General features: G+C 47.1%; 1 long non-coding RNA gene across 1 annotated transcript; it reads right to left on the bottom strand.

The window, feature by feature from the left end:
- Window positions 1–28,670: 28,670 nt before the first annotated feature.
- LOC121032961 (uncharacterized) lies at window positions 28,671–33,711 on the bottom strand. The gene is made up of 2 exons (XR_005791623.1): window positions 30,130–33,711; window positions 28,671–30,008 (listed from the first exon to the last, which is right to left on the bottom strand). It is a non-coding gene; the product is annotated as an uncharacterized LOC121032961 (long non-coding RNA).
- Window positions 33,712–59,926: the final 26,215 nt, after the last annotated feature.

Raw genomic sequence — 59,926 nt, 5'->3', positions numbered from 1 at the left:
ACCCGCTATCTGGGGCCATAACTTCCCCAGATGTTAATGAGTACTTCCAGCATTGATCGAGGGGAGAGAGACCCCTACGGGTTTATAAAACATGCAGATGACTGGTTTTTAACGAATGCAAAACGTCAAACAAAAGCAACATCACAGGCTGGTTACTCATGCATAGTAAAGTTCCCAGGGAAAAAGGAGCAAATAAATAGGAAAAAATACCTTGGCTGGAACCATTCCTAATAGGCAATGGACAATTGGGAACAGCAGGGGGATGCAGGGACACGGGAGCAAATAGCAAATACATTTGGAAGATATCAGCAAGAGTGGGATCAAGGCTGCACCAAATGGCCCTCTGGCTTGTGTTTCTATGGGGCCTGTGTTCAGCCCTACCCAACATAAATGGACAGGGCAGAGCTTCTGTTTGTTTGGTGGGTGGCTGGGTGGGGGACATGATGGAAGGGGAAGAGCTGGACATATGCACAGCAAAAAGAAAACAGTTCTAGAAATAGGGTGTTTCGATGGGACTTCTATGTGTCCCATTTGGAGCTAGAAGCCACCAACTTGAACTCTGCCCTTGTTTAAATATGGACCGGACTTAGCTGGACCCAGGTATTTGTGTTCTCACACAAATGAGTTAGGCTTTTCACGCTATTTCCAAATGTGGTCACACGTATGGAAAGTCACTCTATTTGTCTATGTAGATATGTGGTTTAAAAAAAAATTTTTTTTAATGTTTATTTATTTTTGAGACAGAGAGAGACAGAGCATGAATGGGGGAGGGGCAGAGAGAGAGGGAGACACAGAATCCGAAGAAGGCTCCGGGCTCCGAGCTGTCGGCACAGAGTCTGACGTGGGGCTCAAACCCACGAACCGAGAGATCATGACCTGAGCTGAAGTTGGACGCTGAACCGACTGAGCCACCCAGGGGCCCCTGTGGAGTTTTCTTAGGGCAGCGTTTCGCCAAGTGCCCCCCTTCAGCTGCAAGGAAGGGCCTGTTCTGCAGTCTGCAGGCTTCCCCAGGGCGGTGAGCATAGGTGGAAAATGTCTATCAAATCTCACGCTGCACCTTAAAGTTTTCTGCAAATGTTGGACTCTGCCTCATCGTCTATCCACATTTGTTTTCATGTGAAGTGGTGTTTACGGTGGACACTTGATGCTTCCTCCAGATCCTCTTTACAGGACAGACACATCCACAATCTGACTGTCAGGAATGTGGGCTGCTGGAGGCCCACGGCCGTGTTGCCCACGGGGCACTGACCTAGGCTACAGGGAATTGCCATGCCCAACGTTCTGCCCCATCTCGGGGGCTGGCCTGTGGCTGATGGATGGCGGGTAGGAAATACAAAAGTCCAGCCTCCTTGCCTCGACTTGAGACAGCTCTGAAGGGCCATCTTTGTGGGATCGGCAGAGACCTTGCTTCATGGCCACCCCGTTAGAGGCCAGACCTTCCCTTCGGCTGGATCCTGCCTTCCTTCCTTACAGGAGTACTTTCTGAGAGCATTCTCCCAAAAAACTCTTTTTCGGACCTCATTCTCAGGGAACCAAGACAGTATTTGAAACACTCACTTACGTTATGTTAGCGCCCCACCCCCACTTCTATCTTGCCACCGTCCCGGTCGGGATCTTGGCAGTGAATGGAGGTATTCAGCTGGGATTTTGAGCACAGTTGAATGATGAGCCGATTAACATATGGGCAGAGTTAAAGCAATCATCAAGGACTGGTGAGGCAACAAGAGACTGGCCATATCAAGGAATCATGACCACCTTTGCAGGGGCAAAGGGGTCGAAATGGTTTAACTGGAGCCCAGGGAGGTGGGCGCTGCTGTGGATGGAGCACATCCCATAGGGCCGTAGGTGTAGAGGCCTGAAGCCAAGGCCACATACATACCCCAGGGAACATAAGGAGCAGGGGAGGAGATACCCCACCCCCTCTATCCCCCCCACCCTTGATTTCTCACTGATGTCTCCCATCATTCAAATCCAGCTGGAAACAGGGCAATGTTCTTGATCTTTGAAGGAGAGCCCACCGGGACCCAGAAGAGTGGAAAACGGATGGCTTTGGGGAAAGTGGCAAAAAGGCAAATGCCAATACAAACTCCAAGGGACACACCATGTTATCAGTGACGTCACTTCCCCTCTGGCCTCCCGCTCCATCCTCCCAAAGAGCTCCCCGGTGCGGTTATGGCGGAGGGCCCCTGCACCAATTCAGGCCACATGTGCGTGTGGGTTGGGGGGCAGGCAGCCCTGTGGCTGAGGCATTGCTTAGCCAGGAAGACGGATTTAGAAGGAAGAGTTAGGGGGTGTGGCTTGAGCCCCAGTTGCCAAAACAACGTGCTTCCGAGTAGAGGAAATGCTCCTGCACGCATGCTCCCGGGATGTTTCCTCCTCGTTTTGTTAGGCCAACAGGGACACGAAGGCCAGAAGGGCTGAGGCAGAGGAGCTCCCAGGGAGGAAAGCAGCGGAGGGCATGAGGCTGTCACGTCTTGAGCAGCAGGATTAAAAGGCAGAGACGAAGCTGAGGTCAGCGCTCAGGTGATTAGAGAGAGCGCAGCGGCGTCGAAGGCTTTTGAAGGCAAATCAGGGGTAAAGCAAAATGCCACTCCCAAGTGGCATTTTCCCCTCAGAACTGTCACAACCTGGGCCAGGCTTGTTAGGCCAGTCTTCTGGTTTGGACCTGGCCATTTAGTAATTATAAGCTCTGGATTCCTGACGTCCACCAGCCCACCAATGTTTAACCAAGCACCTTGCCCAGTGCACTCCGAACGTTGCTGCCCTGACGGACGTACTTGCCATTCCCGGGGGCCCTGCTTTGCTTCTCGAGGGAGGCCGTCCCTCCTCTGGGGGCGTTGCTTCCACACCAGAGGACTGCTTAGGGCGAGCTGGGAATGAACACGGGAGGAAAGTCGGCCCCAGCATCCAGCACCTGTAGCCTGTCAGGTCTCACCAGAAGCCGGGTGGGCCCCATCCTGCTCTCCTGGTCTCGTTTCACCGCATCTCACTCTGCCGCCTCCAGGGGGCCTACTCCTCCCCTCCGTCAACCAACCACACTCACCTCTTAGTAACAGAAAAGCTCCAGATGCAACTGTCAGCAGAGGTGGGCTAGAGGAAGGGGTGGGCAGCGGGGCGGGGCCCTGGCGCCCACCGATGTCCATCTTATCCTGGTCATCCTGGGCCTGGGCCACGTTTGCCAGACTCCAGCATCAGGGATGGCCACGCAACTGGTGGCCCTGGCCAGCGGAAGGGGGCAGAAGGCCTTAAACGGCCACTTTCAGGACTTGCCCCTTAGGACCCCTCCCCCACACGATTCCGGCTCTGTTTCCTCTTCCGGCCGTGGAAGAGAGGACGCTGATAACCTCGAGGGGTAAGGAGCCACCACATGGAGGGAGCAGAGTCCGAGAAGGACTGTGCAGGACAGAGAAATGGCCCCTCCCCGGCATTACCCCCTGCTGACCCCCTGTCACCTGAACAACCCAGCTAACTTTTATTGTCTTAAGCCATCAACTTCTGCGTTTGTGAACACAGCGAGCCAGTCCTAACAAAGCATGAAGCTGGAGAAGAAAGAAGCTGAGGCCTGTGTGTTTAGGAGGCCTGCTGAAACGGGTGATCAAGAAATTTGGTATTTTCCTGTAAGAAAAGGGGGCTGTGAAGGTTTCTGAGCAGGGGAGGAGCCTAGTGTCCCAGCCGAAATGCTCTCTGGCCTGTGGGGGGACCAGAGTGGGCAAGGCTGGAGGCAGGGGGTGCTGGAGTGAGAAGCAGCTCCAGTGGTGCAGGGGGGTGGGGAACGAGCCCTGGGCTGAGGCTGGGGCAGGAGAAATGGGCCTGGGGAGGGGTGAGATTGCTAAGAGGCTCAGCAGGAAGGATGCATAGAACCCAGTATCCGGCAGGATATTGGGCGGGGGTAGGGGAAGCATGGAGGAACATGAGGAGAACTGGGGGGCCGGGGGGGAAGCCAGTTTGGGAAAAAGAGGATGACCTCATCTTGGACATGTGAACTCGAGCTGCCCGGTGCTACAGAAGGAGAGAGGTCCGGCCCCCGTTGTGTGTGACCTTGGCCCTGAGGAGAAGAACTGTGAATACTTCTCTCCTCTGGGCTGAAAGCGAGAAAGGAAAGACAAGCCATGTGTAAATGTCATTAGCGCTTTCCCAGTGATAAAAAACCAAAAAAACAAACAAACAAAAAAAAACTTTTAAAATAAATGAGGTGCTACTAAATAAACGCATCACTTGAAAATGTACATGTGGGATAGCCGAGATAGATTAAAAAGCAGATTAAAGTAACATCTGTATATTAACATCGTCATAAAATGGAATGGTAATGGGGGGAGCGTGCAAGGTATTATAAAACAATAATCAGAAACATTATGTCAATTATTGAAAACCACATCACCAGTTGAGAGGTATTCCTTAGTCTCTGATGCTTCTGCAGCCATTTGTTCCCCGACTGGCTCTACAAAAAAGGCCTGCTCGATTTCTTGATAAACACCCCTAAATTCTATCACGATATATGCCCAGCTCAGGTACGGGGTTTAGTTAATTCTTCTTGTCACCAGTAATAACAGTTCTCATGACACGACAGCTGAATGCTCTCTCCCCGCCTTGAATAGTTAATGGCCCCATCCGACATGGCCGAAACCATCAGGAAGTAACATGGATTCCTTGTAGCATTGATAACAAAAACGGCAGTCATCAGCTTTGCATCTGTAGACCAAACAGATCCGTAGATCTGCTTATTTTTAAACTCTTAACCCACTTTCCCATCTGATCTTCATGGAGACCTGGAAAGCTGTGCTCTCATTTGAAGCACGAGGAGAGAGCCTGGAGCCTGTTTCCGATTCTGTGTCTCCCTCTCTCTCTGCCCCTCCCCCGTTCATGCTCTGTCTCTCTCTGTCCCCCCAAAAATAAATAAACGTTGAAGCACGAGGAGACTCAGTCCAAACGGTTGTGTCACTTGCTCAAAGTTACCCCCCAGGATGTTGGTAGGTTCTGCACCAGGTCCCATGTCCCTCATCCACCCCCCACCCCGCACCCCTATACTTCTTTCCCTTTGCCCCTCTCAGCCCCTCCCAGCCTCTCCTTCCCCTCGACCTCCACTTGTCCTTGTGAGTCCAGGCCCAAGCAGCAGCTTCACCCCTACCACAGACCTTTCCTGCTGGCCTCAGCTCTTCCCTCAGGGCTAGTCAGCATTTCTCTCTCTCGTTGGTCTTATTAGATGCCCACCCAGGGCCATTTTGTATTCCCTTGCTCACCAATTCCGCCCCTGCACCCCATCCCCACTAGAAAATCCCCTTTACTGAAGGTAACAGAAAACAGAAGCCAGCAGAGAGCAGTCTCGTGCCTTCACCTCAGGTTTTCTCAAGGTCATTTCCCAGCCTCCCCACCTGCCCCCCATTCCCAGACAAGTCCCTCCCCACCCCCCTTAAACCTTCGGCATGGGCCCTTGCTGTTCTGCAAATCGACACCACCAATAACCTTCCTTTCAAGGACCTCCCTCCCCTTTGATGGCTCCATCTTCCGGTCCTGTAAGTCTCCCTTGTCCTGCAAAACCATTTCTTTCAGCCTCACTTGTGCTCTTCTTCGGGCTTCTGCCTTCTACCACTGCTCATGAGCAAACTTCCATAAAGAGAAGGCAATTCTAGAGGATACACCTCAGTCATTGGGGGAGCTTGTTAAGAATAAAGATTCCTAGTTCCCCTTTAAGAACTAGAACTTCTTATTCTAAAAAGAAACTTCTGGGGGCGCCTGGGTGGCTCAGTTGGTTGAGTGTCCAACTTCTGCTAGGGTCATGATCTCACAGCCCGTGGGTTTGAACCCCGCGTGGGGCTCTGTGCCGGCAGCTCAGAGCCTGGAGCCCGCTTCGGGTTCTGTGTCTCCCTGTCTCTCTGTCCCTCCCCAGCTCATGCTCTGTCTCTGTCTCAAAAATGAATATTTAAAAAAATTAAAAAAAAAATACATGCAACTTCTGCATGGTGAAAAAAAGTCCTGCCCAGTGAAGGAAACCATCAACACAGCTAAAATGCAGCCTTTGGAATGGGAGAAGATATTTGCACATGACATATCCTATAGAAGGCTAGTATCCAAAATCTATAAAGAGCTTATCAAACTCAACACCCAAAAAAACCAAATAATCCAATTTAAAAACGGGCAGAACACATGAAAAGACGGTTCTCCAAAGAAGACAGTCAGATGGATAACAGACACGTGAAGAGATGCTCAACATCACTTACCATCAAGGAAACGCAGATCAGAACTACAATGAGATACCATCTCACACTCATCAGAATGTCTAAAATCAGCAACACAAGAAACAACAGGTGTTGGCATGGATGTGGAGAAAAAGGCATCCTCCTGCAACTGTTGGTGAGAATGCAAACTGGTGCAGCCACCGTGCAAAACAGTATGGACTTTCCTCAAAAAAGTTCAAAATAGAACCACCTTACGATTCAGCAATTGTGCTTCTGGGTATTTACCCAATGAATACAAGAACACTAATACAAAGGGATATACTCATCCCTATGTTGATAGCAGCATTATTGACAAGAGCCAAGATTTGGAAGCAGCCCAAGTGTCCATGAACTCAAGAATGATAAAGATGTGATACACACGCACAAGTGCACATATGCACACACACACACACACACACACACACACACACACACAGGAATATTATTCAGCCATAAAAAGAATGAAATCTTGCCATTTGCAACCACATAGATGGAATTAGAGAGTATAACGCTAAGTGAAATAAGCCAGTCGGAGAAAGACAAATACCGTATGATTTCACTCCTATGGAGAATTTAAGAAACAAAACAAATAAGCAAAGGGGGGAGAGAAAGAGATAGAGAAAAGTCAAGAATAATTCTCTATAATTATAGAGAACAAACTGATGGTTACCAGCAGGGAGGTGGGGGGGGGGCTGGGTGAAGCAGGTGATGGGGATTTAGGATTGCACTTGTCATGATGAGCACCAGCTGTTGTGTGGCAGTGGTGAAACACCATATTGCACACCTGAAACGGATATGAAACTGTATGTGAACTAACTGGAATTGAAATAAAAATCTTTTAAAGGTAAAAATAAAAGTATGACGTAATCTATACAATCGAAGTCCTAATCCAAAGAAAGAGGGAATGGCTATATCAGTATCACAAAAAGAAGACATCGGCGTAAAGAAAATTACTAGGGCTAAGGAGGAATTACAGAATCATAAAAGGGCTGTGTCAAGAAGGCCCCACAATCCTAAATATGTAGGCACCTCCCAGCAGAGTTTCCTAATTTCTGCACAAAGTGAAGGCTGACAGAACTGAAAGAGAAGCAGAAAAATCTATAATCACACTCGGAGACTTTAATATCCCTCCCGCAGTTACCTAGAACAAGTAGGTAGAAAAAACACTGAGGATGTAGAAGAACCAAAGAGCTCTAAGAACCACCTTGACCTGGGATTAATAGAACACTCCATCAGAACACAACAGAAAGCACATTCTTTTCGAGTGCACGTGGAATATTCACGAAGATAGACTGAAGAATGTAATTAGCTTGAACAAATCCAAAAGAATTAGAATCGCACAATGTTCTCCGGTCATAATGGAATTAAAATTAGAAATCAGTCTTAGAAAGGTATCTGGGAAATCCCCAAATATTTAAAAATGAAGCAACACACTTTGACATAAGCCATGGGAGTTCAAAGAGGAAATGTCAAGGCTAGTGGTGGCAAACGATAGCCCGTGGGCCCCATCTGACCCGCCACCACTTTTTATAAGAAAAGTTTTACTGGAATACAGCCATGCGCATTCATTTTCATATTGTCGCTTTCCTTCTAGGAGGCCAGCATTGCCCTAATACCAAAACAATACCAGGCAAAGAAATTACAAGATAAGAAAACTACAGACTAACATCTCTTATAAGCATAGATGTCAAAATTCTGCGCAGAAGTTTGGTGACTCAAATCCATCAATATATATTATAAAAAGGATAATCCATCATGAATAAGTGGGGTTTAACCCTGGCATGAGGGGCTGAGTCCACATTTGAAAATCAATTAATGTAATTCGTTATATTAACAGACGAAAGAAGAAAAACCATATGACCATCTCAATAGGTACAGGAAAATCATTTGACAAAAGTCAACATCTACTCCATGATAAAAATTCTCAGCAAACTAGAAGTAGAAAGAAACTTCCTTAGCTTGCTAAAGGGCACCTGCACAAGGCTGTACCACTGCATACCTTATTGAGATGGCTAACATCAAGGAAGCATGTGAAGATGTGGGCCACCTGGCACTTTCGAACATTGCTGGCGAGAATGCAAATGATACTCCCACTTTGATGCACCCTTTGGCAGTTTTCTGTAAAGTGGACCGTACACTTACCATATGACCCAACAGTCCCACGCTTAGTTATTTATACAAGAGAAATGAGCGATTTGGATCGTGGAGAACCCGTACGTAAATGTTGGTAGCGGCTTTGTTCATAATACCCAAACCTGGAAACAAACCAAATGCCCTTTAGGGAACGGATAAACAAACTGTGAAACATCTTTATAATGGAATACTACTCAGCAATAAAAGAATAAATTATTGATATAGGAATCAACATGGATGAATTGCAAATGAATTATGCCAAGGAGGAAAGACAGCCTCAAAAGGCTACATATTCTATAATTCCACTTACATGATGTTCTGGAGATAAACAAACCTATAGAGACAGAGAAGATCAGTAGTGCCCAGGTGGTGGGGGTGGGGGGGGCGGGCAGAGGAGGTGATGCCAAAGGGAATTTCTGGCGGCGTGATGGGCCTGTTCTGTATCTTTTTATTTTTTTTTAATTTTTTTTAATGTGTATTTATTTTTGAGACAGAGAGAGAGCATGAATGGGGGAGGGTCAGAGAGAGAGGAAGGTACAGAATCTGAAGCAGGCTCCAGGCTCTGAGCTGTCAGCACAGAGCCGGACGCGGGGCTCGAGCTCACGCACCGTGAGATCATGACCTGAGCCAAATTCGGACGGTTACCCAACTGAGCCACCCAGGTGCCCCAGGTCTGTTCTGTATCTTGATGGTGCTCACTTAACTCTAGGCATTTGTAAAACCCCATAGAACTATACACCAAAAAGAGAAAATTTTACCTTATGTAAAGTAAAAATAAATAAAATTTAAAGTAACATGCAAACAGAATAACATCTAACGTTATGGAAACGTATAAAATTAAAAAACAAAAATTAAACAAAAAGTTGACTGCATGGGAAGTCAGTGTTTAAATGTAATCGGATATTTGAAAGAGCTATATTTTAATTCATTTATAGCCATTAATTCTGTAGTTCATGACTAGTTAATCATATTATTAGAAAGAAGGGCAGGGGCGCCTGGATGGCTCAGTCAGTTCAACCACCGACTCTTGATTTCGGCTCAGGTCATGATCTCATGGATCATGGGTTCAAGCCCTGAGTCAGGCTGGTCACTGATAGTGCAGAGCCTGCTTGGGATTCTCTGTCTTTCTGCCCCTTCCTTGCTCATGTGCTCTCTCTCTCTCTCTCAAAATAAATAAACTTAAAAAAGAAAGCAAGAAAGAAAAGAAAGAAAGAAAGAAAGAAAGAAAGAAAGAAAGAAAGGTGTTAAGGCACAGAGACATTATACAGATCAGGTTCAACACGGACAGAGTAAACGTGACACAGTCTGGAATAAGGTGCACTTCTGGTTAGAGCAGACCCGGGATATTTTCAAGGCTTCTGAGGACTTAACATTTCACCTTTTATTCCCCTCTAGATCCTGGGCTCATGATTTTTCTTTTTAAGGGGTGGTCAAAGACACAGGGACCCCAGTGCACATATGTGGTTGGTTCAAACAACATTCCTACAAGGTAGGCATTATTATTCCCATTTCACTAAGGCCAGAAAGACCAACTGACATAGTCAAGGCCTCAAAGCTAATAAAGGCTAACGTTTGATCACCCTAGTCTGCCAGCACCAAAGTACATTGGGCCAGGCAGAAGCAGTTCCAAGCTTGCTTGCTCGTCGATCAGAAGAGCTGCAGGGACAGAGTGAAAATTCCAGCTTCATCAGGGAGGTGGGCCTAGATTATAAGAGGAGCCTCGGGAGACAGAGAGGCCATTTTGGCTTTCCCAGAGTTGTAGCGGAGAATTGTCCAGCCTTAGGCGGGCAGAGGATTCAGCCGAAACACAAGGCCCAGCTCACTCATCCGGTTACATTGTTCCTGTCTTCCCCCTTCCCGGAGCCCTTCCTTCCCACTAAGGTGCAGATGAGGATTAATGACAATGGTGGACTTTTAGTCTCTGCGATCAACTAGTGTAGATGTCATATGGCATCTCTACAATAAACCATACCTGTCAGAAACATCCAGAACACAGGTGCTCAGTCCCCAAAGCCCCCCATGGGCTGCATCTGACGAGCCTCTCAAGACTTTCATTCATTCACTCATTAGCCAGTCAGTATTTTAGCGGACCCACCAGCAAATTTATTAAGTGCCTACTATGTGCCAGACTCAGCCCAGAGGGCTACAGAAACCAGGCCCCCGCTGTTACCGTGGAAGGGGATCCACTAACAGTGACTCTGGGTGGGAGAAGTGTATCACCTGCCTCCTTGGTTATTAACAAACTGAGTATTTCTCGAGAAGGCATTCTAATTTTTACCTACCTCTCAGAGATGACAGAGGATCAATTAGCTGATGTTCATCGGAGACAGAACGCAGAGAAAACTGGAAAATGAGAAGCCCTATAAATGAGCCTCTTCTGTTATTATTGCCATCACCATCATCATCATCATTATTTCTGCCGAATGACTGTTTCATCACACTGTTCCTACACTCCTCGTCTAGTCTAGAGAATAAGCCCGAATGGAGCCTGGAAATTAAGGAGTTAGGAGAGGCACTCCTCCAAGTGCAGGGAGAGAGCTTTTCTCGGTTAGCCATCGAATCACCCTCTAAACTTTCCCTTCCTGCCATGGAGTTTCACACGGAGAGGGGCCTCACGTGGAAGAGAACTCTGGGATGGGGGGAAGCCCCACCCCCCAATCCCCAAGCACCCACACTGAAGCTGTCTTTTCTCCTTCTGTGTCTTTAGATTCCTGCTGTTCCTCTCATTCATGGAATTTGCCACCAAAGCACCAGCTCCGGAGGCTGCAGCTGAAATGGTCAAGGATTAGGTGTTAGCACAAGCATCAGAGCACCAAAGCCTGGGCCAGGAGCATGCTGAGGGAGAGAGGTGACCCCGAGTGCAGTGAGGACAATGCTGTCAGGGGAGAGCTGGGACAGCTGTCGGGCTGGAAGGTGCGCTGGAGGATGGCAGCCGCCGGGAGGAAGAGCGTCCCTGCGTCGTTTTCCCTCTGTCCTGGGACGGTGGCGTCCCGCGACGTTCGCAGTCACGATGCATCAGAAGGGTCCATCCCAGCGTTAGAGGGTTAAGGGGGGAGCCTGGAGTCCCCCAGGGACACACACAGAGGCCAAGACTCCAAGGGCATTCCCAAGTCCTCCTCTTCACACGTGTAATACTAACTCGGGGCCTATCTTACCCCCAAGTTGGTAAGTTGGGCAGACATGGTATCCATTATATTGCATTTAAGCCTTGTGCCCAAGGTAAGAGGGGACGCTGTGTGTACATGTGTGTGAGCGTGTGCCTGTGTGTGCGAATGGGCGTGAATGGGGCACCTGTCCTATCCACTCTCACGCATTCACGCCTGGTCTCCCCTCCTGTAAACCACAGAGCCCATCTTCTACCTCTCTTTCCCACCCCCACCATCCTCGGCAGAGTATTTGGTTCAGAGCGAGCATTTCCTCCGTACTTGATGACAATTTGTTGATTCCAAAAGAGTTTATAATACAGCAGTGACAGTCATACCTACGTCAGTCTAGCTTTATTGAATTTTAAATGCCTTCGCATGAGTGAAAATTAATTGTTCGTTTTTAGCACGCTACCCATCTCAAAGCTCTTTCAAGTGCACGTTATTAGTACATAAATTACTTTGGTAAGCATTTTAGTCTCTTGTAGGGGGATGGGAAGGTAACGCACTTAGCAGAGAGGGGCGTTTTTTTGGGGGGGGGGTCAGGTTCCATTTGAGGAGGGCCATCCCTCTTCTTTCTAAGGGGGTAAAGAGAGTTGAGATGAAATTCAGGCTCTGCCACCTGCTGACTAGCTCCCTGAACAAGTCTCAAAGCTTCTCTCAATCTCACACACGTCATCCATAAGAGCAGCATAGTAAGACCTCATTCCCAGGACTAGGGGTGAGAATTGAGGTAACCTGGACCATGCCCAGCACCTGCAAGCATCCCATAGAAGTCGGTTCTCTCTTCCCCTCTTTCCTCTTCACGGTCGGGGAAGGCTTCCGGGAGGAGCCACGACTTACAAACGCATCCAGATAATGAGAGAGGACCCAGACCTTGGCCTCGCGTGATTCCCCCGGATTCCCTCACCTTCTACGGGCGGGAAGGCGAACGGACAGCAAGACCACCACACCGTCTCATTTGCCCTCTGTCTCGCCCCACCTCTCCCATTCGACAGTCTCCAGAAAGAATCACTCCATCCGTCTCCGTTTATGTTTGTTTTTCCAAAACACTTCTTGCTAAATGCAAAGTTTTAATAACAGGGAAATGATCATTTGGCGGATTACGGAGCAGTAAAAGCTAGGTGGGAAGCTGCACAGACACCAAAATATGGGGCGCATTTGGTGCTTACAGTGAGGAAATGAAATATTTAATAAGCCCAAAAATGAGGAGATGTGAAGCAGGTTTCCCTTCCCTTCCTTCTCCAGCAGAAATTAAACAACTTTTACACACCACGTAGTTTTCAGTAGAGGATGCTAATGATGTCCCCGATGCCCTCTTCATCTGATCAAACTGTATTGTCTGTGTCAGGCTGCCAATTAAGGCAGGTTTCTCCTACTCCACACACTTCCCAAGCCACCATAAAGGTTAATTGAATCATGTGCGGGCGATGCTCTGGTGGACAGGAGGCTTTAGGACTCCATTTTCAGACCTTCGGTGAGGAGAACGAATAAAAAATAGTGCAAATGTCGTGCCACCAAGTGGGGGCTCCCGGGAGACAAGCAGCCCCTCAGTCCTCCCTCCCCTTGTGTTCAGCTTTCTTGTGTCGCTCCTTTCACGTTCTTAGGACCTTCTTCCATTTTTTGCTCCACTCTATGAAATGCCATTTGCTGAGCAAGACAAGAGTTGTCTGAGGCAGGCCCATCCTGGGGACGGGATCTGACCCAGATGGCCAGCCATAGCCTGGCCCCCAAAGCAAGCCTTCGACCAAAGACCTGCTGCTTCCAACGCACTTCCTTGACTTGAACATCTACTGCTCAGAGGGTCGTCTTTACAAGACTAGATTTATGGGATTCTGGGTCTTTCTCAAGACGGAAATTATTGACTCAGATGAAGAAGAAACTATGGTTTTCAGAATTTGCCAAATGGGTCGCTAGAGCATAGAATCATGGACTGCTAGAGTCAGCAAGCTCCCTAGATACCCCTTCACTTGGTCTTCTTGGACCGCAGATGAGGGCTCTGGGGTCAGAGAGGAACCATAGCTTTCCCAAGGGCACAGGGACATGGAGTAGAAGAAATGGTGGTAGAATCCTGGTCTCTTGAACTAAGAAAATCCACAGACAGAACTGGCATTGTCTGAGCCTGTTTGTGAATACACTCTATACCCACCCACCTCAGGGACACCCATCTGTATAAAAGTGTGGAATGTGCTACAAAGAACTTCATGAATTCATTAAATCAGATCCCCAGGGGCCTCCACTCAAAGGCATCCTTAGTCCTGGGTAATGTCTTTAAAATCTGGGTGATGGGCACCGAAGAGGGCACCTGTTGGGATGAGTACTGGGTGTTGTATGGAAACCAGTTTGACAATAAATTATAATTTAAAAAATTGATTTGCTCTTTAAAGTCTATTTGCTTTTCTGATTTGGTTCCGATTGCCATTTCCCATCATTCATCCAAGTGTGTGAAGCCCCCTGATTAACAGGGCTGACTTCTTTGATTTGAGATGAGCCTTAAATTATGGCTGCTTTCTTTTTTTTTTAATTTTTTTTTTCAACGTTTATTTATTTTTGGGACAGAGAGAGACAGAGCATGAACGGGCGAGGGGCAGAGAGAGAGGGAGATACAGAATCGGAAACAGGCTCCAGGCTCCGAGCCATCAGCCCAGAGCCTGACGCGGGGCTCGAACTCAGCACCGCGAGATCGTGACCTGGCTGAAGTCGGACGCTTAACCGACTGCGCCACCCAGGCGCCCCAAATTATGGCTGCTTTCAAGAAGACCACGCACAGTAGACCGGAAAGGAGCCTGGATCCTTGAGTCACCCGTGGCCAGTAACCGTTACTTGAGCAAGAATACACTTCTACTCTGCTTAATATTTTGAAATAGGCACTGCTGCCTGCAAATGCTAAAATGCCATGGCATTGGCCTAAGGGTCAGATGATGAGCAGCAGGGCAAGAAACACCGGAAGTAGGAAAGAGGGAGCTCCACGTGAAGCAGTCGCCAAACACATGACGGAATTGTCCCCTTCGGTAACTTGGAAGCCGGACTGAGATGCTTACAGAACCTGTAACCCTAAGGGAAGACGTGGAAGAAGATCCAGAATGATGGGCTTCGTGTATCTAAGCTATAAAAGAAAGCTGTGAGTTCTGGCATTGAAAAGCAGGGATGGAAGGGAGGAGAGAGAGCCCAGAAATTTGAGAGTTCACACGGTTGGGAAGGTAGGCTGCTCCTGAGCTAGAAAGAGCAGGAGATAGGCTTCTCCCGTCCACTCAGACCTGTTGCTTCAGATGTCCTGGGGGAGGGGGGGTAGCTTTCGTTACCTTGGGAGAAAGAGACGTGAAAACAAGTCTAAGAAACATGTCCACAATAGAAGTTTTGTTGTGATTCCTGGTACGTGGAGTTGACCGGACAGGCGTAGACCAGAACTTTCTGAGGGAACTGTATTATAGAAAAGGCCATCAGCTGTAGGGACCCTATAATAGCTCCAGGCCTTCAAACGGCCAAGCAGAAAGAGGGCTCTGAGAGCTGGCAGCCCCAGGGAAAGCATGCACGTCCACACACTTCGGCAGCGGCCGTAGAAGATGACGGACAGAGAGGAACGTCTTAGAAAGTGAATCCAGAGACCATGGAGAACCATGGACAAGCGGGAACCCTGACGCCTGGAGCATGGTAAATACTCAAGAAAAGACAGTTTTCACCGTATTTCGTCAGCGATTTTTTTGCTTCTTGCTATCGATACTTTCTGCCCTATTTTGCTCTAACACTTCTGGGATAGGGTAAGAAGGGAGGAGGGATTGCTTGCTGACTCTAAGGACTTGAAAATCCAAAAGAGGACTAACAGGAACTGAGTACACTGAGTATTTAAAATGTATGGGGTAGCACTATCACTGATCCTGCAAATCAGGACACTTTCAAGACGGAAAGATGGCCTAATAAAACAGCAGGTGTTAACGGGAGATTGTCCTAGATAAACCAGAATGGGTAATATTTCTAAAATTGTGCCAGGCGCTGTGCTGGGTTCTTAAAATATTTTATTTAATTACTGAACTGACCACATTCAGGTAAGAGTAAATATCATTATTCCTATTTTGCACCTGGGAAACTTAGGTTCAGGAGAGGTTAATTAACTTGCCCCTCAAACCACACCACAGCAGGTGGACAGAAGAGCTGGGATTCAGACACAGGTCTCTGATCGCGAGGCTCCTGCCCGTGCCATTGACCTTCCTGCCGTCGAGCCCTCAGGATTTCTCCCCTTATGAAGCTCCTTTGCGTCTCCGCTTGTCTCTCTTTAAAAAAAAAAAAAAAAAGTGTTAATGAAATTTTCCAGGCATCCAAAATATTACTGAGATTTTTGAAGGCCCGTATACCACCACTGCTTGAGAAGCAAAACATGACCAGTCTATTTGTACTCCTCCATGTATCGCTTCCCAATCCTGTCTACCTCTTTCCCCCAGAGAAGCAGGAGCTATCCTGAACTTGGCTTTGTAATTTCCACGTAAATAGTTACACTATCAACTCATGTGGATGTGTGCACAAAAGGCACACGGACTGGTGTTGCAGGTTTTTACGCTTGTGCAAACGGTCATGTGCTACGCCTCGTCTCCCACACCTCCCTTCCGTCATTCAACAGTGGTGAAACACTGGCTTGTCCGCGTTCAGGGCTGCGTAGTATTCCATTTCGTGAAAACACAACAGCTTATTAATTTGCTCCCCTTCTGATGAATGATTAGGGTAGTTTTGACTGCTCACTATCGCAAACCATGTTGCTAGGGATCTTGCTGTAACTCTGCCTCATGCATACTCTGCCACACGTTCTGCAGAGTGTAGACCTAGGGGCGGGGTGGCCGCGTATCAGTGTTTGCACATCTCCAGCTTTCTTAGATATTGCCAGGTTGTTCTCGAGACTGGTTTAGCAATGGAGCCTCTCACCAGTAGTGGGTGTGAGTCAGGCTTGCTTCATACCCTCACCAAATGTTGGGGTGGTCAGGCCTCTTTCGTTTGGCAATAATATCTTGGGTAATATTCTGAAACAGCGTCACGTGCTTTTAACTTGTATTTCCCCGCGTTTCTTGGATTACTCGGATTGCCCGAGGGACGGACCTTCTTTTCATAGGTTTCCTGGCTGTTTAGTTTTCCTCCTCTGTGTAGTAACAGCTTCTCCCTTTGCCCTGCTGCTCCTCTGTCCCCGGAGCTGGTCTTCTCTTAAGAAGGCTGCCTTTGTAAGAACAAGTCATTATTCTTCCTCCTGGCTCTGCTGCGAGAGCCAAGTCTCCTTGTGGCTTAATGGTCATACTGTCAATGGCTCCAGAGAGAGTGTCAGGGGATGATATAAATAACATCAGGAGGGTGTTATGAATGTCCCACGATCTCACAGAATTCTTACTTGCAAAATCCACGCTTCTGGAGAAGGTCTCCCATCCTGAGGTCGCTGGACCACTCCCACGGATCTCTTCTTGTAAGTGTCTAAAGTCCTCTACAGGAAACGCTTTGACGCATGTTTTCGTTTTAGCCATACTTTCGAAATTAGAGTAAAATAAACATTTTCTGGGCCATCTTGTTTTGTGGGACTTCTGTGGAATTCGAAGTGCTACGGTTCTGATTATAAACATCTTGGTGCCAAGTGAGGTTGGGCCTAATAGATAAATGGAGGTGGACCTAATAAGTCCATCGGTTAAGATGCTAAGGCTCTAATAATAGAATAGCCATCTTTTTAAACATGACACTTAAAAAAGAGACATTTACCCACCTCTAAAGAACCCCCCCCCCAATAAAAACAGACAAACAGAAAACTTTTACTGCCTTCTATTAATAAACGTGGGGATAGGTGGTTCCGTGGCTAGTTCAGAAGTTCGGTCCTATCGTCAAGGATCCAGCCTCTTTCTTTCTTCTCTGCCACCCAATTTCATACCAGCTTTCCAGACCCAGGCTTGTTGCCTCATAGTCCCAAAAGAACTGCTCCAAGCCCCAGGCATCCTGTCTCCATATAATCAGGTTAAAGGGCGAGAAACCAGGGTGGGACTGTGTGAGTGCTCACCAGAAGATGAGGAAAATCTGCCCCCTAGAAGTCCACCAACAGACTTGTCTTTGTACTCCAACTGGTCACAGGGCCACTCCTCCTCGCAGAGAATGCTGGGAAAGCAACTGTCTGGCAGCCTGAGCCTCTAGGGTAGAAGACAAGCTTTGGCAGCTTGAGAGGAAAAGGGGAGGATGGCTTCTGGGCGAGTACATTCTGTATTTGTGCCAAGCTAGAGCTACATGCTGTCACCATGTGCTGTCAAGCCAACAGTGTTGCAGAGGAATAAGTGGAGAAAACTATGAAAGAGATTTAATCATCAGCTGGGACCTGCTGCCACAGGCAAACCCAACTCAGGATGCTGCGCATACGTTCAGTAAAGCAATGTCACCTCTTCTTTTTCTGTCCCCCCCCCCCCGCAAGACACCCCCCCTGGGGGGGGGAAAGGGCCGGGGGGGGGCATGCAGTCTAAGTTTGTGCTTAAAGAAATAACACTGTTACTGCTTCCTTCCTTCTACCTTTCCTGAGACCCCTCAGTTAATTCCCTGGCCACTTTGTCCCTGGTTCATTACTGAACACACATATGGATTTCCTTCTAGCAAACCTGGCCTTCCCTGGCTTTCAGGTGCTGTTAAGGTCTCTCCTCCTGCGGACTTCATATATGGCTTCTCCCAGAGAGACCGCATTTCATTGCAGGAATAGGATTGCGTGGAAGTCAAAGCGCAAACTTTGGGGTCAGACAGAATTGTTTTAAAATCCTGGCTCCAAGGGTAGAGACATCAATAGGATCGTAAGGATATAGTAGGAGTAATTTTATGCAAATAAATTCAACAACTTGGATGAGATAGGCAAACTGTTAAGAAGACACAAATGACAAAGACTGAAGAAGAAATAGAAAATCTAAAGAGTCCTATAGATCTATTGAAGAGATTTAATTAGTAATAATAATAATAATAGTAATAATAATAAAAAGCTTCCCAGGAAGTTTTACAAATAAATACCAGGAAGAAATAATGCCAATCTTCCACAAACTGTTACAGAAAATAAAGAAGAATGAACACTTCCCAAGTCATTTTATGAAGATTGAGAGCATTGCCCTGACACCAAAACCAAAGACATTACAAGGAAAGAAATGATATGCTCATGAATACAGTCATAAAGATCCTTAATAAATTATTAGTAAATTGCATACAACAACATATAAGAAAAGGGTGATATACCATGGCCAAGTGGGATTTATACCAGAAATGTAAGATTGGTTTAACATTCAAAAGTCAGTCAATGTAATTCATCATAGTAACAGAATAAAGAAGAAATACTATATGCTTATTAAAACAGATGCAGAAAATGCATTTGACAAGACTCAACACTCACTCGCGGTTAAAAAAAATAAAAACTCTCAACAAACAAGATATGAAAGGGAAATTCCTTAAACTAATAAAGGGCATTTATGAAAAATTAATAGTTAACAGGATACTTAACAGTCAAATACTGAATATTTTCTCCTACTATTGAAAACATCAAAAATACATCCATTCTCATTACTCCTATTTAATATTGTATTGGAGGTCTTAGCTAGTGCAATAATTCAAGAAAAAAAAATAAAAATATTATAGATTAGAAAGGAAAAAGTAAAAGTGTCTTTATTTGCAGAAATAGGTACTTAAAAATCCTAAGATCTATGAAAAAGCTACATTTGTTCATACAAAAGCTCGTTAAAAAATATTCATAATAACTATTTCCGTAATTGCAAAAAACAGGAAAAAATGTGAATGTCCATCTAGAGACAAGTGGATAAACAAATACTCAACAATAAAAAGAACCAACTGGTTTGTGCACAATCATGTGCATAAAACATTATGCTGGTTGAACAAAAGCCAAATACAAAAGAGTATATAGTGACTTCTGCAAAAAAAAAAAAAAAAAAAAAAAAAAAAAAAAAACTAAAAAAACAGATCAGTGTTTGTCTGGGAACGGAGTGGGAATCGATTGGGTAGGGGGACAAGGAAACCTTTTGGAGTCATGGAAATGTTCCATGTCTTGACTGTGGCAGTACTTACATGGATGTATACATTTGTCAAAACTCATGACACATATCCTTAAAATGTGTGCATTTTACTGTTTGCATATTACACCTCAGTAAGGTCTATCTTAAAAAGTCTTCTGTCCTCATCATTTACAGAGTGGCCTGGGTCAGTTCTTTTAACCTGCAGAGCCCCAATTTCATAAAATGGCCACAATATTTACTTTGCAAATGTGTTGTGATGATCTACGTAAGGGTTACGGCGATCGAAATATGGTACTTGGGACGGAGTGAGTGAGCACCTAATAAAAACTAACTTATCATTAGAAAGTTAAAGCTGAAGTCACCAAGAGATGAATCCTTGGTGGCAGAGTTTAAGATATCACAAGAAACATGGGAGATACTTTAACTCAGGAACCCTTGGTGTGCCTCCCAATGGTCATTTTTCCTAATTCCTCCAAGCTAAAGCTAGGTCTGGAACTGATATGATACGATCTTATGTCTTAAAGCAACTTTCTCTCATTTGACCCCCAAAGCCATCTTTGGGAGTCGGTAGATCATGAACATATGACTCTACAAAGTGCGGGGAAGGAAAGGGACTTGCCCAAGGTCGCGCAGCTCAGTCGAGTCTAAAACACAATGATTGGGAGCAGCCTACTATGTTATCCAGAGACAGGTGGGGAGGAGGACAGGGAGGGAGGCTCTGGCAGAGCATCAGAGCAATTGCTCTGATTGAAGCATTTTACGTTAGGGATGAAGTGTCAAGCCCAAAGTCCACAGAGGAAATCAGTGGCAGCATGAGGCACCTCCTGAATCTCAGCCTGGGGAGTTCTTCCTGTTATCTCCTGCCTCCCTCTCCATCTTGGAAATGGTGATGGACCTGGTACTTGCTTTTGACCTTCAACGGGGCTTAAGCAGACCAAGACGCCCTCCTCCCTGTGTTTCTCTGGTCTTTCTGGCAGTGTGGTCCTCTGTCTCCCCTACGGACTCCCGCCAGGACAAGCAAGTAGAGATGATGTAGGTCAGTGGCCTGTCGGCCCAGCTGTTCCGGCTGCCAGGGAGGAGTCCTGGCTGCCCCAGTCCTGGCTGCCAGGGAGCAGAAGGGGTGGAGTAATTAATTTCTATGCATATCATTGCCAGGATCACTTACCGATCCAAGGAGGGAGATTGGAGATGTCACCCCGTAAATTGAGTCAGAGCCTTCACCTCGATGCTTGGCTGGCAATTTTACACAGTGCCTGACACAGTAACAAACACAGGGTACAAAAAGGCAGCAACTCCCCTGGGTGATGGACGGGGGGAATTGGCCCAATAAATTGTTCCCTGTAAAAAGCCATGTTTCCCTCATTAAAAGGCAGTGAATTCTCTATTGCTTTTCATTAGCTCTGGCCTTGCTAGACATGAGGTGTAATTGACAGTGTGGTTACAGGAGGTGGGCCCCGAGGTGAGGAAGACAAAGGAGCTGAAAAGAGATTCTTATTTATTAAGGTGGAGGTGACAGGCGGCTGCTTAATAAGTTTTTGGCGTGGGGGCCAGGAGATGGGAGAGCGGTGGGGTCCTATGAGGTTTGCTCCAAGGACATTGTACCCAGGAGGCTAAAGCGCTGGCCAGGCCCAGGACAGAGGCATGCCTGGAGCAGTGGGGGCTGAAGGTCATTCGTGGTCATGAGTTGCACCCCCTGCCTGGGAGAGGACCAAGGTCAAAAGACCTGGGGTCTAGTCCTGGATTTGTCACCGACCGGTCACTAAGCAGTCTTGGGGAAGTGACCACGTCTTCCCAGGTTTCCGTTTCTTCAGCTGACAATGGGAAGAATGGAAGCGAGAGAGTTCCTGTCAGTGAAAGCTCCTGGGTTGGGGATGGGTGGGTGGGGAACGGTGCAGGGGGTTAAAATGCTACAGACACACTGCTGATTTTTATAACCATTTCCTTTCTTAGTATAAGCATGGACCCAAGAATTCTGTTTTTCTTCCATGGGTTATAATTCTACCCTCACTAATCATTGTGGTGCTCACATTGTCCCAGATGTGGCCCCTGGGAGCCTTCAAGCCGGCCCCTGGGTTTCCCGATGTCCCCTCTGTTCCGAGAGCCTTTCTTTACCTTCTGGCACAAGCAGGTGTTTTAGGCTCATCCTTTACATCTTATACTTTCACACCCCAGCGCAGGTTCCTTTTAGTGAGCCCGAAAGCCAAACCAATCGAATAGGAGCGATGCCCCCATGTTTAAAAGTGAGGTATGGACCACCTGTGAAGTACGTAGCCTCGCACACATCGGGGGTATAAGAAGGCTGAAGTCGAAGCGGCGAAAGGGTGTTTGGGGAGAGTGTGAACTGTGGGTGTGCTGGGAGGCCTGCGTCTCGTGGGAGAGGAAGGTGTGCCTCCCCTTGACCTCAAGTCTAGGGAGAGGGGCTTCCAGGAAGCACTTGGGGAGTGGGCGGGGCCCCCAGAAGTCAGAAGGCACTAGGCTGGTGTTTGACACGTGCCCAGGGTAACGAGGAGGTGAGGAGGCCACGTGGTCATGCTGGAGCTCCTCGCGCAAGGCAAGCCCAGCCAGACTGTGGGGACCCAGGGCCATGGGGAAGGTGGGCATGGCCCCACTCACCGCCCGAGCAAATGCATCACCCCTCACAGGCATTGCTACCCAGACAGTCGGGAGAAGCCAACTAACTGGGCCAAAGGCATATCCTGGTAGTAAAGGGTGTGGCCCTTTCCACCAACACTTCTCCCAGGAGGTTTTGCATTCTCCTCCTTTCCTTCCTCTTCCTCCTCCCCAGGGGCGCTCAAGAAGGGCCATCCCAGATGCCTGGCACTCCACGCCTAGTTGTCCTCAGAAGAAATACTGGCAAAACGGGAGCCTTAAAATTAAACAGCATGGAGTGTCCGATAATTAATTTGATTTTATACCCATTGTTTATTGAATACAAGTTTAAAAGTACATTAAGGAGGCAGAACTGCGCAGCGTAGCATGAAAATGAGCTGGAAGCTTTCCAAGCGGAGGCCAGGAATCAGCAAAGCGGTCAGCTCTACAAGATGGCTCCAACGAAGATGAAAGCAAGAAACCACGCTTAGGTTTCATCACCAGAAGATCCTACCTGAAAGCATTTGATGTCCCGAGCCCTGGGCTGTGGAGTGGCGTGGGGCTGCCTGACCGGCCAGAGTGGAGTCAACGTCAGCCATAGATCTGCGAGGAGACTGCACTGGGCATCCCCGAGCCGCAGGCGGGGAGGCAGGATCCGTGCCGCTCGCCCAGGTGGTTGGTTGATGGTTAATTTTACGTGTCAACTTGACTGGGCCATGGTCACCCACGTATCTGCCTAAGCATTGTTCCGGGTGTGTCTGTGAAAGTGTTCCCAGAAGAGATCAGCGTGTGAATCTGCAGAATGAGTAAAGCAGACGGCCCTCCCCGATGTGGGTGGGCCTCGTCCAACTCGCCGAAGGCCCGAATAGAACAAAAAGTGGAGGAAGAAAGGGTTCCCTCTGGCTCTGTCTGAGCTGAGACAAGAATCTCCTGCTCTCAGCAGTACTGCTTCTCAGGCTTTGGGACTGAGCCTGGAATCTACACCGTTAGCTCTCTGGCTCTCAGGCCTCTAGCAGCTCTGGCTTTCCGGGGTCTCCCGCTTGCCGATGACTGATCGTGGGACTTCTTGCCTCCACAACTGCATGGGCTAATTTTTTATAATGCATGTCTTACCATTGGTTCTGTTTCTCTGGAGAACCTGACAAACACAGCCTATCCAGACGCCATTTGCTCCAGATTGCTGGAAGGAAGACCTTAGAAAGCCCCTCTGGGCCAGGTCTCTGCCCTTTTGGGTTCTTTGGCTCCCCTGGATTTGAGCATCTTATAAGCTTCATGACCTCCTTCTCACCTGAATCCTAAATATAGACTTTGCTTTCTTCTCCTTTGCCTCCAGGACTTCCTGGGACCCTGACCACAGACTCAGGTCTTAACCTTGTCCTACCCAGTCCCCTTCATATCAGAACATCACCATCACCTTGACCCTTGATGCCCTGTTTACCTCCTGGCACCTTGGACGTGTAGCCTACGGTGGGCTTTAGTACCTAGCGAGACTGCCCAGAATCTGACTCACCACCCACGCATCTGGCTGAAGGCCCTCGGTGCCACCTTGACCACCAGCCTCCCAGCCTCTCCCCAGCCCCACCTCATCCCATCTTGACTTCGTATTGTGGGCTTCCGGCCTTGCCCCATCTCTTTCTTTCCTGGGTCCTCATCAGCTTTCGCTACCTGCTGCCCTTTTGGCCCGCTGTGGTCAGTGTCTGCCCAGCGCAGCCATATCTTCCAGCTGGGCCACTTGGCAAAACCCCTCCCTCTCCTGCCACACCCGCTCAACCTCAAGCCGGGCTGTCCTCAGTGATAAATGTATTGACTAAGGAGTCCAGACGCCCCTGGTCCAGGTTAGCTTGGCTGCCAGTCCCTGAAAGACTTCTGATGCTGGATGACACCTTCTTCCTGAGGCTGTGTCCCACTTTGGGCCCCAGTTTCGGTAACTGGGACCCCTGCTTGTTCTCCTGAGTCTCAGTCCTGATAACTGGCCAAACCCCAGCTTGTCTAGCCCTCGGGCCCTGCTTTGGTCCCGTCAGCCCCACTCTGGCTAAGCATTTAGGGGCTGCCATTTGCCAACATGGCGGCCACCACGTCTCTTGTTTAATTCCTTTGCAAGCCAGATCCGAGCCTCCACACCTCCGGCTGGGCTGTCCTGGTGCAGGCTGGCCTATCGCTGTGGACACCACTTTTTCCCATTGGCTGCATCCTGTCAATCCCCAACCCGAGTCCCTCCCCAGGGAGGTGTTGTGGCAACGTCTCAGGCTCCGCCCCATGGAGACCACCATCTGGGCAGTGATATTTAGTCAAACAGACTTGTCTAGCGACTAATTTCTACACCATCAATTCATACGACCACAGTGTTGAACTGAACGGATAGAAAAGGTAATAGCGAACACTCAGTCCATTGGTTTTTCCACCTGCATTCTCATTAGAGAGTAGAAGGCAGCAGATTATCAAAGCCTAGATCATGTGTTAAGGACCGATTGCAAGAGTTAAGAGGGAGAAGAGTGAAGTCAGTCAGTGCAGGTCGGGTCAGAGAGATTTACTGCCTCAGAGATCTTTGGACCTTCACCTTTATTTTCTGTGCTGTTGGAGATGAGGACCTTGGTCTATAGCCTTCCACACCTAGAATAGGGCTAACATTATTGATTCGTGCAAGGATGTGAAAACTTAGGGAATTTTCATACAAATTTTATGTAATAATTTGTCAATCATTCAAACATTCACTGGGTTACCTTCTCTGTCTCAGGCAAGGTGTTGGGCGCCGGGGATCTAAAGATTAACAAGACACGGTTGCTCAAGAAACTTGCAATCTAGAGAGGAAGATGAACTCGGTTGTTTGTGGTCAGTGCAGTGATAGCAATATGCAAAGTGTATTATGGGAGCAGCAGCAGGTGGGGGGGTCTGGGGAAGAGGCAGAGATATGGATAATGACTACGGCCCAAAGATTCAATGTGGCTTCATTAGACAAAAGGGGACAGAAGAGCTTTCCGGATAGAAGGAGCAGCATTAACAGAGGCATTAGGTGGAGGAGCAATTTGGAGAGGTGTGTGTGTGTGTGTGTGTGTGTGTGTGTGTGTGTGTTCAGGGGCATGGGAGAATTTGAAACCGATCAGGGTTCTTAGAGCACAAGGTTAAGGGCAGAAAATAACATGAAATCAGCCTGGAGATGTGCAAAGGCCCAAGTCTCCTGTTAAGAAGCCGGTGTGGGGCGGGGAGGGGAGGTCACCTGCCCATAAGAAATGGGAAATCACTTGATATGTTAAGCTCAGGAGCGACATGGTCAGATTTGGTGTGACAATGCCCTCGAGGCCCAGTGGGTGGAGGAACAGGAGAGAGGCGAGCAAGCCGTGAGGCAGAAAGAGTGGCGCAGGGGATTAACTAGCTGGCATCCACCTGAGGGGCCACGAGACAGTGAACCAGGTGAGGCATGACGGCCCGGTGGCGGGTCAGGACACAGCATGGAAAGACAAAAGGATGGGGAATACAGAGAAGGGCACGGAGGCCATTTGGGACATGGTGACAAAATTAACTTCACTGCAACTAGAGTACGAGAGCAGAGGAAAGCTTTAAAGCAGCGAGAGGAAAAAAAAGAGAAACATTATCTTCGAAGAGCAGGAGTAGGACTCATAGCTGACTTAGAGCCAACTTCTCGACAGAAATCTCGGAGGCCAGAAGACAGGGGATAATGTATCCAAGGGCCTGAAGAAAACAGCTGCCAACAGAAAATTCCTACGAAGCATATATCCTTCAGAAGCGAAGATGGAGAGGTGTCTGCTTCCTGGCGGGATACAGTAGCTTGAGGCAGGCCAGCATCCCCACCAAGAACAAGTAGACGGGCCAGAGAAGCAGGGAAATCACTCTCCTCTGAAGGCGGTGGAGGTCTGTGGAGAAGCGGACTCCGGAGGGGCTGAGCTTCTGGATAGGAAGGAAATTTGGAGGTGAGCCGATTTTGAAGCGAGGGGAGTCTGGGAACGGGGGTTTGCATCAATGAAAGGCCACTGGCGGGGACCACAGAAACCAGCGGAGCTTTGGGGGGAAATCTGGGGGACTCCATCTCATGGTCTGTTTCTCTCTCAGGTCAACTCATAACCCAAACTCCCTGTTGCACCAGCTCTGCAGGACAGATGGGGTGAGGCCTCGTCTCCTTCATCCCTGTCATGATGCCCTCCTGGATCCTGCCAGATGCCGAGGCCCAGATAAGGGTGGGTCTGGAATCTGTCCTCTGTCCTGGCCAGCTTTCCCCGGAGCTCACGGGGGTGGCATTAGTCCAGGAATGCCTTAGAGGTAACAGAGCTATGTCAGTCGAGTTGGAGACTGAGTGTCAGGGGCCTAGGAGAAGAGCTGGTTTCAGAAATAAACCCCCACGTGCCCGAGCGGCTCAGTAGGTTAAGTGTCCAACCGTTCATTTTCGTTGAGGTCACGATCTCACAGTTCTTGAGTTCGAGCCCTGTGTCGACTCTCTCTTTCTCCCTCTTTCTCTGCCCCTTCCCTGCTTTCCCTCGCTCTCAAAATAAATAAATAAACTTCAAATAAATAAATAAATAAATAAGTAAGTAAGTAAACAGGCCACCACACCTGAGCTAGGTCTTGGTGGCCATGATTAAGGAAAATCCAGAAACCTGAAACCCTACCTTCTTATCCCTGGACTGCACTTCTTCTCATGGCTTCCCTCATAGGCATGAGATTTTCTACTCTGCTTCTTTGCTTATTATTCTGCTCTTTCTGCCGGGGGTATCCTTCCAAGCCACTCCACCCCTTTCTAGCTACCCATTATTTCCCTTACCAGCCCTACCACCACCATGAGACCATCCACATCCCGCATGGATGCCCTCTCTCCTCAACACTTTCAGACTACTTAATATCGTATGGTTGGTATTGAAACCCTCCGTGGACAGCTCCCAACTACTTATCAGCCTGGAAGCTCCTTGAGGGCAGGGGCTCCAGCCCAGGGCTCCTCACATAATATACATTTGATACATGATGCTTTGATGTTTTCATGCTTTGTGTCTTGTGGAGTAGAGAGGGGATTGTCACCAAGGACTGGCTCCCCTCATTTAGAGCATCTGAGCCTGCAGATACCTCCAAGGAGGGTATCATCTCAGGCCGATTCAGGTGCCACGTGTGATTTATAAATTCACCGGCCGTGTAGAATCTTGGACAAGTCACTGGACCTCAGATGGCAAAGTGTAACAAGAGAAAAAATAATTCAATGGCTAAGACAAAAGGGGTTTCTACTTGCTTCCATGGATGATTAATTCAAGATCAATGAGATCAATGCCATGTCCTATGCCTCCTATGAGAAATCCCAACATTGAACCCAACAATAATTTCAATGTCAATTGACTGGGCTTATCCCCTCCCTATCCTTAGGTTCTCGTCCAGGAGCTGGCAGAGCCACCTCTTGTTATCCAGTGTGGCAGGCTGGATAATCACCCCCAAAGATTAGAATCACCCTAGTCCCCGGAACCTGGGAATGTTACCCTATGTGGCTAAATGGACTTGGCAGGTGTGGTTAAGGGTGATTACCACAAACTTAGTGGCTTCAAACAGCACGAATATATTATCTTTCAGTTCTGCAGGTCAGAATTTCAGCACAGGTCTCCCTGGGTAAAATCAAGGTGTTTCCAGGACCAGTTCTTTCTAGAGGTTCCATGGGAGACTCTGTTTCCTTGCCTTTTATGGCGTCCTTTCTAGCTTATAAAGGCCACCTGCCTTCCTTGGCTCATGGCCCCATCCTCCAAAGCCAGCCATGTTGGGGCTCTTTCTCACGCTGCCGTCTCTCGGATGCCTCCTTCCAATTCCCCCTGCCACTTTTAAAGATCCGTGTGATTACACGGGGCCCCAAGGGATAATGCAGGATAATCCCTCTATCTTAAGGTCAGCTGATTAGCAAGCTTAGTTTCCCTTTACCACATAACTTAACAGATTCACAGGTTCTGGGAATTAGAACGTAGACATGGGGGCAGAGGGTCGGGATGACATTATTCTGCCCGCCACAGAAGGAAGGTAAGGAGAACATTCCAGGAATGATGGAAAAGTATAAGCCTGTAGTAGTTGTTTTGAGGGACAGACAACAAGGGGACCAAAGACACTAGGGTTCCAGAAGGACAGTGGTGAGAATAAGATTAAAGAGGTAGTTTGGAGCCAGATGGAGGGCAGGATGCCAGGATGGTGAAGAGTTTTGCTGTATAAAGAGAGAGCAGGGTTATCTTGCTAGAAGTGTGGTTTAATAGATACCAAGTGTGGTGAAAGGCAGGACCACAGCGAGCCTCTGACATTCGCTTCTTTGACTTCATTTCCATCATGGCCCTGGGACAGGAGGAGAAGGGATAATCCAAGGCACAATGTGGGCATCTGTGGGATAGGTGCAGGGCTATGACCAAAGCAGCAGGACACAGAAAACTGAGAGAAGGTGCCAGGAGGGGAGGAAGAGAGAAGGTGGAGGACAGGGCAGAGTTTAACCCACTCATAACCAGCTCCCACCTTTTAATTCCCATTGAATAGGCCTGATTCTGTTTTGATAGAAAACATGCCCAGCGCATGGTTCAGAAGGCTATAGAATTGAGAGCTATTAAATACTAAAAAGACAAGGTGAGAAACAATTTGCAAAATCTCCTCTTTTTATAGACTGCAGCGATTGAGAAAAATTGAGTAAATTCCCCAGCTGCCTCAACTGCAGTCTGTTTCAAGATTCCATCAATTTTTTTACGGTACAATCAATATTTATGAATCCCCAAAGAAATGTCGCAAAGAGAAACCCGGCGCAACGTTTTCTCAGTGGTTTGCAGAGATGGAACAGGGGGGCCTAAATAACTTTTAAAATAATCTCAATGACAATCAAAGCCTCTTCCATAGCCAATATGGTTTAATGTCGGTGTTTATATTAGCGCTGTTCTGCCCAGGGTGGGGGCGGGGAAGGGAATGCGCTTTGGTTAATCTGTCCAAAGGATGACACTTACCGTAAGATGCTACTTAAAAATTCGAAGGAAGTGCTATATTAAAAAGTCCCTGGATTTTTTTTTAATGCATTAAAATATCCTCCATTGGTTAAGCAATGGATTTTTTCAGTCAGCTGGAAAAAAAGATTTCTGGGGGAAAAAAAAAAACAGACAAACAAATCCACATTGCTTTAATGGCTACTTTAGGTTTAATATCTAAACTTATTTAAATAACTCTGAGCCCTCCTGCTGAGAAATATTGAAAGTAATGGATTCCTTTGTGCGTAATCTCCCATTTAAATGTAGAGTTTAATTTCCCTTTCGGCTAAACCTGTGTGAAACTAGTCTTGAAATGTCCCTCTAAAAAAAAGAAAGCCCCATCTAGAATATTTAGGGGGTTCCTTTATTTTATTTAAAATTGGTTTTGGGCATTAAAACTAAATAGTCAGCCCACAGTGAGCCCACAGACCCCCTAAGTTTATACCTGGAGCCCAAGCCGGGTGCCGGGGGCTTGCTGGTACCCATGGGCCCAGACTGAACACCTTGACCTTGTGTAGATCAAGCACCACCTGTGACCTGGCAGACCTCGCCCTCAGTCCTCAACATTGTCCCCATTCTTCCCGTAATGATAACGCTGGAAATCCTACCATTGGAGCTTCCGCTCTGTGGCTTACGGTTCTGATTTCTGTTCCGTGCAAACTGCCTCAGGCAGGGTCATACATCTCGTGTGGGTGAGGGCCATTTGGGGTACATGATATGCATAGAGTCCTATAATGTCAGAATGGGAACTAAGACCTAGAAATTGATCGTGCTGCCCTTTTATTTGGCAGAGGCCCAGAGAGGGCTCAGTCAGTGTCAGAGGTGGGACACGAGTCCAGGTGACTTGGTTCCCAGGCCATGGTGCTTTCTCCGCCAGGCGTATGTTCCACACCAGCAGACTCTGTGCCTGGCTCTTGCACACCCGCGTGTTAATTCATGTGCTTTTCCATCCTCGCTGCATACCTGAGAATTTCGACAGCACGTGTGAATGACTGTGCCTAAAACTGCGGGTATAGGTTAAAGCACAATATATTTTTTGTAACTATTCCAGACTGGACAGGCATGAGAACACGAGGGTTATTACCAAAGGGTTCCTTTAGCTGTCTTCTCTGAGTCGTGCAGATAAAACTCAGGTTACAAAGATGCAACTTGTAGATGGCTCTTTCCACGACACCGCACTGCAGAAAACCAGGCATACCTGGGCGGGCTTGTCTCATGATAAGCTTCCATGCTGGCCGGGATAATTCATATGCAGTGGTACGGTTCCCAGCTGAGAGTGAGCACAAGGTAACGATGTCAGTAGATCAAAGACAGGACCTGGAGCAGATATTGGGGGGGATTTGATTCTGAAATCAAGATCTGGTTCTGAAATCAAGATCCATTTCACAGACTTGCTGTGAAAACACGAGGGGCAAGCGTGAGCCACGGGCTAATGTGGTCTGCTGATAGAAAGCTGTAGGCCCATTCTATCTCTCAGCCTCTAACACCACCTGTAGAACGGCCTCCTGTGCCAAATGGCTTGGCCCTATAATTCGAAGGACGCCATGAACTCCATGCTCTAACGCTTTTATCCCCAGCAGCCTAAGTCGAGGGTCATAATGTCTAGTCGTTTCTACAAATAAAAACATTGAAAACTTCAGTGCAAACGCAGAGTAAGTACCCAGGGGGAACACTGCTGTTGTTAGCCATTAACACTTTAGCTAGAATCAATTCTTCTGTCACCCAACAGGGCCTTGAAGACTGCAGAAAGTTACACTAGAAGAGGAGAGAGTGTCACAGGACAGATGTCAGCTGCCATCTAGGGAAGGGAGGGCCAGTCAATAGGCGATCCATAAATCTTGACTACATCTAAAGAAAAACATGAATTTTACTGATGCCACTGACTAGCTTACCTTTGGTTTTTAATTACTTGCAGTGCGATGAGGTTAAGTTAGCTTGTGTCTTACGTAATTTTAACACCCAAACTCCCCTCTTTCATCTTCTGCCTTTCCAGTCTGCTGGCCACAGAGCCTATAGTCGTCACCAAGAACCCAAAACATGCGGAGGACGCTCAGAGTGAGGGTCAGTGGCTCATTATCCTTGTCATTCTGGCCCAGAGTTAGAATCCCTGCTGGTGGTATTACTTTCCAATATATGGGGCCTGTGTTCACGCTGTTGGAATGTCTCTTAATTAAGAATCTTTTTTTGTCTTATGCATAAATTAATCAAGGTAATTATTGTAGCATTATTATTATTACATTGTACTTATAGAGCACTTACCTCCAAGGTGCTCAAAGTAGTTTATAGATTTTTTTTTTTTTTAATCTAATGAACTCTAGTAGCCTCTAGGCAAGATGGAGAGCCGAGCAGGGATTGTTAGAGCCACATTGTAGTTGGAGAAAATGGGTCAGGCCAGAAGTAGGGGTGGCTGTGAGTTGCTGCAAAATAACTCACTCAGATTTGCTTCTATGCTCCCATCCATGTTCTCTGATGCCCGGGGCAAGTTGGGGGGCCAAGAAGAGGGCTGCCTTTGGGACACCATAGGAAACGTTCCTTCTCCATCTACAGAAGCCCACACAGCACCTTTAGGGCCCAGAAAGCCCCTCCAGGAGGGTTTGGACTTAGAAAACAGACCAGAAAGATCTGTCTCGCCTCCCTTTCTTCCTCTTTTTCTACTTGCCTTGAAGTCTGACCGAGTCCCCGAGCCAGCTGCTGCCTGGCGGAGCTGGAAGCGAAGGGTGTCAGAGAAAGGAGGACTACTTCCCAGCACTCGTCGCCAGCACCCCTCGATTTACTCCAACCGTGATGCAAATTGTCATGATTTCATGCATCTCCTCTGATGCTCTAGGTTCCCCGAGAGAGCACGGGGACGGCACGGAGCAGGCACCACCGTGGTCCGGGACAAATCCCATTGCTGACCGAGACGGGGAGGGGACTTTCCAGCCCTCTGGAGCAGCAGGAGGCAGCAGCACCACGTAAGAGCCTCGAGCTCGAAGTTCCTGCACTTAGTACTGAAATAACTGTAACAACAGTAGGGTCGAGATGACAATCGTATACGCCTATATCCAGGCACAGGTGGCAGACTTTCTCCTCTCACGCGACTGCTGGGGGATGCTGGGCTGTTGACATCCACATCGTCATAACTCAGCAGACTCTAGTGGTCGCTCGTCAGCCTGTAAGCAAATTGCGGTGCTTGCAGGGGAAACAGGTGTTAACGGACAGTGAGCAGAGAAAATCCAGTGATGTGCTCCACAGCTATGGGGTCTCTGCCTCAAGAAGACCCTCATCCGTGACATTAAGCAGGCCCGATCCATAGCAACCCATGTGTTCCCTCAACACAGAAAACCTCTCCCTTCCCCTCTCCCTCTCCGCCTAGCTTAGTCCAGCTCGCCCTTTACGGTGACGCAGCTCTAACATCACTCATTAATTTCACGGTTATTTCTTGCAGTAGTTCCTTTAAGAATCAGGCACTGTTCTCGGCACTGGGGTAGAGCAGTGACAAACGTGGGGGAGGGCAGGTAGTATAGGAATAGTAAATTATCCTGTAAGTTAGAAAGTTGTAACTTTCCGGGCCTGGAAAAAAACATTACAGCAGGGGAAAGTGGCTAGGGCACTCTGGTAACGGAGGCGAAATTTTAATAGTGAAGGCCTTTGAGCAAAGACTTGAAGGAGATGGGGGAGCAAGCCACGCATATTGGTGGGAGAATGTTCCAAGGAAAAGGAACAGGAAGAGCAAGGCACCAAGACCGGAGGACGGTTGACTCCCTCAAGGAAAAACAAGAGGCAGTTACTCTCCAAAAAGCAAAAGATAACACGTGTTGGCAAGGACGTGAAGAAATCGGGAAGCTTGTGCACCGTTGGTGGGAGTGCACAAGGGTGCAGCTGCCGTGGAAAACAGTTTGGGAGTTCCTCAAAAAGTCAAGCGTGGAATTACCGTATGAGCCAACAATTCCATGCCCAGGTATATACCCGCACGGATTGGAAACGGGGACTTCAACAGATACGGGCATGCCGATGTTTATGGCGGCATCATTCGTTCCAAAAGGTGGAAACAATCCAAGCACCCATCAATAGACAAGTGAACGAACAAACTGTGGTGTGTTCATCCCATGGAGTATTATTCAGCTGACCACCATAAGGACCTGGGCTTGGACTCTGGCATGGAAGTCATAATGGGGGAGAGGGTGGAGTCGAGGAGTGACATGATCTGACTTTAATAGGCTTGTACGTCAAGGGCTAATGAAAGAGGCACAAGGACGGAAGTAGAGACCGATGAAAAGGAGGCGACTGCAATATTCTAAGCAAGGGATGGCAATGGCTTGGGGGTGGCAGTGGAGGTGGGAAGAAGAGCTCGTGTGCTCGAAGTAATTTTCAGGCAAAGGTAAGCATAATCACTGATGAATGTGGGGTACGAAAGAAAGAGAAGAATGAAGAAAAAAAATCGAAAGGTTTTTGACCCGAGCCACTGGGAGGGAGGTGTCAGTTACCAAAAATGGCAGGCTTGGGGATTAGGAGATCAGTGGGACAATGGGATGTTTGAAATGCTTATTAAACATCCAAGTGGAGGTGTCTGGCAGGTCGTTGAATATGTGAATCTTGAACTGGGGGTAGTTCCGACTAGAGTTACAATCGTTCTTCAGCATACACTTGAGACTGGAGGGGACCACCGAAGGAGTAGGAGGAGACAGAGAAGGAGAGCTCTGGGAACTGAGCCCTGAAGGATCCAATTCCAAGCTGAGAAGCGGCAGCCAGTCCAGCAGGAGGACAAACAGGAGTGTAGGGTGCTCTGGAAGCCAAGTGTTTTGGGAGAAAGAGTGATCGACTGTGTTCCGTGCTGCCGAGCGTTTAAATAAACTGGGACTGAGTATGGGCTATTAGATCTGGAATAGGATGACAAGAACCATCTCAGTGGAGAGGAGGAGGCGAAAGCTTAAATAGGGCAAGTTCAGGACACCTGGGTGGCTCAGAGGGCTGAGCATCTGACTTGGACTCAGTTCATGATCTTGCGGTTCGTGAGTTCGAGCCCCACGTCCGGCTCATTCTTGTCAGCTTGTCAGCTCAGAGCCTGCTTCAGATCCTCTGTCCGCCTCTCTCTGTCCCTCCCCCACTTGCACTCTCCCCAAAAATAAATGTCAACAAAAAAAATAAATAAAATAAATGGGGCAAGTTCAAGTGAGAAAGGAAGGAGAAATTGGAGGCAGAAGTAAAGAGAAGACTTCTGAAGAGTTTTGCTAAAGAAGAACAAAGGATGGAGTATAGATGGAGGGGAAGCGGATGAGGAGGAGGCTAAGAAGGCTGTCTTTCCAGCTCCTGTCCTTCGTCCGAGTCACCAAGTCTTACGGCAATGTGTCCAAACACACAACATCTCGCAGCAAATGTTTGCTAAACTGAACTAAGTATAGATTTGACAGATAGTCACGTTGATGTACAGAGAAGTGAAAATTGGTGGAGAAATAGAAACAGTCAGGGAAACACAAATCAAAACCACACTGAGATACCACCTCACGCCAGTCAGAGTGGCTAAAATGAACAAATCAGGTCTGGACCAAAGTCCAATGTCATCAAAGGCTCAATTCATTGGCCAAATTCAAGCCAATTGTCTTGAATTGAATTTGAATTCAAGTGGCAAATAGAGGGCTGCTGATTCTGCTTCTTTCTTCACTTTCTGGCCCTTGTACTGAGATGTTTAAACCCTGGGCACTTGGCTCACAATTAATCCGCACCTCCTTTTCTGCCTGATAGTGAAAAGGGAAAAGCTGACCGTATCCTGCATAGAAAACTAAAAGCTATAATTCTTAACTCTCCTCTTGGCCAAGTGACGCCTTGCCCTGGCCTCCAAATGTCACGTAAATATATCAAGTTGGACAACCTAACACTTAACTCTGTGCCAAGCGCTGTATTAAAGCCGTTTGTATGTATTAACTTATTTCACCCTCTCGACACCTTTATGGAATGAGTTCTGTTACTGACCCTGTTTTCCAGATGAGAAAATTCAAGCATACATACATTAGATTACCACTTAATTAATTTGTAAGGATATGTAGATTATGAGGGTCCATCTGGCTCCAGCCAGATCTGAACCCCATCCTGACATTCTCTCGCTCTCCTCTGCAAGAGCATTAGGGTTTTAGGGAAAAGCACCAAAACTTGCTTTTATTCCCATCTAGGGTGCCAACGCTCTCTGTGTAAGGTCTCACTTAGCTGGAAGGAAAGAACCAGCTCTTGACTTCACCTTTGAAACTAGAACACGATTCTTTAAAAGATTAGATAACCATCACATGGGTGTCCCTAGACAAGTCATTAATGCCTAAGTCATAGGTCCCTCACTCAGGAAATGAAGCCCCCCTTTCCTGCCCCGTGTAGAGAATAACCATGGACAGTTTCAGACTGTGGGGCAGCAGGAAACAGCACGACCCAGGGCAGGGGAGGAAGGCTCAAGTCTGGCTCTGCCTCTAACTTCACAGATGACTAGGAAACATTCCCAAACCTCATCAACCCTCCAGCCCTTAGCTGCAAAAAAAAAAAAAAAAAAAAAAAAGGAGATCGTTTTCTATACTCCACGTGGGCTACATAGTCCTCTAATAATTTCCTAGTTCTCCCATACTGGCACTCTCCATTTTCTGTGAAATGAAGAAAACAAAGGCTGGTTCAGTTGGTTGGGATGCTTCCCCTTACGTTGTGTGTTATGGCTGCCATCGGCCATGGCGTCCCAGACTGTCTCCACCCTGGTCTCATCACTTCGTGCAGCTTGTAGTCTCCTCTAACGGGCAGAGGGCAATGAAGCTGTACCCACGTGTGCCCATGGAGGTACTCTGAACAAGGAGCACACCTAGGGGGCCCAGATCATTTTTGAACAAGTAAGTTCACTGAAGTCTCTTCCAATTTAGAAAACTTATAACTCTGGGAGAAGGCTGGCGTTTGTTGAGGACCCAGGAAGGCATAAACAAATCTTTCATAAACCCAAAGTGCATTCAATAATCTCGACACTTCAAGAGAATACCATCACCCCCTGGTTTATACTGATTCAAAGCTCTGCAGGTCAAATTATGTTGCCTGGTGTAGCAGTGGTCCTGAGTCACCCTGACATTGAAGGAGGGTTCCCCTATTGGTGGTTCCATACTCACAGGCTGCCACTTTCTTGATTCCACCAACACTATGGCTAAGGCCTCGACTTTGGGAGGATTGCAGTTCTGGGATGTTCTCACCTGGCTTCTCAGGAGGCTCTGACGCTCCCAACATGTACCTGTCCTCTAATCCCAAGATAGAAGCTATATTACCCAGCCTTTATTCCTTCACATCCTTCACAGACGTATATGTTAATGTCTTGTTTCTTGCCTCCCTGGAAAGGTGCCACTCTACTGGGTTGTGCTCCCAGACAAGAACCAACACTTACAAATTATACCCAGCAAGATGAAAATCTTTCTAAAGCAGTTTAGGCTCTCCTGCCTTCTTTACTGAATGAGCCGAATGCAAGTAAGGGTTTTTATTTAGTGGCACCTGGGAATAGATTCAGAGAACGTAGAATGGCCAGTATGGGCTTTTCACGGAATGCCCAATAAATAATTACAGAATAGTAGGGCTAGAAGACTTTCGATTTTACCCAATATAGTGACCAGTCTCTTCACTTTGGGCAGCTGTTTGAAACGTAAATGTTCTGTAAGTGTAGGAATAAATAAATGAATTTGGACTGAGCCATAACGCACGAATTCCCCCCAAAGCTAAGAGGGTACTTAGGGTTTGTCTCCTGCCTTTATAACCCTGAGTATATCTTTGAGTTTTTGGCTGCTTTCTGTCAGTGTCCTGTCTTTTCCCTCTTTGGGGGGCTTCACCTGTCATATTTTACCAGGGTCACTGCCTACCTCTGGGAGCAACTTCTCTTCTTAGTTCACCGATCCTGATATATTGATTATCCAGGAGCCAGATAACTGATCTTCGTTCACCGATGCAAAAATTAAGGGTACCAGGGCTCTGAGATAGAGCTTAACAGCCTCTCCTATTGATAAAGGGCTTGAATTTCTATGCATCAGTAGGTGAAATTTACTTTGGCTGGGGCTTACCATTTATTCCTTCATTAATCCACTATATATTTGGTTCCAGACATTTAGGACCACTTGGTAGTTGGATTTCCAGACACATGAAATGTCCCTCCAGAAATAAAATAGGTTATGGACTAGTCCATAAGAACCATTTCTATGTGATGTATCTGATGTGATATGAATGGATTTTAAGAGGCCCTCCCCATACAAGGCCTTTGTCATATGGACAGCTCTAAAGTCCAAATGCAGAGAGGGAGAAAAAGATGATCATTTTGTCACCCTCAAATTGTATTTTATTAAATTTTTAATCCTTGGGATTTCTTTAATGCTAATTGCTTCTGACAAGTCCATTGAACCTGCCTTTGGATTCTATTCACCCGGCACATCAAGGTGTTAATAGTTCTTAATGTTGACACTTCTAATGAAGGTGCATGTGTGTTCTCCAGAAAAGAATTGCTAACAAGGCCTTGGTTTCTAGGGTTTTCTTCCCAGGGTCTTTCAATATAACCTACCAACAGCAAGTGGCAGCCAGGCCATTACTTAGAATCGGTTGTCCTCTACCTAAGCGCCTGCTGGCTCTTTGACTGCTATATAGTCATATCCTGATGTCTAAATATATAAATGTGCAAAGACAGTTAACTAGGACTTATTTGTGCCTTGGGAATTAAAAAAAAGTAATTAACTGGTATTTTTAACGCACTTTCTCTTTACAGGATGATCTAGTTAAATGGTTCAGTTATAAGATCAGGGAATTTGGTACCTTTTGAAATAGCCCATCTTAAGTGGTTCCAAAGTTATCTTAATGGGCTGGTGGCTTGTGCTTTGTCTCCTGGAAAAACTAAATGAGAGGACAGAGCTGATCTGAGGAGCAGGTGCACCCAAGTGCACAAGGCAAGAGAGGGTCCCAGTCAACATCCACCATGATCAAGCAAGAAGTAAGCAGTTCACTCCCTAGGCTCAAGAATGTACTTAAAATATTATTTCAGATTTAGGAAAAAAATTCTTCCTCCTAACACCAAAGCAATTAAAATATCCATATTGCAATACTTAAGACATGGAAATACTTTTAATTTTTTTAGACATCAAAGTCCAAATTCTACATTTGGATCTGTTAGTCAGCCCACACTGTTAGATTAAGGGTCAGAAAACTTGAATTCTGGGTAAAGAGTGTTGCCCGCTAAAATTTGCTTTGAATAAAGCATGCATGACAACATCACCTTGGCAAAATAATAATAATAATAATAAAGTACGTGTGGTGGCCCATCTCCAAGATGCTCTCCAATGGACCAGGAGGTCAGACATCCTGACAGCAACCTTATGAGAGACCCTGAGCTACAACCATCCAGCTAAATTGCTTTTAGATTCCTGACCCTCAGAAGCTGTGTGCTGTAATAAATGCTTGTTATGTTAAGCCACTCAAGTTTTGGGGGGCTATGGTCTTCCGCAGCAATGTGTAAGTAATTCAGTATGAAAATATATCAAAGTCTGAATCAGAATCCCAATATATGGATATGTGATTAGGCATAATTGGATGGTCACTGTGGGTCTTTTCTGCCCTGTCATTTCCCCGGGTGATAATGCCCTCAGACCTCAACTGCCCTCCTCCATCTGGAAACTCTGCCCAGGACATGGGCTTTCCAGGGAGCTTGTCAAAGCTGGTGTCTTTACTCTTCAATGGCTCCATTTATGGGAACCAATCCATTAAGGCTCATAGGAGCACCACCCATTTAGTAGCTTGGGGCTTGGTGCTTTAGGACATTAGTTCTCTGGACAGAGAAGCCCCTGGGTTCTAGAGGATCTTTCATGTCCTGGCATATGGTGCCCGCTGGGACTTCAACTTTGTGCGTACATCTCTGAGCAATTCTAATTGATTGGGGCAACAAGGGACAGAAACCACATACGAAAGGAGCAATTGTAATGCAGATCCCACCCCCACCCAGTGCCATCTCCTGCTGTTATGTTGGGTCAAATGTGTGGGTCCTGACATGTGCAAGCTGTTAAGATTGAAGAGTAAACACCCTACAGTGGGGGGAAGCAGTCCTCTGAAAATGACAAACATTTGGGAGACGGTGGCCTGACGCCAGAAAGCAGGCTTTAGCCAAGTCAGCCAAAGGATCAGCCAGAGTTCACGCAGGAAAGGAAGTCATTCCGCTTATATTAAGCCGAAAATGATTTACCCTGAGAAATCGCTGTTCGCAAAATTAGCGGAAGAGCTGAAAGAAGCAGCTAGAGCCTGGCTCTCCAGAATTAACGCCCTGGGCATGCGCAATCAATGCCAAACTGACCAGCCCGTGGAAGGTGGGAATTGGGAGCCCACGGTGGATCTATTGAATTTGAGAGCGCAGCGTCCTTAGTGCGATCCAGGGGTGACGAGGCCATGGCTGCTCTCACACCACAGCTGTCTGTCAACACCCGCAGAGCTAGTGCTCATACCCAAAAGGCTCCTGCAGAAACCCCAGGTGTCCACACCATGCTTTCTTGCAGCGCTCGCGACACCCTCAGGGAAATTGCCCTGGCTTCCAAATGTCATGGAGGTATATTAAGTGGAATGAACTGAATTCTCAAACAGAACCCCAGCTGCGAGGGAGTCTCAGAACTGTAGGCTTTAACTTTCCAAGACTCTAAGATTCAGAAAGGCACATAACCAAGAGGTTGGAAAAAACGCCAAGTGCTGATTCACCATTTCTAATGCAGAAAGCGAGCTCCAAAGGCGATTTCTAGATTTCTCTCCCTTCTGGGTGTAAAACCACGGAAATCTAGGCATGCGCTCAGGACATCTCAGAAGGCAGGGGTTGAAGATGGCCTCTTCAAGGGGGGTGCCTAACGGGCAGGCAAGGAGGTGACGGCAGTGATGAGAGCGAAGGCTTCTCAGAGGGAAGTGAGCCTTGCTGAACAAGAGTCGGCCGCATCCAACATGTAGAGATGCTTCCTCTATGTCTGGCTCACAGGACAGAGTTTCAGCTTCACAAAGGAAGCTGGCGGGCCTCCTGATGGAGGAAGCCCACAGCACTCTATCCGCCACCCCTATCCAGGGCTCTATCCGCCACCCCTATCCAGGTGTACGAAATTAAGCAAGACTCTGGACATCACTGGGCCCTCGCTGCCTCATCCCCAAAGCTCAGGGGTTGGACCAAGGTTGCTCTGTGGTTCCTCCCACCTGTAAGGTCCACAAGCCCAGGTCTATGTCAGTGGAATAACCAGTGAGGAGTGGGGGGGGGGGGGGCACTGATGCCTCTGCCAACCTCCCTTCGAGCCGTGGCAGGGCCAGGACTAGGGCAAGATTAGTGAGGTGTCCAAGGTACAGATTTAGGGAGAAGCTCACTCTGCGGGTCCCACAAATGCTGACCCTGCACTTTTCTTAAATTCTGCACCCTACGTGCCTGACTCACCTCCCCCTAGTCCCAGCTTGGGAAGACAAAATAGGACACGTAGAGCCACCACGGAGCAGTGGGGCACAGTCTTGGGCTCCTTAGGGGAGTTTTGTGAGATGGGAGAAATTCTGAAAGGGAAGGTATTGCAAAGACCAAACATGATGGCCTAGCAGTTGGTGCCAGCCTTGGGGGCCAGGTCAATGTTCCCCTCTCCTCGCTGAAGGTTTCCAAGGGAAATGTCCCTGTCTAGGAAGAGGCAACACAAGAAGGCAGATCTCACAGTCAGTGGGAGAACTCCTGACCCCATAACCATAGGCCAAGGCCAGGGGCCTCCAAACAGCCATTTTTCAGGACTGTGTTCACCCGGCGACATCCAACGGAAGTTAAACTCTCTAGAGATTAACCCACTTTACTCTATCTGAGCTCTGTCTCTAGGAACTAACTCAGCCTCTGCGCTCAGAGCATGAGAGAGCTTACCCAGCGTTCCTCCCACTCTGTCTACAAACACACCCACTGATGTAGAATATCAAGTTAAGAGAGGAAAAGGGAGAAAGGGAGAAGAGTTAATTTAAGGGGAAAATTATCTCTGCTCTCTGGTAATAGAACCTGTAAATTAGGGCATTTAATTACCAAAGACAATTTGTTCATTTTGGATGCTACTATTTACATTAGCAACTGCTTTGAAAGCATGAAATCTGATGAATTGGCAAAACACTCTTACTCCTTTTCCCCAAATTAATCAAACGAGCTGTGATCAGGCTATTTATAAGTCTAGTTAAGTATATCTCCCTAGTGAGGGATTTTTTTTTCCTCCCACCTCCTTCATATTTTGTGAGCTCTCACAGATACTCAGCTTTTCACCTAGATACTTGGTACCAGAGGATCTCAGTGGGAAGGTGTTTGATCTATTTCTATATTTAATGACACATTTCATCACAGCGGAACAGAGCATTGTGCCACCTTTGTTGAAATTATATTTCAGTGATAATCCCTTCCATCTGTACAACCCCTGGTGACTTCCGAGGGGCTCTTATGGAGATGAGCTCACCTCCAACGCCCACTGGTGAAAGGTGCAGCCTCAGACTCCGATGCTGATGGCTGATAGGTCTTTGTTGTCCCCCAACCCCACCTCCATCAAGAAAGCCTGGATGAGTACGAAGGCATTAGCCTGGGAGGGAAAGGGGCCACTGGGTGGACCCAGGATGGACATCTGAGACCACCGTCAGAGCAAGACCTCCTCTGATGCTGGATGTTCTGATCTCGGATGAGCCTCTTGCCCTGATTCTTGACCTTAATACTGACCTACCCGATTCTGGCTGTTGACCTTGATGCTAACCTACCCTACTCTGATTGCCACTCTTGTTTAGTCAATCCTCACGGGATCTCCTCTCCTCAGCCCAGAGACCTCAACGGAGATGGCAGAGACATCAGATCCATGGTCCTCTCCCTTCACTAATTCCTCCACCACTATCAACAGCGAGCCCGGGCTTATAGCCATAGAGCGGGGAGGATCCTGGAGAGATCACCTGGTCCAGCCCACTGACATGTAAGGATGAAGCAATTGGGACCCAAGATGTTAAGGCTGGATGTAGACCTGAATGGTGCATCATGGAGACACAGTGAAAGAACTTGAGAATGGGCTTGCTTGTTGGACTCTTTGATCTTTATTATTTTATTTTCATTATTATTTTTCCCACAGTCTCCTCTCACCAAGGCTGACTCTTCAACCTTTAATATCCCTTCTCCCAGCCCTGAGAGGACCCACTCTGATGCAAGACTTCTCCCAGGTCCCCAGCACACAAATCATGGCTTTGAGAGCAGACAGGGTGTTAAGAAGGGTGAGGAGAGATGGAAATGATGTCACCAGAGCCCCTGGCCTGGCCACATGGGATCTCAGTAAAATCATTTTACTGATCAAAAACTCAATAGGTATTCATGTGCTAAGAAACTATCATGTGCCTAGACTGTTCTAGGTGTGTGTTAAGGGTGTAAGGGAAGCAGACGAGTGTTAAGACACATGGCTTGCCCTCAAGGCATTGACGGTCCTGTTAAGGAAAGAGAAGTGTGACAAGTTAGCTAACCATTCAGTCTGGACATGCCAGGAGGTACAGAGAGTAAGTGCAGGGTGAGGAGGCCGGGGGTGGGGACAGATTCCTTGGGGATGCGTAAGCAGGTGTATCAGTCAGAATAGGCTAAGTTATAGGGTAACAAATGTCCGGAACTATCTGTGGCTCACAATAGCAATGGTTTGCATCTGATTTATTCTAACTTGCTCTGTGTAGATCAGCTGCCTTGTTCTCTTCATTTTAGAACCCAGCCTGAGGCAACAGTCCCTCCCTAAGACATTTCTATTTGTCGCGGTGGCCAGAAAAGAGAGAACTGGCTGGTAATGCTTCTGCTTGGGTGTGCATTACTTGTCATTTCTATTCACATTTCATTAAGCGAGTCCCACATTGAGTGTCATTCCATCTTATGGCCAAAACAAGCAACATGGCCAAGCCCACTGTCAATGGAACGGGGACATACAGAACTTATTCTTGAATAATAATACCATGTCCTACAGCACAGAAAGCTTCCTGGGGAAGAAGCGACATGACATGGGCTTCTTAAATTAAAGACAAATGCAATTTAAAGAAGAAAGGAAACATGACATTAATTCAGAGAGGCAGCATGTTCTAGAAGTCTAAAGAGTGGGCTCTAGAGGCAGGTTGCCCTGGGTTGAGTTGTGTCTATACCTCAGTTTCCTTATCGGTTTTATGGGAACACTAATAAAACATACTTGATACTTGTGAATTCATACAAATAACCATTATTTTTGGAATGGTGCCTGGAACATACTAAGTAGATACCAATAAAAATATACTAAATAGATACCAGCCCTTATGATTTCAGATTTTGTGTAAGCCCAAAGGAATGAAGATTCAAGGTATGTTTGGAGGAAAACGAGGTGGAAACCATTTGCATAGAAGTAAAGGAATTATGGTAGACAAGACTAGCCGGGAAAACAGGTAGAATGAAGCCCAACCATGGGGGACCGTGGGTGCCCAGATGGGAAGCTTGAACTTGATTCTGACCCATGACTGCATGCGGTCACTTGGAGGAGATGTGATGGTTCCCGTTAAGGCCAGACCAGCCCTTCCGCTGCCACAGGGAAACGGCGGTCCCAAGTCACGAGGCACAGGGCAGGGCTGTGTCCCATCTCTTTCTCAGCCTGGCCTGGTGACCTTGCACGAGTTCCTTGACCTGTCTCAGTCCTGAATCTCCTCATCTGTGAAAGAAGAAGTGGCCTTGCAGGTCTGTAAGGGCCCTTCTGGCTCACCCATCCCTACCAGGCTTCTAATTGCTATTCTCCGCTCTCTCCCAATCCGCATGGGGCCTGGAGGTTTCAAATGCTCCCTGACATCCCTCCCTACCAACCTCTACCCGCTCCCTCCCACCCCCTTTCCCAACAACTCAGGCTTCTTGTTTCCCCGGAAACACCCCCCCCCCGGGGTGGCCAGGGGCGCCCAGAGCACAAAAATGCAACCCAAGCAGTCCAAGTGAGCCGCGGCCCCCCTCCCCACCCAGCGGAGCACAGAGGCGCGGGCCGGTATTTAATTAGTTTGCAATATTACATATCTTTTAAATCTTTTAATCCATTTAATAAAAAAAAAAAAAAAGTTAAAACACATACACACAACTAACCAACTAACAATGGCCCCAATTTGTGTTTTGTCTGACGGGGAATAATATTCATGTCTACATGAGGATGGCATGTAATTAACATGTCATAATCAAAATGACTAAGTTTGACACATTATAATCACTGCATGGAGATTATAGCATAGCCAGGGGCGATCCACACAGCCTATCTTAATATCATTTGCATAATGAAAGCATGGTGGCAGTAATAGCTTTTTTCTCTTGTTATCATAATTTCACCCAGGGCTGCAAGGGGCTCCCGTACTGTCAGATGTTGCCTGCTAAAAGTCATTGTGACTTGAAGAAGGCAGCGAAAGTGACCCAGAGCCTTCCCCTTGGAACAATAGCTCGATGGCTGGCCTCTGATGAACAGAGTGGGGCAATACAGGGGATGAGCCCCCAGAAGACTCTCCTACGAACCCATACCCGTCAGACGTTGGGACAGTCTGCTCTCCCCGGGCCCCTTGCTTGCAGTGGGTATGAGATTTCCTTCTGATCGATGACAAGTACTGACATTCTTAGACACCAGGCAAAACTCGGTCAGATACGCACATCGCCCGAAGCAGACCCCTTGTAGTTTAACAATTGCTTAAACGGGGCTCCTGGCCATCTAGTACCATAGTGCTGACCCGGAGGTCAGCCAGGGGTCTACAAGCCACACAGGCCAAGCAGAATGGCCACAGATGGCTTCCGTAATCTGGACGAGTGCCTCATGGAACCAGTCAGGTGCGGGAAAGTATGCGAGCGCACCATCCTCCCAGATGCCCCCTAATTTGCCATAGGTCCCATTTAAACCTTCCATTCTTGCAACTTCCGGCTCAGCCTGCTCCCGTGGCCCCCCATTCCTTCTCCCCCACCTCCTGCTGCCCCAGCCCCCTCGGGCTTTCCGGAAACCTCAGCTGGAAGCCCGTCTTCATCTAACCTGCTGGCACCTGCTTTGACCCACCCGGACCTCCCAAAGCACCTTGTACAGTAATTACATTGCAGTCTCAGAGAATCACGTTCCTTAGGACGGGAGGCATTTTTTTTTTTTTATTGGGACCTACATTTGGAAATCGTACCCCAAACAAACTCAAAGCATAAGAAAGACTCACAATCACCTCTAACAAACTAAGGGGGGGGAGGGGAATACTGATTTTACAGTGAAGAGACCTGGCAGACGTCACCTTCACCAAGCGATCAAGGTTGACATCACCAGTGATAACTCATATCCATAGCACGTACCTGTGATGATACGATGGAAAGGGCGCTTCGTTTCTCTGGTACTCTCCCCCAAATTCACAACTCCGATCTATTCGTGCCGGAACATCAGACAAAGCCAAACTGAGGGACAGCCTTCAAAATACGTGACCAGAACTATTCCTAAGTATCAAGGTCATGGAGGAAAAAAAAAGGGGGGGGGGGAGACAGGAACTGTCACAGATCCCTACGGGAACACAAAGCGGACAGGATGACCACATGTGTCACGGAATCCTGGTTCGATCCTAGAGCCAAGAAAGTTCATTTGTGGCAAGCCTAGGGAAATCCAAATAAAGCCTGTAGCATACCTAATAGGATGCTACAAGCATTCATGTCTCCCTTTGGATAAATGTACCGTTGTTATGTAAAATGTCAACATGCAGGAAAATTGAGGGAAGGGTATGAGGGAATTCTCTCTGTACTCTCTTTGCAACTTTTTAGATTGTCTAGACTTTATTAAAATTAAGTGTTTGCTCGTGTCCAGTGGGGGTTGCCAGGGGGCAGCCTGGCCATCCACCTGTCTCCTGAAAGACAGGGCGCTGGCAATCTACACATCGAGGCCAGCCAGGATACCCTTGCCAGTCTCTCTCTTCCTCATGCCCCCACCCTCGTGTGAGCCCTTCCCTGTACTGCCTTTCCCACTGGCTCCACGGTCCCTAATACCTCCAAGCCTTCGTCCTGTGCCCGCCCGGAGGTGCACTTCCTGGATGCGATGCGCCTAGATGCTAGTCACGTGGCCCAAGCGCTAAGACCTTTGTTGCCAAGTCCGGGCCGTTTTCCTCCCTGCCAACCCCCCTCCCCTATTTGGGGGGCTTGTCATTCACAGCTGCCTGCCAGTCATCCGGGTCCTGGGAAGGAAATGAGGCCGAGGAACTCAGGCGCAGAGCCCCCCACTGCGAGGGAAATGTTGACTCACAGCCAATGCATTTTAACACAGGGAAACTCCCAGCAAAGCCAGAGGGCTGTGCCTGGGCTCCTGGGAGCACTACTTTCTGCTCTTCTGCAGGCCTGGAATTAATGTCATCATTCCCTCCTGGGTTGGAAAACTGCAAGAACCTCTCCACCACTACGGGGGGCCCTTCCACTGACCAGAGGGCCACTGTGTCCCCCTGCTCACTTTCACCAGCATCCCCTTACTGAGAAATGGCCTTGACGTTGGCAATATTATTTGAAAAGCAGTGAAAGGCCCCCTCCCCCTCAAAAACATCTACTGTCCTCTTTCCGGGCGCCTAGAATGACCCCGTTTGATGTGGATTCCTTTGAATTCAGAATGGTTTTTATTGCTTAATCTTCTCTCTAGGGTTCTCTCTAGGGTTGATTGCAAGGGGCAGAATCCACTCAAACTCCCCTAAGCAAAATGGGGGGGCAGCGGTAACTTCTAGAGCAGAGGATAATAAGAGTGGCCTGGCCCCATCAGGACCACAATGTCCTCGGTAAGCATTGCCTAGACTAAGCCTGTGACTCCCGTCTTCTCTCCTAGCTCAGTTTGACTTTCCCTTCACAACCCTTAGCACGGCTAATAATTTTACACTGATTCTTGGGACTATTTGTGTCTCTTGTCTCTTCCCATTAGAATGTGGGCTCCGAAAGGTCAAGGGCTGGGTGCGTTTGGCTCCTATTGTGCCCTTGGGACTCCCATGGTGCCCAACACAGAGAAGAAGCCCGATGGATGAAACTAAACCCAGAGAGGGAATAAACGAACAAGAGGTCAGCCTGGCTTTCACGGAGACAGCGGCCCAGGGGGGAGGAAGGGGACGTGGCCAGGCCCTCTCCATCTCTCCTGGGAGACAAACAGCCAGCATGACACGGGAGCATGCAGCTCCATGTGGCCATCATGCTTTAGGAGCGCTCTAATAGGACACTCTGTCCCTGCGTTGCAAGACAAAAAATCAGTATGCCTGAAAAGCAAACTGAATTCTTCCATGTTGGAATTCTGTTTCCACTTCAATCATCAGAGAGATCAACTTCCCCAAGAAGCCCTCCCTCTGATCAACGTTTACCCCCCGCAAAGGCCGAACAGTTGATAAGTGTGGGCACCCATGTCGCAACCGAGGAGAGCTAGGAACTGCTGTGAGATGATTTCCAAAGGAAATCAAAGTTTTGATGGTGTGGAGTCATGTAACCAGTTCTCCCCAAGATTTGTAGGACCACCCATGAGTGCAAGAAACGCGGGCTTGGGTTCACCTGCAAGTAACAGGATACCTATTTAATGTGGCTTAAATATCCGTGTATTTATCCCACAAGAAGTCAAGAGCCGTTGCCCACCTAGCATATGTGACAACGAAATGAATCACTTTTTAAGACTTCTCTTTCCGACAAAATCATTTTCAGCATACGTTTCAAAGCAGCGTATTTTATTACGTATTTTTAAATGAACATTGTGCTCGGCCTGGAGGTGAATTCAGAGAACGCTCAGAAACTTTGTAACAGTCTGAATCATCTTGCTTCGCCTGAGTGCAATCTGTGACCACACGTGTATGAACATCCCTGTATGTGGTAGGCTCGTAGCAAACAATCATGGCACAAAGTCTGTAAAAGCAGAGAATCTGAACTTGAGTTACTCCAAGTCTGTCATTCTATATGACCACACAGAGTTTCCGAAATTGTGTTTAATTTTAAAAGGACGGGCGCCCAGGGGGCTCAGCCGGTTGAGTGTCTGACTCTTGATTTTGGCTCAGGTCGTGATCTCACAGTGCGTGAGTTGGAGCCCCACGTCGGGCTCTGCACTGACAGCGGGAAGCCTGCTTGGGATTCTCTCTCTCCCTCTCTCTCTGCCTCTCCCCTGCTTGCACCCTCTCTCTCCCTCAAAATAAATATATGAACTTAAAAAAATACTTTAAAATGTAAAAGAGTGAAGCAGAATGGCAGGGGTGACCCTTTACAAACCACACCCAAATGGATCTGAATCTAGGGAAACCCTCACCGGCTTACTCAAAGCAAATGCCTGTAGGTCAGTCCACGTGGGTCCTGCCGGTGACCGGCTGTGGCTGACATACATTCAGACCCCAAGGTAACCGGCACAACCGCTCAGCGTTTGGACTAATGAAGGACTTCCGTGGGGGAGGAGGAGGATTTCATCACTGGCATTTTTTGGAACTGTTGGCACAAAAGCAGTCTGACTTCCAGTTGGCTTTATTAACGTTTTAAATTCTCTGCAGATCATGCAGCCCGTAATTGCCTGCAGGCAATGCGGGTGCCTTCCACCTTTGGTGAGCTGCTGGTCGGGAGGAATAGGCTCCAGGGTCCAGCAAGGCAGCAAGGGACCCCAGTTCTGTCCACATCTTCCCTCCACCAGCCTTGGCCTGTTGGCTTCTACCCTCACTTCTCCTCTCAGTCACCAAACGGCTGCTGCCCCTCCAACCATTACATCCACCTTCCAGCCACGACAAGTGGGAAGGGCAAAGGGACGGGGGCAAAGAATAGTAATAGCCAAATCGGTCCCTTTTGGCATATATTTTTTTAATTTACAAAGAGTACAAGGCACTTTTATCGTTGTTGCTGTGCAGTGCTGTGAGTTTTCAGAAGTGCTTTGAATTGGCCACCACCATCAAGAGATGGAACAATTCACGGATCGCCCCTCAATTCCCTTGGGGTGCCCCTTGGGAGTCAGACCTTCCTCCCAACCCTAAACGCTGGCAACTTCTGATTTGTCTCCTTTCCTACTGTGTGCCTTTTCTGGAGTATCATACAAATGGAATCAAACACTTTAAGTCTGACTCTTTTCACTTCCTCTCATGCCTCTGAGATCCAGTTCATTCCTGTTTATGCCATCATATGTTCCATTGTATGGACGTGCCACGGTTTTATTCATGCACCTGTTGAGGACATAGGGTTGTTTCCAGTTTGGGGCAATTATGAATAATTCTGCCGTAAGCACTCACACACAGATTGTTGTGTGAACAAAAGTTCTCATTTCTCTAGGATAGATACCTAGGAGTGGGATTGCTGGGTCAGATGATTAGAGTATGTTGAACTTCATGAGGAACTGTTGAGTTGTTTTCCCGCGGGGTTGTGACATTTTGCATTCCCCCCAGAAATGCATGAGAATTCCAAATGTCCTGTATCCTCACCACTACTGGGCATTGTCAGTTTTTTTTTGTTTTTATCCTTTAGACATTCTGGTAGATTTGTAGGGTTGTCTCATTGTGGTTCTAATTTGTATTCCCTTAATGACAAATGATGGTTGGCAGGTTTTCATGTGCTTACTTGCCATCAATATATCTTCTTTGGTAAAGGGGCTGTTCAAGACGTTTCTTCCTTTTACTTGGGCTGTCTTTTAATTGTTGGATTTTCATGTACTTCGTATATTCTGCTCGATACCTTATTTGCAAATACTTTCTTTCAATCTGTAACTTGAATTTTCAGCCTCTTAACAGTGTCTTTCACAGAGCAAAACTTTGGTGGTGTTGTAATCCAGTTTATTCTTTTATGGTTTGTGCTTTCGGTAACCCAAAGTCACAAAGATTTCCTCCCGTGTTTTCCTCTAAAAGTTTTATGGTTTACATTTTATATTTAAGTCTACGATCTATTTTGAGTTAACTTTTATATAAGTCTTGAGGTATTGGTCAAGGCTCAATTTTTGTTTAATGTTTATTTATTTATTTATTTATTTATTTAGAGAGAGAGAGAATCCCAAGCACTGTCAGCACAGAGCCTGCCGTGGGTCTCGAACCCATGAACCTTGAGATCGTGACCTGAGCTGAAACCCAGAGTCGGACACTTAACCGACTGGATCACCCAGGTGCCCTGGTTCAATTTTTGCTTATGGATGTCCAATTTTTGTACCATCATTTGTTGAAAAGACTATTTTCAATTGAATTATCTGTGTACCTCTGTCAAAAATCAACTGGCCGCCATTTGCTTCCTGCTCTGTTCCATTGGTCTGTGGTGTCTATTGTGACACCAATGCCATGTCATGATTACTATTACTCTAAAGTAATTCTTAAATTCAGATACTGTGAGTCCTTCACCCTGCTCCTTTTCAAGTTGTTTTGGCTATTGCGGTTGCTTTGTCTTTCCATGTAAATTTTATAATCGGCTGAAGAATCTCTACAAAAAAAATAATAAACCTTGTTCATATTTTTTTATTGGCATTGTGTTAGATCTACAAATGAATTTGGGGAGAGTTGACATCACAAATGATATGGAGTCTTCAAATCCATAAATTTAGATATCTCTCCATTTAGTTCTTTGATTTCTTTTATCTTAGTTTTGTCATTTTCAGCCTATTTTTATAATATCTTGCATATATGTTGTTAGGTTTGCACTCTCTTTTGCAGCTATTGTGAATTGTACTTAAAAAATTGTTTTTGGTTTCTAATTGTTGACTGCTGTATATAAAAATACGCTTGGGTTTTTGTTTTGTTTTGTTTTGTTTTGTTTTGTTGGCATATTGACCTTGCACTCTGCGCCCCTGCTAATGCCACTACTTAGTTCTGGAAACTTTTGTACATTCCCTGAGATTTTCTATGTAGTCAGCGTGTCATCTGAAAATAGCACCAATTTTCTCTCTTCTTGCTCATTTTATATGCGTTTTCTCTTCTCTCTCTCACTCTTTCTCTTTTTTCACCTGGTTGCATTGGCTAGAACGTCTAGTACAATATTGAAGAAGATTGATGAGAGTGCACATCACTGCCTTCTTCTTGATGTTAATGGAATACCATTCAATCTTTCATCATTGAAAATGATGTTACCTGTAAGCTTTTTGTAAATGCTCCTTTTGGAGTTAAAGAAGTTTCCTTCTATTACTAGTTTGCTGAGTTGTGTTTTTTTTTCCATGAAGGAATGTTGAATTTTGTCAAATGCTTTCTTTGCATCTGTTGATATGATCATGTGGTTTTTCTTCTTTAGCCAGTTAGTATTATGGGTTGATTTGATTTTCTAATGATAAACTAGTCTTGCAATCCCAGAATAAACCCTACTTATTTGTGATGTAGTATTCTCTTACTATATCGCTCAATTCAATTAGCTAATATTTTTTTAGAGATGTTTATGTCTTTGTTTATGGGACATTGGTCTCTAGTTTTCTTAAGTTTATCTTGTTCATGTTTACTATCTATAATCTCCATTCTTCTACTAAGTTCCTCCGATGAATTTTTTTAAATTTCCATTTAAATTTCCATTTCCATTCCTGTACTTTTCAGTTCTAAAATTTCCATTTGTTTTTTTTTTTTTTTTTTTTAGAGGCTCTATTTCTTGGCTGACAGCTTTTTATCTTTTCGTTCATTTCAACAGTGTTTGGCCTGACTTCATGGAGCATGGTTATAATAGTTGCTTTATGTCTTTGTCTGATAATTCCACATCTGTGTCATGTTAGGGTTGGTGCCTGTTGATTATGATTTCTTGAGAGCTGCTAAGATTTTCCTTCTTCTCTGTATAACAAGTAATTGTGTCCTGGATATCTTGAATCTGACGAGATTTGGGGTCCTGTTGATATGGATTGGAGATTGTTGTTCTTGTTGATAATTTGTTTTCATAAGCAATGAATCTGGTTAAGTTCAGAATGCAAGTCCTGACCTGCCTTCTTGGGGCTGTGGTTCCAATGTTCATCTTCTTCCTAAGGCTTTGCTGTGCCTATCCAGTCCATCTACCACATGCATAATTAGGGGCCAACCGGGTGGTGGTCTACCTTGTAGTTCAGTTCTTGAAAGCTTTGCTTTGTTGCATTGGGTCAGTTTCATATGTGCACAGCCCAGAGACAATCCCAAGGCTTCACAGACAGATTTAAAAGACCTCTTTCTGAAGTTTCCCGCTCTCTATGATTGCCCCCAAGAAAGGGCTCTTTTCCCCAGCACACTGGCTAGGAAGCCAGGGTTTCAGCTATCACATACTTATCATGATTAGTTACATCTTAGGGTGAAATGACAAGAGGAAAGAGAGGGAAAATGGGCATTACTTCTCACATACATTCTCCAGACTGTGGAAGTCCCTTTTCCCAGTTCCTGTGGTCCAAGAGACAGATTTTCTCTGAATTTTAGGTGTCTGTGAGGCCATCTCTGTTGTTATTTCTGATGCTACTATGGCAGGAGTATGGCTTTGTGACTTAGGCTTGCCTTGGGGCAGGGCCAAAAATTAATGACAGAAAGAAAAATAAATGGAAACACCACTACCGCCCTGCTTTCTATCCTGTAGGAGCCCCCTTCCCAGTCCATTAGCCAGAGGGAGAGTTTTTCCTGTAGGTTTTTTTTTTCTTTTGTCTGTGCCATTCCAGATTATGGCTGTCTCAGAATCCGAGCCAAGATCCTATGGGAGGAGGATTCACCATGGTATGGATCATTCTTTGAGTTTTGATTACCCCAACTCACTATTATTATTTTCTTTTTGAAGTCCTCAGATAGTTGGTTTGTATATTCTGCCTCAGGTTTTCATCACACTTTGTGGGAGAGGTAGGGTGGAGTATTATGACCTCACCTTCATTAGATCCAGAAGTGTCCAATCGGTCTCTTTGTAGAGAGAAAGCAACGACTTTTCTGGAAACTCAAGAGAACAAAAAAATCTCTTTAGCCATAATTATGTCCCATGTCCCTGGCCACCCCTGGCTGCTCGGTGGCTAGAGAGAAAGAAGTTGTGGTTGGATGAGCCAACAACAGCGTTAGTCCACCCGGGAATGCCTGGTCCAAAGTTTGGACACAACGGCACTAAAATCTCTCATTCGGTTGATTATCTACTTCTCCTTTCTGATTCCGCCTTGCAGAAAACAAGTGTCCAGGTTAGGTCTTTGATATGTATTTGTTATTTTCAATGGCAAACTTTAGCAAGTCTGTGTATCTCAGATGGCTGGGCTGTTTCTAGAATGGTGGAGGACACAGTCAGGGGAGAGGAGCGTCGTTAATTGTAATTTATTCATATTATTAACCTAAAACTTATTTTAATTTCAGCCTTTGATGTTGAAATGTTTCTAAAGTGTCTGTATCCACTTCTTGGCTTTAGTAATGACAAAAAAAAAAAAAAATGGACTAGCATGATATCTCTCCTGGCTGAGAAGTAGGGAGCCTGTGATGGTTAATTTGATGTGTCAACTTGGCTAGGCTATGATGCCCAGCTGTTTGGTCAACACACAAGTCTAGATGTTACTGTGAAAGTGCTTTTGAAATGTGACTACGTTTTAAATCAGTAGACTTTGAGGAAAGCAGATTATCAGTCATAATGTGGGTGGGCCTTATCCAACCAGTTGAAGGGCTTAAGAGAAAAGACTTCCCTGAAAAGGAAGAAATTCTGCCTCTAGACTGTCTTCAGACTCAAAACTGCAATACTGATAAACTCCTGCTGGCCTCCCTTGCATATTCCAGACTTGTCAGCCCTCACAATTGCATGAGACAATTCCTCAAAATAAAATCCCCACTCGTGTGTGTGCGCACACGAGGGTGTGTGTGTGTGTGTGTGTGTGTGTGTGTGTGTGTGTTTAGCTTCTATTTCTCTGGACAACTCTGGCTAATACGCAGCCCAGAGCCCTAGGTCACTTCCAGGCTGGAGGTAGAGATTAGCTTGAATAAGTATTAGTTCCTGATGAGCCCGATGAGGGAATTCACTGGGTTCGTTTTAGTTTTAGTGATAAACACCTCATTATTTTGCACCTTGTGATTTGATTTATTTCCCCCCAAATGATACACTATTAGAAATAAGGGCTGGGGCGCCTGGATGGCTTAGTCAGTTAAGTGTCTGCCTCTTAATCCCGGCACAGGTCCTGATCTCACGGTTTCATGAGTTCGAGCCCAGCATCGGACTCCGTACTGACAGTGCAGAGCCTGCTTGGGATTCTCTGTCCCCCTCTCTTTCTGCCCCTCCCCCATTTGTGTTGTCTCTCTCACTCTCTCTCAAAAACAAATACTTAAAAAAAATTAGAAATAAGGGATAACCAGATACACCAGTGGTTGCCAAGAGTGGAGCCCGTTTCTGACACAACTCCAATTGTGTGTGTGCATCTTTCACACTGCTGTTAGGTTTTTAAAGTTGGTTGAGAGGACAGAAGCCGAGTATAGACACACACACACGCACACACACACGCATGCACACAGTTGATGCTGATTAAAGGTTTATGAGAAGCAAGAAAATCTGATAGGATTTGGGCAGAATCTGACCAGTTTTAAGTTTTCCATCCCTAAGCCGTTAAGCCCTCACGAGCCATTATGTTTGTCCTTGGCATGGAAGGGAGACTAGGTCGGGGAAGGTAAATGGCAAGACCCAGAGTGTTTGAGATGATTATCGGATTTGTGTAAGATTTACTCTGTTCTTTAAAAAAGATCACACATGCACACACGCACACACATGCACCCACACACGGGTTTTCTGCACCAGGCAGATTGCAGCAGCAAATCCGATTTGTGGGTGAGACTTGTGAGCGGGAGTGTTGGTAGAAGTGCACACCCGGCACGTGACGTGGACAGCCAGAGAAGAAGCTTCCGGAAGCCGTCCAGACCTCCCAGCGGCTGTCCCACCACAAGCCGTCCAGACCTCCCAGCGGCAGTCCCACCCACAGGAAGTTGAACAGGTCCAGCCCTTCAAAGAAAGACCTTCCAGTTCACCTACAGCTTGACCTCTAGAGATTCACTCCTTCATGTCTAGAACCTTTCGGTCCCTGAAAGTCACCCCCCCGCCCACCCTGCCGTGCAGGTGTGTCGTGAAGGACTAGCCTGAAACCTGGGGGGTAAGAGTAGCCACTCTGTCTTAGCGCTTTGTGTCGGACACGCCAGAGGCTCACGTTTCTCGTTTAGCTTCCAGCTACGGCCCCAGCCGTCAGTGCCCTTTTCCGCCAATCTTGGGAACAAGTTCGCTTGCCCCCGCTAACGCCACCTCCTCGCCTCACGCTGTGTCCACGGTCCCTCCACTCCACTAAGCGAGGGCTGCATGTCACCAAAGCCACTCTTGTCGGCGTCACCCAAAGCTTCAGGGTTGCAACGTACAGGGGCCGTTTTTCTGCCTCTCGGGTTTACCCTCCCTCCCAGAAGCATGGCCCGGGGGCTTCCGGCCATCCCTCTGTCCAGGATCTCCACCGCCTGGCTGGCCACTCCTGCTCACCAGCTTTCGCACTCCCTTCTCCCCTCGACCACACTGCTAAGTGCCGGAGGGACCCAGGACCCAGACCCGGCCGGGCCTCGTTCTTTTCTCCGCTCATATGTTTTCCTGATACCAAACTACACAGCCGCCCGGTTCACCCGCCACCCATTTACGGACCCCTCATTTGTTTCTCCCACCCCAAGCTCTCCCCGGGGCTCCGGCCAGTCTCATGCATCCAGCTGTGTCCCCAACCTCGCCGCCTCGATATATGACAGGTCTGAAGGACTTACCCCAGGTCGCACAGCTAGCAAATGGCCTTGACGTGAACTCAAGGACGTCTGATCTCAGGGCCTGCCTTCTTAACCACTTCTGGACCAGAATCCACGCAGATGGCTATACACTCACTGAGGGAAAAGGCATGTCCATTCGCAAGATTTGGCCAGTGGCCTGGGACGTAATTATTCCATCATTTCTAGCTCTGGGGGATCACCCCACCCCCATTTCAAACAGGGACAGCAGTGCCAGAGGAGACAAGGAGTCACCGGGAAACCTGGCGTCTCTTCCTGGAGCACGAGATCAACTCCAAGGTGGACACTGAAATATGGGGAGGAAGGCAGGCAGGAGAAATCACTTTTCTACAAAAACGAGATGGATATAGCCTGGGGAGCAAACAAGATTCACCTTCGTGCCGCCCGAGACCTGTCATCTGAGGAACACGGTGTCAGGCCGTCAGAAAACAGAACAGAAGAAACATCCATGAGACGCCCAATCTTGGCCCCCGTGAAGCTCAAGGCCTGCTTTCCAGAAGCTTGTTTCTTTCATTTTTTTATGTTGCTTTATTTTGAGAGAGAGAGAGGAGAGACAGAGAGAGAGAGAGAGAGAGAGCACAAGCAGGGGAGGGGCAGAGAGAGAGGGAAAGAGAGGATCCCAAGAAAGTTCTGTGCTGCCAGCGCAGAGCCCAATGCAGGGACCCATCTCACGAGACGTGAGATCATGACCTGAGCCGAAATCCAGGGTTGGACGCTTGACCTACTGAGCCACCCAGGTGCCCCAGAGGCTTGTTTCTAACGCCTGCTTCCATCAGGCTTCGTGTTAAGCCAGATGGTTGGTACAGACATTCAACCAAAGTGTCGGTGCACTTTGGAAGCAGACTGATGAGCACAGAGACTTTTGCTGTACCTCTGGTGTCTTCAGCTAAGCAAAGTAAGTCTGGAAAGAGAAGATGGGATATTTCCCAAAAACTTCACAGACGAAGCAAACAGAAAACCTTTGAGAAGTTTCCAGAGAAACGATGGCCATTTCCAAAACAAAGCTTGCTTCGGACTTACAAGAAACTGGAGACAGTTTTGAAAAACATTGGGAGTAGACAGGGAACACTCCTGAACTTGATCAGGCTGATCAAAGCAGTGACAGAAAGGCAGATCTGAGCTTCCCCCGCCCCCTTCTCCCCCGCCCCCCGGATAGCGTGGCCAGCAGAATAAAACCCAGGGGCTGAATCCATTTCTTCTCTCAGATCAAGGCTATAGCTTCTCCAGGTTGAAGGCAGAGGTATAAAGTCACAGGCTCCAGAAATTCTTGGAAAAGCCCTTGCTAAGTGGTCAGAGGCAGCTTCAGATTCTTATTTTCCTCTCCGCCTCTCTGAGTCTGATGACTTCAACGAGCCCTGGCCATCCCAGCAAGCCACGGCTTTCCAGGGGGAAGCCTAGGCATGAAACCTCCAGACGCCAGTTCTCCTTCACCTCCATTGTCATGAGTTTCCAAAGCAACTGGAAAGTGAGCACATTTGGCCCTCCTATAGATCACATGTGGCCCGAAGTTTGTTATAAGCCATCGAGTCCCATCCCACACTGGTTATGCTATATTAGGAGCAGGATTCTGATGTCAACCCTACTGGACTGGAGTCCTAGCTCTACAAGTTACTGAGTGGCCTTTGGCAGGTTACTTGATCTCTGTTATTTTCTGAACTGGCAATAATAACCGTGCCTTATCAGTAAGGTTGCTGAGAGGGTGCACTGAGATAGAGCAGGGAATTATTAGCGCAGCGTCTGGGAGCACAGCAAGAAGTCAGCAGGCAGAAGCTGTCATTGTTACTAGCCGTGTGTTGTTCAGCAAAATCTGGTCAGTCACAGTGAAGTTCGAATCCACGGTGTTTTGTTTGTGACTTAGGTGCGCAAAGCATTGGCCAGGAAAGATTGAATCACGCCAGCGATCTGCACATTCACAGGCCTCACCTGCACCCTCATAGGCTGATGGCCTCCCCTAAATCCCTGCTCCAGAGAAGAGCAAGTCCTTCCTTCAGAGACTTGGGAATGGAGACACCAGCAAAGAACCCAGAGCTCGGGCGCCTGGGCAGCCCAGTCGGTTGAGCGTCCGACTTCGGCTCAGGTCATGATCTCTTAGTTTGTGGGTTCAAGCCCCACATTGGGCTCTGTGCTGACAGCTCGGAGCCTGGAGCCTGCTTCAGCTTCTGTCTCCCTCTCTCTCTGCCCCTCGCCCACTTGTGTTCCGTCTCTCTCTCTCGTAAAAATAAATAAATATAAATATAAAATATATATATACATATAAATATAAAAAATAAATATAAAAAAATAAATAAAAATAATAATAATAAAAAAAAAACCCAGAACTAAAAACTAGGGACTCAGATTCCAGACCCGGTGGCAAACGGGTCTGGGGGCCAAATTTCTCCAGCCGCCCACTTCTGTAAACAAAGTTTCACTGGAGTAGAGCCCCACTCATTCACGTCCAGAGTCCTCCATGGCAGCATTCACGCTCTCACAGCAGAACTGAATGGCGGCTTCAGAGACTGGATGGCCCTCAAAGCCTGAAACATGTACTGTCTGGCCCTTTACAGAAAGAGGTAAATCTTGAATCCATTCGAGTTGGAGCATCTCTGCTCTGGAGTTCTGAGGTTATATCTTATTCAAATGTAAATCTCCACACACAATGTCTGGCACACAGCAGGTGTTCCAAAGGCACTTGCTTCTTAAGTTATTAAAAAGCTGTTACTGAATATGTGTTCTTGAAGCATCGTGCACACATCAGAGCCAATAAATGGAGGCTTCTTTGACCCCTCAACCTGCAAAATTCCAGAGATGTCTATTTTTGTCTTAGTTGATTTCCCATGGTCAGTGGCTCCTAACTTCAGTTTTAAGGTTTTCTGCCTCTGAGACCTTAGTCAAGTTGCTGGTGATCTCTAAACAGCCATTTAAAAAGCTCTTCTATAAAATGAACAACCCCCTTCCAATCTGTCACTTGAGTTAAGGAAGGCTTTTTCTACATGGGGTCTCTGGGCATGTAGACTCCTATAGGCACCTGCCCTCGATGACGAGGGTCTGAAACAGTGCCTTCGTCCACATCCAAGTTCTCATGCAGCTCCAGCCTACTTCGCTCAGGACCACCTCCCTCTGGGACCATGAGACCCCTTGCATGAGAACCCCAGAGAGGGGACGTGACGTGGTCAAGGTCACCTGAGGAATTTCAAAGAGTGAGAACAGAAGTCTAGGTATTCCTGATCCCTAGTCCCCTGGTCACCCACATCTAGGCTTCCTGGAGAGCCAACATTCCCCAGAAAACCTCCTTAGTTCGTTTGTACCATCAGACCACAGGACCCAATTTTTTTCCTTGGAATTCATGGTCACACGGTTCCAAGCAAAATTAAAAGAGAAAAAAGCATGAAATTCCTCAAGTTCACCGGCATAACTGACCCCTGAGTGTGCGCGCACACATACCTGCACCATTTCCAGCCTTGCCTAAGACCCACCTCTACAGAAGAGGAGCTTCTCTTCCCTTCCAACGCCAATCCATCCATCGGGGTTCAGCAGACCTGTGTTAGCCATGTCTTTGCGTTTCTGCATTGCTGATATGTTGACCTCCGGGGATTTGCTGAATCTGGAGAGGCTGCCCCTCTAGGGGCTGGCCAATGCCCAGAGATAATAAACAATGCACCTTTGAGCATGCTTTTCACATATAAACCAGGCAATCCAGAGTCTACACCCCCAATCCCTCCGGGCCACTAACTATACCAAGCAACTAGGAACAGCCTGTAAGCCCCAGGACCTGCTAAAATTATTGAGAATCACCAGTCCTAAAACTGCCTACTCTCCCTTGCTCATTCTTTCCTGCAGAAAGCACAATAAAGGCTCTTGTCCACAGTTCTTCTCCTTCTGCCTCCAGATTGACCCCGGTGCTTCCCTGGATCGTTATTGGCATGACAATCTCAGCATTATCTTCCCTGTGACGTCTTCCTAACAGCCTTGACATCCCCAGGAAATTTTAGGAGAGCTGTCTCTCATGCTCCCACTGTAGAGTGTATACAACGCAATTATAGCACAAATTATATTGTATCATATAATTGTTTCTGTATCTTTTTTTTTCCCACCGGACTAAAAACCGCTTGAAATCTGAGACTATTTCTGATTTTTGTTGACTTCTGACATATATGAGATGTTGGATAAATATTGAGCCAACAAATGAATAAAATGAGATTTAGTTCAAGAACGAAAGAATATACCAAGTGTATCTTGCACCCATACCCCATGAACCCACCCTCACTGGTAGTCGTGACAGATATTTATTAGCA

This window comes from Herpailurus yagouaroundi, unplaced genomic scaffold (assembly GCF_014898765.1).
Source record: "Herpailurus yagouaroundi ecotype Mexico unplaced genomic scaffold, PumYag 142, whole genome shotgun sequence".
NCBI lineage: Eukaryota > Metazoa > Chordata > Mammalia > Carnivora > Felidae > Herpailurus > Herpailurus yagouaroundi.
Note: the sequence above shows the minus strand (reverse complement) of the source record. Positions and strands in the feature narration are given on the sequence as shown.